Consider the following 63,821-nt stretch of genomic DNA (forward strand, 5'->3'; position numbering starts at 1 on the left):
CGAATGGAGATAGCTTGAGCTCTGATCATCACAATTTCCTGTATTGAAAGTGTATCCTGTATTGCACGTGATTGTAAGTTTCATTTTGCAATTTTTTTTTTACTCAAAATTGCTAATTCTTGCCATGTTCCTATTTTTTATTAACAATGTTAACAGCTCCTGCAATATCCATTCTGTTTCTCTGATAATCACCTTACCTCACTCTTAACTCAAGGAATTACCAACCCATCAAAAAAAAAATCGGCACATGGACATCACACAACTTTGACGCACAATCGTCACACCATCACTGATTCTCACATTTGCAATACCTTTATTATGGTTCGTTACACAATTCAGTAATGTATGTACACCATACAAGTGCAGATATTAGATAATAATCCTTTTCTTTTTTTATCATGCACCTATTCCAAATCCGGTGCTACGAATACATTAGTGTGCGAGGAAAGCTACTGGAATCAGTGAGTCAGGCGTGAGTACGGGTAGGAGAAAGTCGACCCCGCAAAGGTCATAACGTGTGATTTGTGTGTGCTTGTATGCATAGTGGAGGGCAATTAAGTTATAAGCGTTCAGTGTCTTCATGATGGTTGCATCGTAGGCATGAAGTGGGTTGAGATATGTCATGTCCAGAACGTAAGTGTGAGAGTGTGGCTCATGCTTCGCTAGGGAGTGTGGTTTGTGACATGTATATTTGGTGGGTTAGGGTATAACACCGAGTTGGGAGATTGGTTGCTTAGTGTTAGTGGGTTTGAGTTTGTATGTGCTTAGCCGACATTTCATTTGTTGGGATGGTGGAGGTTGTGAGCAGAGATTGTGTGGGAGGTAAATTTTTCTATTTGTCCTTGTGAGCTTTTGAATAGTTAAGAAATGTTTTGGACGACAGGGTCTAGGGATATATATATATATCATAAACCTCCAACAGCCAGGATCGAACCCGGGACACCTGTGCAGCAGGCGGGAATACTACAGTTAGGCTATGGACCTGTTGCACAGGGGTTTCGGGTTCGATCCTGGTTGTTGGAGGTTTGTATGTTCTATGAAGGTGCGCGTTCCAATGCATTGTTCATATATATATATATATATATATATATATATATATATATATATATATATATATATATTTTTTTTTTTTTTTTTTTTCTTTCAAACTTCGCCATTTCCCGCATTAGCGAGGTAGCGTTAAGAACAGAGGACTGGGCCTTTGAGGGAATATCCTCACCTGGCCCTCTTCTCTGTTCCTTCTTTTGAAAAATAAAAAAAAAAAAAAAGAGAGGGGAGGATTTCCAGCCCCCCGCTCCCTTCCCTTTCAGTCGCCTTCTACGACACGCAGGGAATACGTGGGAAGTATTCTTTCTCCCCTATCCCCAGGGATAATATATATATATATATATATATATATATATATATATATATATATATATATATATATATATATATATATATATGTGTGTGTGTGTGTGTGATTACCCCAAGACCAGTTTCTTTGGGAGATCTAGTGTCACCTGGGGCCCTGTCTAAAAGCTGCGTTACTTCCAGTAGGAGGGTACGGTGTATTACTTTAAAGTGAGATCTTTGACGAAACTGGACTCGCCAAAGTTATATATATATATATATATATATATATATATATATATATATATATATATATATATATATATATATATATATATATATTTTTTTTTTTTTTTTTTTTTTTGCTGTCTCCCGTATTTGCGAGGTAGCGCAAGGAAACAGAAGAAAGAAATGGCCCAACCCACCCCCATACACAATGTATATACATACACGTCCACACACGCAAATATACATACCTATACATCTCAATGTACACACACATATATATATATATATATATATATATATATATATATATATATATATATATATATATATATATACACACACACAGACACATACATATATACCCATGCACACAATTCACACTGTCTGCCTTTATTCATTCCCATCGCCACCTCGCCACACATGGAATACTATCCCCCTCCCCCCTCATGTGTGCGAGGTAGCGCTAGGAAAAGATAACAAAGGCCCCATTCGTTCACACTCAGTCTCTAGCTGTCATGCAATAATGCCCGAAACCACAGCTCCCTTTCCACATCCAGGCCCCACACAACTTTCCATGGTTTACCCCAGACGCTTCACATGCCCTGATTCAATCCACTGACAGCACGTCAACCCCGGTATACCACATCGATCCAATTCACTCTATTCCTTGCCCGCCTTTCATCCTCCTGCATGTTCAGGCCCCGATCACTCAAAATCTTTTTCACTCCATCTTTCCACCTCCAATTTGGTCTCCAACTTCTCCTCGTTCCCTCCACCTCCGACACATATATCCTCTTGGTCAATCTTTCCTCACTCATTCTCTCCATGTGCCCAAACCATTTCAAAACACCCTCTTCTGCCATTTCCCGCGTTAGCTAGGTAGCGTTAAGAACAGAGGACTGGGCCTTTGAGGGAATATCCTCATCTGGCCCCCTTCTCTGTTCCTTCTTTGGGGAAAAAAAAAAAAAAAGAAAGGAGGATTTCCAGCCCCCCGCTCCCTTCCCTTTTAGTCGCCTTCTGCGACACGCAGGGAATACGTGGGAAGTATTCTTTCTCCCCTATCCCCAGGGAATATATATATATATATATATATATATATATATATATATATATATATATATATATATATATATATATATATATATATATATATACATATATATATTAAGAATATATGGTGTGGGAGGCAAGTTGTTAGAAGCAGTGAAAAGTTTTTATCGAGGATGTAAGGCATGTGTACGTGTAGGAAGAGAGGAAAGTGATTGGTTCTCAGTGAATGTAGGTTTGCGGCAGGGGTGTGTGATGTCTCCATGGTTGTTTAATTTGTTTATGGATGGGGTTGTTAGGGAGGTGAATGCAAGAGTTTTGGAAAGAGGGGCAAGTATGAAGTCTGTTGGGGATGAGAGAGCTTGGGAAGTGAGTCAGTTGTTGTTCGCTGATGATACAGCGCTGGTGGCTGATTCATGTGAGAAACTACAGAAGCTGGTGACTGAGTTTGGTAAAGTGTGTGAAAGAAGAAAGTTAAGAGTAAATGTGAATAAGAGCAAGGTTATTAGGTACAGTAGGGTTGAGGGTCAAGTCAACTGGGAGGTGAGTTTGAATGGAGAAAAACTGGAGGAAGTGCAGTGTTTTAGATATCTGGGAGTGGATCTGGCAGCGGATGGAACCATGGAAGCGGAAGTGGATCATAGGGTGGGGGAAGGGGCGAAAATTCTGGGAGCCTTGAAGAATGTGTGGAAGTCGAGAACATTATCTCGGAGAGCAAAAATGGGTATGTTTGAAGGAATAGTGGTTCCAACAATCTTGTATGGTTGCGAGGCGTGGACTATGGATAGAGTTGTGCGCAGGAGGATGGATGTGCTGGAAATGAGATGTTTGAGGACAATGTGTGGTGTGAGGTGGTTTGATCGAGTAAGTAACGTAAGGGTAAGAGAGATGTGTGGAAATAAAAAGAGCGTGGTTGAGAGAGCAGAGGAGGGTGTTTTGAAATGGTTTGGTCACATGGAGAGAATGAGTGAGGAAAGATTGACCAAGAGGATATATGTGTCGGAGGTGGAGGGAACGAGGAGAAGAGGGAGACCAAATTGGAGGTGGAAAGATGGAGTGAAAAAGATTTTGTGTGATCGGGGCCTGAACATGCAGGAGGGTGAAAGGAGGGCAAGGAATAGAGTGAGTTGGAGCGATGTGGTATACCGGGGTTGACGTGCTGTCGGTGGATTGAATCAAGGCATGTGAAGCGTCTGGGGTAAACCATGGAAAGCTGTGTTGGTATGTATATTTGCGTGTGTGGACATATGTATATACATGTGTGTGGGGGGGGGTTGGGCCGTTTCTTTCGTCTGTTTCCTTGCGCTGCCTCGCGAGCGCGGGAGACAGCGACAAAGTATAATAATAAAAATATATATATATATATATATATATATATATATATATATATATATATATATATATATATATATATATATATATTATCCCTGGGGATAGGGGAGAAAGAATACTTCCCAAGTATTCCCTGCGTGTCGTAGAAGGCGACTAAAAGGGGAGGGAGCGGGGGGCTGGAAATCCTCCCCTCTCGTTTTTTTTTTTTTTTTTTTTTTTTTTTTTTTTTTAAAGAAGGAACAGAGAATTGGGCCAGGTGAGGGTATTCCCTCAAGGCCCAGTCCTCTGTTCTTAACGCTACCTCGCTAATGCGGGAAATGGCGAATAGTTTGAAAGAAAAAAAGAAAGAATATATATATTTATTATATTTATTTATTTTGCTTTGTCGCTGTCTCCCGCGTTTGCGAGGTAGCGCAAGGAAACAGATGAAAGAAATGGCCCAACCCACCCCCATACACAATGTATACACACACACGTCCACACACGCAAATATACATTCCTATACATCTCAATGTACACATATATATACATACACAGACACAATACATATATACCCATGCACACAATTCACACTGTCTGCCCCCATTCACTCCCATCGCCACCTCGCCACACATGGAATACCATTCCCCTCCCCCCTCATGTGTGCGAGGTAGCACTAGGAAAAGACAACAAAGGCCCCATTCGTTCACACTCAGTCTCTAACTGCCACGCAATAATGCCCGAAACCACAGCTCCTTTTCCACATCCAGGCCCCACACAACTTTCCATGGTTTACCCCAGACGCTTCACATGCTCTGATTCAATTCACTGACAGCACGTCAACCCCGGTATACCACATCGATCCAATTCACTTTTTTCCTTGCCCTCCTTTCACCCTCCTGCATGTTCAGGCCCCGATCACACAAAATCTTTTTCACTCCATCTTTCCACCTCCAATTTGGTCTCCCACTTCTCGTTCCCTCCACCTCCGACACATATATCCTCTTGGTCAATCTTTCCTCACTCATTCTCTCCATGTGCCCAAACCATTTCAAAACACCCTCTTCTGCTCTCTCAACCACGCTCTTTTATTTCCACACATCTCTCTTACCCTTACATTACTTACTCGATCAAACCACTTCACACCACACATTGTCCTCAAACATCTCATTTCCAGCACATCCACCCTCCTGCGCACAACTCTATCCATAGCCCACGCCTCGCAACCATACAACATTGTTGGAACCACTATTCCTTCAAACATACCCATTTTTGCTTTCCGAGATAATGTTCTCGACTTCCACACATTCTTCAAGGCTCCCAGGATTTTCGCCCCCTCCCCCACCCTATGATTCACTTCCGCTTCCATGGTTCCATCCGCTGCCAGATCCACTCCCAGATATCTAAAACACTTCACTTCCTCCAGTTTTTCTCCACTCAAACTTACCTCCCAATTGACTTGACCCCCAACCCCACTGTACCTAATTACCTTGCTCTTATTCACATCTACTCCCAACTTTCTTCTTTCACACACTTTACCAAACTCAGTCACCAGCCCCTGCAGTTTCTCACATGAATCAGCCACCAGCGTTTATCATCAGCGAACAACAACTGACTCACTTCCTAAGCTCTCTCATCCTCAACAGACCTCATACTTGCCCCTCTTTCCAAAACTCCCGCATTCACCTCCCTAACAACCCCATCCATAAACAAATCAAACAACCATGGAGACATCACACACCCCTGCCGCAAACCTACATTCACCGAGAATCAACCACCTTCCTCTCCTCCTACACGTACACATGCCCTACATCCTCGATAAAAACTTTTCACTGCTTCTAACAACTTGCCTCCCACACCATACGTTCTTAATACCTTCCACAGAGCATCTCTATCAACTCTATCATATGCCTTCTCCAGATCCACAAATGCTACATACAAATCCATTTGCCCTTCTAAGTATTTCTCACATACACTCTTCAAAGCAAACACCTGATCCATATATCCTCTACCACTTCTGAAACCACACTGCTCTTCCCCAATCTGATGCTCAGATATATATATATATATATATATATATATATATATATATATATATATATATATATATATATATATATATATGTGTGTGTGTGTGTGTGTGTGTAATATTGCAAGAGGTCACAGCGTATATGTGTATATATAATGCATCTGATATGTGATGACCAAATTATTTTGTCTTCCCAAATATAAGGATTTAGTACATTTTGTTTCAGTTTTTTTTTAATGTATGTACCAGACTTACAGCTAGGTCTAAAAAAGAACTAAATGATGTAAGATTTTGCAGAATGTCAGCGTAATATGAAAGCGGGAGAAAGAAGGTTGCTTTAGCCTAACGGAGAGTCAGCCACGTCTGTGTCAGTTGTTGTGATCCAGGTCGACCAGATTGCTTCTGCCACTTAAGAACTCATATTGTACATATAGTAGGAGTGGTACCTTCTCCAGGGAAAATGGTAAGTGAGATGGTTGTGTGTCTTTGAGCACTTCCTTTTGGATGGGAAATCAGCAGGAGTTTCGAGTTTTATGCATTTTCTCAAGTTAAGGTCTGTGTAACATAGGTTTTTAGCAGCGGACATGGTCCGCGCATTGGTGTTACAATGTACAGTTGATTTTCCAAAAGCAGCTAGTTATGGGCATAGTGATGAAAGAATATTGTATATTGATAATTAATTCGTGTATGAGCACTTCCCTGTTGCAATAACAATATTAAAAACACTAGTTGTGCTTATTTTGCCCAAACTCAAGATCAGCACCAGTTGGTTATTCATTAGTTTAGCTTCTCAATGATAGTACGTTAATGTATATATTGATTTTCTTTTGTAATGCTGTTGTGTGTTTAGAGAACATGAAGTTTTGGAGTATGACTTGAAATTTTATGTATGATAATATATTGAACGATAGGAGCTGAGGTGGTAGCAGTGAGGGATATGCATATCAGGGTAAGTGGGGCATTAATTAATGTAAAAGTAGACAACTCCACCCAGTGGCAGGTTCGAACAATTTGTTTGCTGCACAGGACTACGTGTTGTCTTTTTGTCAACATCCCGCACCATCAGTGCAGTGCTCAGTTTTGGGTATGATGTATATTTTGTCAAGAATATTGAACAGAAAGATAGATATTGACTGTTAGGGTGTTTTGATTAGATATTGATTGGTTTTGTTAATTTGAAAGTTATTTACATCATAACTTTAATGAAAACGTATCTTTTCCTAGATATACTACACTGGCCACGTTTGATATCATTCATTGAAGTGTAATGATGAAACTCATACTCTTCTATTGTTGTTTTATTTTTTAAAATTGCACTAACATTGCTGAAGATCGCTCATAATTTAAAACTGATACTGATGCAGAGCTTAACTGATACATTACCTATATCCATATAGTCACGCATTGAAACAAGCTTTAGATATTGTGTCACTCTGTTCAGAAATGGTTGCACAGTGTATTGAAAATTCAGTAAGAGTTTTGGAAAATTATTTCATTTTGTTGTACACGTTGAGTATCACCTATCCGAAGTGCCTGGGATCAGAAGTGTTTCAGATTTTGGAATATTTGCAAATACGTAATGAGATATCTTAGGGATGGGACTCAAGAAGTCTAATCACAAAATCCATTTATGTTTCATATACACCTTTGAGATCTTCATTTTTAGCTCTATGTTGTGTTTTTCTATTTTTCATTAACTTCTGCTCATCACTTACAGCATAGAACTTCAACAGTTTATCCCTCTTTTTCTTCATGTCATAGATAGTGGTCCTTCCAACACCATACTCTTCTGTAAGACATTTCACACTTAACCTCTGTCCAATTTTTGCAACAGTTTGACTTTCTGTGCTGTAAATAAACATAAATGCTTCCTCTTTTTCTTATCACTGTTACCCATAGGGGTATCTGCAGATTTTTTGACATTTCCAACAATATCTTTGTACCACAGAGCAGAGAATAAACAAAAAACAGTGAGTAATGCACAGTCTGGCAGTGACAATGGTTTGTAACAAATTGGCACCAACCGAGTGTCAGAGCCCAGCTTGGGCAAGTAAGGTGAGGTGTGAAATTTTCCACTTATAATATCATGTTGCCACTCAGTAAAGTTTCGGATTTTGGATTATTTCGGATTTTCGGATTAGGGATGCTCAACCTGTATTATGGTGATAATGGTGAGTTTTTGATATCAGAAATTTGGGTTAGCTAATGTAAAGTAGGAGAATGGTAAATAATCAACCGAACACATGAAAACCTTTCCTGTTACCTGAAATATATACTAGAAATATACCAACAGAACACATTAAAACCAGTCTACACCATTGATAATATTTAATTTACATTGAAAATAGATTTGAATAGTTATGTTTTTTTTTGCGTTGGTAATATAGTTTTGGAAAACTAAATAAAAATCGAGCATGATTTAAGAGCATTCCATTTCCTAATGGATTTTAACCTTTCACCTGCATTCTCTCCGAAATTGCCCTTTTATGGTGTTTAAGAAAAAAAAGGAATATAACTAGACTGATGGCATTTTCCTTATCCATTGAAGTAAATGATGATTATAGGGTTTTCCAGGCATGATTTCATTCTATATACACTCAATCATGTTACTCGCTTAACTTTTTTCGAGGCATGATTTAACACCATGCTTACAAATATTTACGTATAACATATATTTTTACATTTTTTGTTTACGTTATTTACACAAAGCATAATCTATGTTTATGAATAAACAACAAACTTTTATTTTTCTTACTAAAGATATCAACTTTGATTCTAAGGAAATGGTTTATTTTATTAAAAAACTTTGGTGACAGCAGTAATGGATGTGCACATGCGGTATTTTGCTCAGATTATGTACCATATGAGAATCCTCTCTAACAGTATGTTGGTAACTGAAATGCACAGTATTTTTCCAGCTGTGGCAGTAAGCTGTTAGTGAAGACAGCAATCATCAGCTGGGATGTTACCTACTTACGAAAATCAGTCAGACATTATGAATTAAGGTTCAGAAACATGATGTGATATGGCAGAGTTGAAGATATGCTGCAATATATATTTTTCAAAACCCAATTTTCTTTAGGTATAGAAAGAAATTGGTTGATATGCATAGTAATTGTTTGAATTTTGGAAAAAGTATTTGTGCACATGAGAGGTTGTTTTTGGCGAGTCTGTATATTTGTCATTGGTTGGAAAGGGGTACAAACTTATTGAGAACCAACTTGCTCCAAAGGAGTCTATCATTTCCTTGCTTTTGCATTAAGTGCAGCCTTGGACCTGTAAGAGCCCTAGAAAGGGTATAAGTATAGAGTTAAATTTAGTATTTAGAAATAAGCCTCTTTTACCTTCCCATACCTGGAATGAAGATACAGTCATCAGGGAGTACTTTTATTTTGGCTTATATTTTCAGGTGTCAGTGATCAGTAATGTTGAGACTGGTCATGATGACATGATCCATGATGCCCAGATGGACTATTTTGGCACAAGACTGGCAACTTGTTCCTCGGATCGATCTGTCAAAATCTTTGAAGTTAAGGGTTCTTCTCAAACTTTGATTGCAGACCTCAGGGAACATGAGGGACCCGTAAGTCTTACAGATTTGAGATTCTTTTCCACAGTGCTTCATTTTGTTATATAACTTTATATCTTGTTAATTGTAAGTATGAAAAGTTTAAAACAATTGTCAATTAGTTAAGAACTTAATGATTAAATAAAGGGTGAGGAAGACAAGTACTCCCTCAAAGAAAATACGAAGTGATATGATATCCTGCACCTAATTTTCCAAAATATTTTCCTGAAGAAACTCTCATGCATGTGGGACACTTCCACATATAGAAGAAGGTTTTTAGTTTTCAGAAGCTGGAATACACCACTTATGGAGATTCTTTTACCATGGCCACCTTCAGCATCAGAGATATAGATAGAAAGAACCTAATATATTTTCAAAGAAACATTAGAGTAGCAAATATACCCTAGGGAATTAGGTATTTTTAGTGTCTTACATTCTGCTGGGTTAATTCCTCCAAGGTGTATGCATGTTTGCACTTGATTGACCCCACTGAGAGAGGGTGAAGTTCATCTCACTAGAGATTTTAAGATACATAGAAACACCAGATTTATCCTTGAATTTGAAACCTGCTTGATTAGATGTTAAAAAGAAATGCTCTATAGCATTATTAGAATGCACATGATTTTAGAATAAGTTTAAGGACTTCTGGTTACTTGGGTTTTAAAAACAACATTCATTATATTGTCTCCCATTTTGTGTGGATGGCACCTCCTTAAATATTTAAAAAAAGATGAAAATGGATTTCTAGTTCTGCTACTTGAAAAAACACCAGGCTCATATTCACTATAATGATTAACACTTTCTTGATTATGTCTTGCCATGTGGGTAAGAAGTTTGAAAAAGCATGACAGGTTATGTCCTCAGTGTTGGGAGTGTAGTATGGTAAATTACTAGCAATTATTCTCAAAGATGGTTAAAACATTTAATACACTTACTCTCTGCAGGTTTGGCAGGTGGCATGGGCACATCCAATGTATGGGAATATTTTGGCATCATGCAGTTATGACCGGAAAGTGATAATTTGGCAAGAAGATGGTCATAAATGGAAAAAAATTCATGAGTATGCCAACCATGACTCCTCTGGTAATCCATCATATGTTTACTTGTTGATGATTAGTATTGTCAGCTTCATGTTCAAATTTATTTCCATTTTATGTCCCATTGATTGCATTTATGGATAGGGCTGAGAAGGTGACTATGTTTTAAGAATTCTGTTACCTGTATCATGTTTTGCCACTGAAAAAATTGTTATGAAAAGGAAATGTATTTTACTCTAATCTAGACCATATCTGGAGAAAATTTTCTCATCAGATTCCTTTTTTTCCCCCATATTAAAGAATTATACTGTAATTACACTTAGTTTAGCTCTTTTTGTGCAATAGATAGTTTTCCTGCTACCTTGTATGTCACATGAATGATCCTTTGGTAAATCTATGAATCCCCAGATTATTTTCCACTTGAGTGATCAGGGCCTGAACGTACATGAAAGACATGCAAGAAATAGAGTGAATTGGAACAGTGTGGGGTACTAGGGTTGATGTGCTGTCAGTGGACTGAACCAGGGCATGTGAGATGTCTGGGGTAAACCATGGAAAGGTCTGTGGGGCCTGGATGTGGATAGGGAGCTGTGGTTTTGGTGCATTACATATGACAGCTAGAGACTGAGTGTTAACGAATGTGGGGTGATGCTGGGAATGGAGTGAAGGCAAGCAAGTATGAATATGTACATTTGTATATATGTATGTCTGTTTGTGTATATATATGTATGTGTACATGTTGATATGTATGTATATGTATATGAAGTTGTGCGTTCATATGCACTTATTCGTATGTATATGTACATGTATGGGCTATGTACATATATGCATATATGAGTGGATGGGTTGTTCTTCATTTGTTTCTGGGCACCACCTCACTGTTATGGAAAATAGTGATCAAGTATAATGAATATTAGATATCATGAAAGATATATCTTTTCTGAATATCATTAATGCAGAGAATGTATGGAAGTAGTGAAGTGGACGATGGTGAAACCATTGTTAGGAATCTGCTGGTGTCTTTGGTTAGCACTTGCCACTAGTATAAGTCTCTCATTTGCAATTTTTTCTATAGTTTTCAGAGTTTCTTTACCTTTTTTTTTTTTTTTTTTTTTTTTTTTTTATACTTTGTCGCTGTCTCCCGCGTTTGCGAGGTAGCGCAAGGAAACAGACAAAGAAATGGCCAACCCCCCCCCCCCCCCATACACATGTACATACACACGTCCACACACGCAAATATACATACCTACACAGCTTTCCATGGTTTACCCCAGACGCTTCACATGCCTTGCTTCAATCCACTGACAGCACGTCAACCCCTGTATACCACATGACTCCAATTCACTTATTTCTTGCCCTTGATCCCTCCTGGCTGTTTACCCGATCACACTAACAATTTTTAATCCATTGACACCTCAATTTGTCTTCCATTTTCATTCGTTTCCTCCACTCCTGGAACATATATTTTGTACATTTCATATTGTCATTATCTGAGTTCTCACTCTATTATTCAACATCTCTTATGTTTCTCGTCCCACCTCACGTAGCAAACAATTGCAAAATTCACCAATCTTCTGCTCATCTTCATACAGCTGCTTATTGTATGGCAACACATCTCTTACCTTTTGTTAACTTACTGATAAGTCCATTCACCATCAATTGTCCTAAACTTATTTCCAAAATGTTCCATATTGCACGACATCATGATATCATTATGTATTCCAACCATTACAAATTGTTTCATAAAATGTCTACAAAACATACCATTTTGCTTTCCGTAGATAGTGTCTCTGACTTCCATCACATTTTTCTAAGTTCCAATGCCCTTATTTATCAAATGTTGCTTCATCACTGTCAAGAAATGATTTACATGTCAATTGTAATTATTATGTTACATTAACAGGACCCCTTTTTTGCATCAGCATCAGGCCTGATTTATTAGTCTAGTTCCTTCATGTAGTATCCAGTCTCAAAGAATACCCTTTATTTCATTAAGTTTTGTAGGGCTTTACCTGCCAGTCTACCCTTCAGGGTGGAAATCTAGCCATGTCCATGGGTTGGGATCACATGTAATAGAGTGTAATAATGTTGCAAGTGTGTCTGTATGGAGAGAGTGCAGGGCAACTGAGCAGTACATACTTCCTGCTCCAAGAGTCCCTTTTGTCATCATGAGGCTCCTGCAGTGCTCAGGAAACTGGCTGCATCCACAGACTGGGACCATAGGTTATAAAGTGTACAGTGTCTTTGGGTGGAGAGAGTCTGCAAGGGTGTGTGGGTGGCCCCCCTTGTATTTTCAAAGACAGTTCATGGCTAAGGTTTATTGCATGTACAAGCATATGACACTTTCAGGGTGAAATCATCATACATATGGTTCACTTAGACTATTCTACGATGGTGTGAGCACCAGTAACCCAACCTGGGTGTGCCTCAGGCTATCTTGAGGGAAGGATATTCTGTCTTTGCTCTTCTTGGCCTCTTCTTGGCTGCCACTTCTATTTAGGAATTATGCTTCTGGGCAGTGTATTGCTTCCAGCTGTGCTTGAAGATGGTTGGCTCTTACCTTTCTAATGAGGAGAAAGCCTGAATCTCTCTTGGAAGTAATAAAATGTGGGTACACATGAGATTTCTAGGTGCACTGGGCTATCAGAACACATAATGAGATGGCTGCTTCTGCAACACCTTATCAGTGCATCACCTTATTCAGGAGATCAACACTATGAACCCAAGAGGTTGCTGCTTCTGGAACACCTTATCAGTGCATCACCTCATTCAGGAGATCAACACTTTGTGAACCCAAAACATAAACTCACAGTACTTCAGGAACCTTACTAATTCTGTGCCCAGATCTCTTCAGAATGGTAACTAAAGCCAAGGAAAGACAAAGTGTTAAAATAAAAGTGTAACATCCCTTTGAAAATGTATGGGGAGGTGCAAAAGTTTTTTTTTTCAGCCATTGTAGTGATGTGTGTGTGTTTATGACACTGTGCTTGACTTTAGATGAACATGTTTGCAGTGTTTCCAGGCAGAAATGAAATGGAGTGGGAATCAGGGGAAGGGAAGAGTTTCATATGACATTCTCTGTCCCTGATGTAACAGGCATCAGAACAGGAGCCACCAAAACATGATTTAGGGAAGAAAAGTATGGTACAAGAGGAGATGTACGATTCCATCCGAGCCAAGATAATTGGCACTGTACATATAGTATAGTGTAAGGTATCCCGGCATCCAAAGTAATACCTGCCTAAAGAAAAATCAGTAAAGAAGCCATGCTGGGATGACCACTGAGCTCTCCCAAAGCACTAAAGGTGGCATTTTGAGGGGAGATATTGGGTGAGCATACCCACATTATTGGGACAGAATAAGATTGTTATAAGACCTAGTGAGGGTAGATGTAGTGTTTGTATAGTGGGATAGTAGTAGTAGTAGTGGTGAAAAAAGAATATGAATGTATTGGAAGATTGGTTGTGATATTCAGGAACTCAAGCTGGGTGATTTCATCATTTGTTGAAAATTAAGATGGAAAAAAAGAAAGGACTTTGGCTCCAGTGGGATCATCTAAGGCAGAGCCCAACCAATCTTTGAGGTATATTCTGAAATCCCTTCATAGAGAACTTAAGAACACGGATGTGAAGAGAGCAGTACTTTTGAAGAGAAAGCGAGAAAGTCAGAGATGTACATAAGTGAATTGGGGAAGGGGTTAATATACAAAAGATAAAAGCAGTCATAGACAGTTGAGAAATTTTGAGTCAGATGGCTTCAGAATTGGTGGACTCAAGATCAGTGATGTAAGGAATATGAGACAATGTTACAGGTGGCATAAAAACCATCCTTGGAGCAGAAATAATGGTGAAGATTGAAATTAGTGATCTAATGGTATAGAGAAGAAGCAGCTCAAGACAGGTGGGTTTCAGAGAGGACCAGACAGATGGCACTATTCTGCAGAAGGAGGGTTAGATTTGAGACTTCGAGAGTTGCAGAAATAAGTGGAAAAAGACTCAGGGTCTAGGAGCTGTGTCTGAAGAAATAGGGTTTTCATGGGGTTTCTTCAAACCATCCACCAGTAGCCAAAATGTTTAGGAAATCTTTGTGTATCCCTTTTCCATATTAGTGAGAAAAGGCATTCTTAACAGAATTTGTTCTTCATTACACTGAGGTACATTCGCTTATGGTTTCCAGATGGGCTGTAATGCAGTGAGCTGGGCGCCTGCTGTTGCATCTGGTTCAGCTGACGGCTCTGGTAAAACGGGACCTGCAGTACAACGTATTGTCACTGGTGGATGTGACACTTATGTCAAAATCTGGAGATTTGAAAATGCCAGTGGGGAATGGACGGAAGAGAGCAAGTTAGAGGGACACTCAGATTGGGTACGGGATGTGGCCTGGGCACCCTCCATTGGTCTTTCTCGCTCTATCATTGCATCTTGCTCCCAGGTGAGATATTTAACCAACTTCTTTTTGTTTATGGATTTATGCTTATTGTACTTCCACAGCCAGGTTCAATTTCATTGACCAAAGGAGTAGTAGCCCCAACTTTTATGTAATAACTAATAAAGCCCATTACTTATAGGTAATACAGAAGACTAAATTATCAATTAATATTTTTATTTTTTATTTCTAAGTAGTTATGAAACAATTGAATAACATAATTACTTATATTCTGCACTGGATGTCCATAATCTGCTTGCTTTTATGTCCAGGTTATTTTATTGGGCATGTATTCAAAATGTTTTTAAGATTTAAAAAAAGAAACCCCTATAATTTCTTAGCTTATTGCTAGACTTAAGCACTATACTTGCGTCCAGCTGCCCTGTGGGTGCTTTATACCCAGTTTTGGTTTACAGCAAAGCAAGCATCTGCTTACCTTGTAACTCATATTCTGTGTTTAGACAATTATGACCCTCTCTATTTTTAAGCATCTCGGTGTCTTTATCATGGCTCTTTCTTAGATGCTACACAGACACACTCATACACACATACTTCGTATAATATTATCAAATGTTTATATACATAAACGCCCACACATACACATATACATACCTATACATTTCAACATATACATACATATACGTACACAGACATATACATATATACACATATACATATTCATACTTGTTGCTTTCTTCCATTCCTGTCGCCACCTCGCCACACATGAAATAGCCACCACCACACACACACACTGCTGCAAAGCGACATTCACTGGGAACCAAAAACATTCCTCTCTGCCTACTTGTACATATGCCTTACATCCCTGGTAAAAACTTTTAACTGCTTCTAACAACTTACATCCCTCACCATATACTCTTAATACCTTCCACAAAGTATCTCTGTCAACCCTATCATATGCCTTCTCCAGATCCATAAATGCTACATACAGATCCATCTGTTTTTCTAAGTCTTTCTCACATACATTCTTCAAAGCAAACACCTGATCTACACATCCTCTACTACTTCTGAAACCAAACTGCTCTTCCCCAGGCTGATGCTCTGTACATGTCTTTACCCTCTCAGTCAATACCTTCCCATATAATTTCCATATTTATTGGAGAATTGTGGTATGTGGAGTTGAAACACTGTCAGTGGGCTGAAGCAGGTGGGGTAAATGATAGAAGTGGTCTTTGGGTTTTGGGATGATCTCTTGTCAAGGTTTAGTATACATGACAGCTAGAGAGTGGGTGTGAGCAAATGAGGCAGATGTTTTGTCCCAACCTGGCAGTAGTACCTCACTGAAGTTGGAAGCCATGAACAAGTCTGAACAAAATTAGTTAAATTATCTGGCTTCCTATCACGATGGTCACCCTCCTTGAATATCCCTAGTGTTTCTTTGGAGTTACACATTTTTTTATATCAATTTATATCCTATTTTGATCCTGTGCAACCTTAGCATCCTCTGTATTATCAAATGGAGATTTCCCTAAAGAAGTAATGCTAATAGAGCAGATGTATGTAATTGATAGCACTGCTGTAGGAATCATCACTGTGGTAGAGACATTTCTTTATGTGTCAAGTGTAGCATTTCCTGCAATATAGAAAGATGGATTAAGGATGGGTCAAGATAAACATGTCTTTTATACAATACACGTCCAGAATATTGTATGCTTTTCTCCTGAAGTACAGATGGGTGACTTAAGGAGTTTCAAAAGGTGAGGTTAAGATTCTGCCCCTTGTGGTGTGTCTTCTTTGGCTGTGTCCACTTTGCAGTCATACATGGCAATAGAACCATTTACAGTAGAGTCTTACTATTATGTTTTCTAGTACTCCCCACAGTGTTTCCCACCCCTTTTTATTTCTGTATTCATATTTCAGCAGTGATATATTTACAAAGCATATAGAAGTTATAGGTTTGCTCATACAGATTCTTTAGTTGTTTAGAAAATAATGTAGCTCCTTATTCCATGTAGTAGTTATGATATATAATAACTTTAGCATCAGACAAATTCTTGTACTTCTTAGCTCTTAATACCATAAATTTTTTACATGACATATTTCAAAAGGTGAATATACAAATGCACACAGGCTTAATGCTATTTTGTGCGACAGGATCGTCGTGTAATTATATGGATCAATGATGGCGTGACAGGTGTGTGGCAACCAAGAGAACTAAATACCTTTGATGATGTTATTTGGCATGTCAGCTGGTCTGTCACTGGCAATATACTAGCTGTATCTGGTGGTGACAATAAGGTTAGTGCATAAGTGATTTCATAGATTTTACTTGAAATTAATTTCATAATGAGGATTTTCAGTGATTGTAACTTTCAAGAACCTATGTGCTCATTCCTCTCTTTTTTTTATATGGGCATATTTATTTTTAAGGTCCAAATATGAATACAACATTAGTTTGTAGATGCAAATAAAGTTCATTATGTTTTGCAGATATCATTCTGCTTTAAGGTACGAAAAAAACCAGTATAATATACGTAGATTATTTTGCCACTGCAGTTTTTCCCTTCAGTTTTTGGTCTGTTTCAATTGTGAAATGTATGAGTTCAAAGCAGAGGATTTACTTAATGTTCAGATTAATAACAAAAGTTATTGATATGACGAATGAATTTAGGGTGTATTTTTAGTCCAATGTTTATTCCACTGGGTAATTTAGTGTTTTCCATCAGTGTTTATCATTTCGCAAACTTAATTATAGTTATGGACATCTTAGACTTTCATTTTCAGTCTTTAGCCATGATAAATAACATTCTCATTTTGTTAGAACATGAATGTCGTTTTCATGGATCCTAAGATAGGGTCAAAAGATGGAGCCATTTATATGTTGCCAGTATGAATTTCTGAGATTGTCGTGGGAAGGTTTAGTAGAAAAAGGCATTCCTGTGATTCAACATTAAAGCCTTGACTGTGGCTGCTCTAGATATGTAGTTTGCCCCAATGTGGCAGTTATCAATAGATTTTTAATGATACTCTGTTAACTTTTCATCTTACAATTCAAAAGATCAGATTCAAGTGAGAAACTGCAGGAGTTGGTGTCTGAGTTAGGAGTGTGTGAAAGGGAAAAGTTGAGAGTAAATGTGAATGAAAGCAAGGATATTAGTATAAGCAATGCAAAAAGGCAAGTTAGTTGGGATGTGAGTTTGAATGAAGAAAACTTGGAGGAAAGGGATGTTTTTAGATAATTGGAGTGGACTTAGTAGTGAATTGAAACCAAGCAGAAATTTGTCTTTCTACACAAAAGTGATTTCTTTGTTGTATTTTCTTTGAACCATTAGGTAAGCCTTTGGAAAGAGAGCCTGGAAGGACAATGGGTGTGCCTAAGTGACTCTGCAAAAGGGCAGCCAGCTTCTGAACAACGAACCCTGTAATAACAGCTTGTGGATGTAGAGTTATCAGCAGTTAGATCTTACATAAACCACACAGCAGTGACACTAAACTGTTTTCAGTAAGATATAGTTACTTGAAATATTCATCACTAAATTGTTAAGTTGTAAATATGTAATACTATTTTGTGAATGACGTTATATATTGAGTGACATTAATTGCTAAATTTTGGGGATTGCTGTACTGTCGTATCTTCATGTCTGTTGAGATACAGTATCGGTATCTTTAAACATTTACCAGGTATAGCAGATTTGACCCTAGATTTGTTAAAGATTCTATATTGGAGTCATAAGCAAACTATGAATTTCAAGTATTATTTTTTTGTAATCTTTGGTAATCAACATTTAGTTACAGGAGCAGCATTTACAAAAAAGATTAGTGTTGCATTTTTACATAAGAACCTCTTAAATGTATTTAGATTTGTGTTCACTGCTGTACTTTATGGGTATGTAAATGTTTTCTGTGACAGTGATGAATAATATCTTTATATTCAAGGAAAATAAACACTTTGGAATATTGAGAGTTTTTTAGCATTATGTATTTATGACAGGTCTTATCATATTCTTAAATATATTATGTATATTAATTTTCTATATAATTACGGTAATCCATGCAGCTTTACATAAAATCTTCAACTATGTATGTTGCATCTCTTTCTACAGTACTGAGTTTACCAAACTTTAGTGTAATAGAATAAGAACAGCATATTTTGATCAGATGAATTTCCCCATAAAACCTGAAACCAAAACCTTTCAGTTTCAAAGTTAAGAGAGACTGCTCAACAAATGTCTCATCAGATGCCTGACAGCATACCTTTTTTGGACAATCTTAAGCCAAGTGTTTTTGCTTCAAACTCATGCACGGTACATTGAGGGACCACATGTGGCCTTAGCTGTACTAAAATCCTGTTGGAAACTTTTGGATACAACAGTGTTGAAAGTACTTGTGAGATAGCGACCAAGAATTCTCACTATTCTTGGTTTTATGGGTTTTAGTTCAGAGGTTTTCAATGTTGAAACTGGGTATGGGACTGGATGCCCAAGTAAAACACCAGATATTGTGTTTAAAGTTTACTTACTCATTAAAATATCACAACTAAATATTATACATAATATTTATTCCTGGGGATAGGGGAGAAAGAATACTTCCCATGCATTTCCCACATGTCGTAGAAGGCGACTAAAGGGAACAGAAGCAGGGGCTAGAAACCCTCCCTTCCTTGTATTTTAAGTTTCTAAAGGGGGAAACAGAAGGAGGAGTTGTGTGGGAAGTGCTCATCCTCCTCGATCAAGGCTCAGATTAAGATGTCTAAATGTGTGTGGATATAACTAAGATGAGAAAAAAGGACAGATAGGTAGTATGTTTGAGGAAAGGAACGTGGATGTTTTGGCTCTGAGTGAAACAAAGATCAAGGGTAAAGGGGAAGGGTGGTTTGGGAATGTCTTGGGAGTAAAGACATGGGTTGGTGAGAGGACAAGAGCAAAGGAAGGAGTAGCACTAATGAAGTAGGAATTGTGGGAGTATGTGATAGAGTGTGAGAAAGTAAATTCTAGATTGATATGGATAAAACTGAAAGTGGATGGAGAGAGATGGGTGATTATTAGTGCCTATGCACCTGGTCATGAGAAGAAAGATCATGAGAGTCAAGTGTTTTGGGAGCAGCTGAGTGAGCGTGTTAGCAGCTTTGATGCACGTGACTGGGTTATAGTGATGGATGATTTGAATGCAAAGGTGAGTAATGTGGTAGTTGAGAGTATAATTAGTGTACATGGGGTGTTCAGTGTTGTAAATGGAAATGGTGAAGAGCTTGTAAATTTGTGTGCTGAAAAAGCACTGGCGATTGGCAATACCTGGTTTAAAAAGAGAGATATACATAAGTATACTTATGTAAGTAGGAGAGATGGCCAGAGAGCATTATTGGATTACGTGTTAATTGATAGGCGCGTGAAAGAGAGACTTTTGGATGTTAATGTGCTGAGAGGGGCAACTGGAGGGATGTCTGATCATTACCTTGTGGAGGTGAAGATGAAGATTTGTAGAGGTTTTCAGAAAAGAAGAGAGAATGTTGGGATGAAGAGAGTGGTGAGAGTAAGTGAGCTTGGAAAGGAGACATGTGAGGAGGGTGAAAAGCATGCAAGGAATAGAGTGAATTGGAACGATGTGGTATACTGGGTTTGACGTGCTGTCAGTAGATTGAACTAGGGTATGTGAAGCGTCTGGGGTAAACCATGGAAAGTTTCATGGGGCCTGGATGTGGAAAGGGAGCTGTGGTTTTGGTGCATTACACGTGACAGTTAGAAACTGTGTCCTTTGTTGTCTTTTCCTAGCACTACCTCACGCGTGTGGGGGGAGGGGGTGTGATTTCATGTGTGGCGGGGTGGCTACGGGAATGGATGAAAGCAGCAAGTATGAATATGTACAGTGTATATATGTATGTATGTATGTGTTGAAATGTATGTTCATGAATAATATGATACTGGTATGTCTTCAAATCCTCTTTGAACACAGGTGAAGTTCCTAATGAATGGAGATCCCTGTATAACACTTGCTTTTAAGAACAGAGAGAAGGAGTCCTTAAATTGCATATCTGTCCTTGACACATTATTTCAAAAGTGCTTGAGTGTATAATTTAAGAACTAATGAGACATCAATAGGAACAATATGGTAGCTTCCATCAGGGCTTAAGAAGTAAGAGGGGTTGCCTTACCAACTTGCTTTGCTTCTTGGATGATCTTAGTAATGCAGTGGATCAACATTTTTGTTTGGATGTTAGGTACTGAATCTGCAAAAAAAGGTAACTGACAGAGTGTTACATCAAAGTTAGATGGGTGTACTGGAAGCAGTGGGTGTAAAATTGAAAATTTTAGCATGGGTAGAGCCCATAGAGTTAATCCTCGAATTAGTTACTTGTGTATAGCAGTCTGCCCCAAAGGTCTGTAGTGGAACCAGTTCTCTTCAAAATTTATACTAAAACCTGCTCAAAAGCCTAAAATCAGAGTCAGCTATTTGTTTATGCTGTTAGGATATGAGTTATTAAGACTAACAGATGTGGAGGCAGTACAGAGACATGAATAAATTGGAAGAATGGAATACAAAGTGATCATTATCTTTCAGTGTAGTTGCAAGACCATCTTTCTTAAAAAGAAATGTAGAACAGAGTACTGTTTAAATTGAGCCATTCTGGAGAAATCCAAAGGTGCGGTCCTTGGGGTGCTGACTGGATCATACTTGAAACCACCTGCACATGTACTGTAAGTAGCAGCCAAAGTTTACAGTATGATAGGAATGAATAAGAGAAACTTCACATTTATTAACAAATAAATATTCCAATTTCTGTACCTGACCTTTGTTAAACCCATTATTGAACATTCGGTCCCATGCTGGTTATCATATCTCATCAGAGATACATATCTGTTTGAGCAGGTGCAGCATGGAGCAACTAAGCTACTTCCTGAAGTAGCTGACAAGACAAAAAGAATGCAGAGGATATGACTGACTTCTACAAGTTCCTGCATGGACAAGACATCCTTTTCTCAAATTTCAAGAATAGCAAAAACAACTTTAGAGATCACAGTCTCAGACTAATAGAACCAAAGCAAAGGAGATCTACCACGAAATGGAATAGGTTTGCTATCAGAACAGTTACCTTTTGAAATTGCAAGAAAACCCTGAAATTTGTCAAACTCGGTTGTAAATAATTGAAACACGCTAGAGTAACAATGTATGCCTTCCACTTGGCCATAATTAGCTGAAATGTACCAGAGTAACATAATGTATGCCATCCACATAGCCTAAATTGTATTAAAATGAACTGTTAGAACAATGTTTGATATAGAATTAGACATTTGTTGACAAAAAATTATTTTGCCTTAGAGCTCTCACAAGATTGGTCTTTTAAACATCTAAATCTTAAAATAGTGTCATTGTATAAAGACAATGGGGGATGAAGGTGAGTGGTCAAATTACAAAGGTATAAGTATGTTGAGTATATCTTTTAAGTTGTATGAAAGGGTACTGATTGAGAGGATAAGGGTATGTACAAGGCATCAGACAGGTTAGGAGCAGGGTGGTTGCAGAAGTGGAGGATGTATGGATCAGATGTTTGCTGTAAAGAATGTGTGAAATATGGTTTGGACATATGGAGAGAATGAGCGAGGTAAGGTTGACAAAGAGGATATGTGTGTCAGAAGTGGAAGGAACATGGAGAATGGGGAGACCAAAATGGAACTGGAAGGACGATTTTGAGCAACTGGAGCCTGAACATTGATTATTTTCTTGTGAATTAAAAGAGCACCATAAAAGAATGATGAAGCAATGAAGAAGCAAGTGATGTAGGCCTTGACACTCACATATGCACATATACATATATATATATATATATCAACATATACATACACATGAACAGACATATATACACGTAATGCACTGAAACGACAGCCCCACAGACCTTTCCATAGTTTACCCCGACACTTCACATGCCCTGGTTCAGTCCATTGACAGCACATCGACCCTAGTATACCACATCGTTCCATTTCACTCTATTCCTTTCATGCCTCTCACCCTCCTGTATGTTCAGGCCCGATTTCTCAAAATCTTTTTCACTCCATCCTTCCACCTCCGATTTGGTCTCCCACTTCTCCTTGTTCCCTCCACCTCTAACACATAAATTCTCTTCATCAATCTTTTCTCACTCATTCTCTCCATATAACCAAACCATTTCAACAAACCCTCTTCTGCTCTCTCAACCACACAATATATTTCAACACATCTCTTACACTTTCATTACTTATTCGATCAAACCACCTTACACCACACTGTCCTCAAACATTTCATTTCCAACACATCCACCCTCCTCCATACAACCCTATTTATAGCCCATGCCTCACAGCCATATAACATTGTTGGAACTACTAGTCCTTCAGACATACCCATTTTTGCTCCGAGATAACATTCTCACCCACACATTCTTCACTCCCAGAACCTTCACCCCCTCCCCCACCCTGTGGCTCACTTCTGCTTCCATGGTTCCATCTGCTGCTAAGTCTACTCCCAGATATCTAAAACACTTCACATCCTCCAATTTTCTCCATTTAAACTTACTGATTTATAAATACATATTCACATTCTCTAAACAGTTACAAAAAAGATTCAGAGGGAGTTCATCACTCAATGAGTTATAATAATGAGACTAAGCCTAAGTTCCCTACATATCTGTCAGTATTTCAACTGTTAGCAGATTTTTTTAATGTACTGCAATAAAATATAAAACTAACAATCATTGTATCATAACTGAATACATTGATGTTAAAGATGGACCAAAATCTGGAATAATGAACTAAATATATTTCACAAAAAATATGATGGAACTACATATACATCTTAAAGAATGAAGACATGAATGTGGAATTTATACTGATTTATAATGAAGTCACCAAAATACTATATAAATGAGGTGACCACCGCTGGAAAGACGTCAATACCAGGTTGTTTGTGGCCATTACCTCTTTTACTAATAAGCTCAAGATTTTCATATCTCTGAAAAATGAAGGGATTTATTACTTGTTTATTGTTTCATCATTATATAAAGTTATTTAATCTCGTACGATAAATGTTTTTCTTCGCTTCATTTCGGTATTTAAGATATGTATGGGCTTGGGATAACAGTTTGGTGGAAGCTCCAAGGCGAATGTTTTAACATTCAATATCAAGTATTACTCTACCAGCTCATCTGAACACAATTTAGGCAATATGGAATGGAAAGATCATGTTCTAATACGTTCAGGCTAATTTCGGGGATTTTATCGTACTGATGGGAATGGATGCCTCGAGTGGAGTAATAAGGCCAGCAACTCACTTTTAAATCATGATAGTGTCAGTAGTTTGACTTGGAGCAAGACTGGTACAGGTGTTAGAGGTTAAACAACTTAAAACATGTAATTTACTGCCTCACTGATTATGACTAATTGAGCATATTGCAAGTTACATGAATTCGTTCAGGCGGCTATAATACTAGTTATATAATCATCCGTTTCTCTGGTTCTTTCACCTGCATCTGTTTTCTGATTTTGCGCATGATATCCTTGGAAGGGTGGTTGACCCCTGAAGTTAACAAGTCCTGTAGGACTGGCTGACACCTTAACCAGTCAGCTGAGGCTGGTGTTTGTTTACGTCGCAGGAGGCGAGGCGCTCCCCTCTGCTCCCTTGTCCTTCACCCAGGCTGGCCACTGCCACATGCACCCACATTTCCACCATTTTCCGCCAATATAATCAATAAGAAGCTAGTTTATCACGATTCTTTACACCAGTAGCTTAATTACATTTGATTACATGTCGTTACAATGGAGAATAAGGTGGTATTAATGTGTGGTGGTTGTGTTGGCAGGCGTGGGTTTGAGGCTATCTCACCTGTTAGTAGTGAACATTGCACTGTGTGATGTGAGTGTCAGACTGGAAAAGGCAACATACACAAGTTACCATGGGGATTGGCCGGCCAGGAGGGGGCATAACAAGCCCCTTCAAGATGATTGCGAATATATTCGTCTCCTTCATCGGTGCTGGGATGCTAGGATTGCCTTTTGCCTTTAAAGAAGTAAGAATCTTCTGAGTCCTGGTTCTCCATTTCAGCTTGAGAAAGCTAAGTGTAGATTTTACTTCCATAGATTGTTCACTCTGGTTTATGTTTTAAGGCGATATGATAATGGTGAGGGATGAGAAATAAATATCTTAGTAATTGATTTTGGGGGCGTGGTGAAAATATCAATACCAAGGAAAATCATTTTTAAGTGAATTCATTGCAGGTCAAGTTTCAGTTTGAGGTGTACCTGAGAAATACCTAATTTAGTTGGAAGAAACACATACCGTAGTATACTGTACTCGGTAGAAATAGTATAACATGGGAGGTGTGATTTAGAACATTATTTTCGTCTTGTAAATGTTGGGACAACTATGAAGATCAAGGTGAATATGGAATAGCGGTAAGTGAAGCTGATAGAAATCAACAGAATTTAAGAAGACCTCACCTAACTTCACCAAGGAGTAAAAGATTTATTGTGACTTTTGATATTATAATGTATCATTGCATGTAGTACAAGTTTTGCTGATATGTCTGCCACAAACTGTTCCCTGATATATAAAGTATGCAAAACATGCAACTGAATTTCGCTATGTTGAAGTTATTTTAATTAAAGCTAAACTAGAGAAGTTTAAACATGACTAGATTTTATAGATGTTATAATAGTTGTGTAAGTGATGTTTCTTTGCCTGTTTTCATTTTGAGCTTTGGATATCATTGAAAAGTAGTGTATACCTGTATCATACCATAACATATTTATATAAAAAGACAGAACTTTGCAGTTTTTGTTGTTTTGAAGGAGGGAGGTGTTAAGCTTGTTTTTTTGTGAAGATTTGTCTAAGGATGGAATCATACTTTGTGTATTATCTATTACCGTGAGTACTGTGCAGGATGGAAATTGTAGATGTTTGAAGCCATCAAGCATGTGGAATGCTAAGTTTCTATTCATTCAGTATGGCTGTGGGATGTCAAGTTTGTCCTCATTCATTATGGCTGTGGAGTGATTGGGTTTAAAGATGTGTCCTGGAGGTAAGAGTGTTATTTTAATTAACTGTTGTGGAGCAATTTTTGAGGAAGTTTAGATACTGAAGGCAGTACACTTGGCACTCAGTTCTTTGCAGTAGCACTAAACTCATTCCATCCTGACAAGTTTATAATCCCCCACCATCTCCCTCACACTACAACAAAGACTCACAGATTGACAGAATATATTTATATATGCACCAAAGTGACTACAGACACTAAACAACTGACTCCTGAACCCGGTTTTAAACACTATTCCACCTGAAGTACACCCATATGAAACTTCACTCTTAAAACATACCCATTGCATATCTGTATACTTCACATCTTGTACCCCAAAGACACTGAACACTTACTCCTGAAATGGAGTGTGCCAACTCCACAAAGACACATAGGCAACATTACACTTTTTGTCTTGTGGTCCAACCCATTGGTTACAACTGGCTTTGTGAGTGCTGTGGGAGCCTCTTAGATGTGATTCCTTGGGCATGAAAGTGAAGGTAAAGATTACATATCTTTACATTTGCTGATAAATATTTTTATATATAAACTTATTTCAACTTGAGAAATTCCTAATCAGTAGAACAAGATCACCAAACTAATTTATTGGGAATAACTGAAAACTCTGAGGCTATACTCCCTGGAGTGCAGGTGGGAGAGGTATATTATTAAATATAACTGGAAAATACTAGAAGGTATGGTTTCCAACCTACTTTTGGAAATAAATTCATGCCTGCACAACAGGCATGGAAGACTTTGTAAAATGCTACCTACAATCCAAAGGTACCATTTGCAAGAAGAGAGAACATCATAAACATCACCATCTGGAGTCCAGGACTCTTCAACACCTTACCATATGCCATTAGAAATGGCATGGGATGCATGGTAGAGAAGTTCAAAAGTCCAATGGACAAGTCCTTACAAAGTGTATCAGACCAGCCAGGCTGTGAGGGCTCATATGGGCCTGAGAGTTGCAATTTCCAACAACTTGGTTGACCAGTGACCCAGTCCATCAGTCTGGGCCTAACCTGGGATGTAGGGATGAAAACCCTCTGAAGACCCCCATGAGGTATACACTCCATGAGGTAAACTGATATAATTAAGTCAGACATGTGGAATTAGAGGCAAAAATATATATATATATTTCTCTTCTCTGCTCCCAGTGCTTTTCACAGGATGAATCTACTTCAAATTTTTATTTTAAGGTATTACATATGAAATTAGATTTATTGTCCCATGAGTCCATCTGATTTCACATGCTTTGTTGGTGGAACCATAAATCCTTCATACAGAAAGATGAAAAGTCTGGACTGTTTATGTAAATCATGAAACATATATGTATAAGCTCATCAGTTTGATGTACGCTCTTTTATGTACAAAGGTTTATATACAGCTTTAAGAAACACACTTATTTGATTACTATTCTTTTGGATAGCCAGATTTTACATTTCTTTTACAGTATTATTAAGATGTTTCTTTTGATTATCATATAAAAATTTATGAAGGTTCTGAATAAGTATATACAAAGTGGATTACATTAGCCAGGCTCAGTGTTTTCATGGGCCTGTAGGCCAAGGTTTCAAACAACTTGGTCATCTAATGATCCAGCATGGCAGCTAAGACCCAGCTTAAGCAGTAAGGGTAGAAGTATACTGAAGACAACTTTTAGTATAATCCATACTGTTAATCCTGTAGTTGCAAAAGTTTTTGTTTAGAAATGACTTACTTATGCTTTGACCAGTATGATTTTTACATCAGGGAACATGAATAATAAAGGAAATATAAGATTATGATCAATAAGTCCTCTGGTATCTTTCACAAGATTAGAAGATGCAGTCTGCTTTTGCCATCACTGTACAATGCATTACCTTCCCATTTGCTGGTTGTGGAGGTCTTCCAACCTCATAACTTGCTATGTAAGATATCTTTGCTGATGTGGCATTATCAGCAAAAATATTGATTTGTGAATTTGTGAAATCATCGCATCCATATTTGATGGGCTTATGAACAAGATGAACCACACTTGTTGGACACCTTGCTTGTGTCAGGTTTTGCCATCACTGTACAATGCATTACCTTCCCATTTGCTGGTTGTGGAGGTCTTCCAACCTCATAACTTGCTTTGTAAGATATCTTTGCTGATGTGGCATTATCAGCAAAAATATTGATTTGTGAATTTGTGAAATCATCTCATCCATATTTGATGGGCTTACGAACAAGATGAACCACACCTGTTGGACACCTGTATTAACAGGTGGCTTTCCCCTTGCTTGTGTCAGCATAGACCACAACTGTTCCTGTAGCAATAGAGCACATTTTTTAGTAACCTCTTGCTTGAAAGTTGCAAGTTGTTTGGAAAGCCTTATAGTTTATATAAAACTTATATGATTGCATACAAAATATTTGTTGAATTCTACCACTTTGAGTTTGATGGAAAATTATATGTATCATCCTTATATTTCAGTTTCTTTAACACATTTCATCATTTGACCAAGTATGATGTGTGTATCCCAATTTACACAGTGCTAGTGATTGTATAATTATGCTGTACTAAGGCATTTATCATTTTGTTTTAGATTTGGATTAGATATGCCTAGAACCTTGAGTATTCACCTAAGTTATTTTCTTACATTTATGGATGCTATACTATGGGATACCCATGTTTTCAATTGTTGTGGAACAGCATGTCCTGAGAAGAGTATTTTGAAGAAAGACTGGCTTTAGAAAGAAGACATTTGTTTTGGGATCTGCGAACATTTAGGCTCACTCTCACAAAGGCTGTAAGAAAATATTGCTGCCATCACATCATATAAATTTATTGATGAAAAGCTTCATCGTAGGGCCTGACATGAAAGATTGGGATTTCAGTACCTGTGTTGTATGTTTTTTCAAACTGAAGGAAGGGGTATTTGTGGATCCCCAGATGAAGCAACTTTCAAACAATCGAATGTTTGTAGATGCTTTGAAAACTCTTGAAAAGGATGCTCCATTATCAGGTAAGCCTGTTGTTAACATATTTTTTGGAAATAGAAAGTTTGATAACTATGAGATAAGGTGTGAAACTTTAAAATTTTAGGTTGTAATGAGAGTCTTAGAATATGCTTCTAAGATTCAAATCTCAACTTCTCAGAATACCATGGAACTGCAAATAAAGAGCCATGTGAAAGACTCCTCCAATATATTTCAGATCAAAGTGATTTTTCTTTGAACTTTTATTATTACTGATTGCATGTGATCAACAAAAAAGGTTTATGCAGTGATAAAGAGCATGTCATATTTATGAGAATCACTTATTGTTTATCAGAGTAACCAGCATTTTTTTTTTATTTTCAAGCCCAGTGTGATGAAACTTGTAATATGCCTGTTATACAGCTATATCTATACGTGGTGTGTATGTTGACTTTATTTTAACCATAATTCAAGTTATTCCTTGGGTTAATAGAGGAAGGTGTCATCCATGCTTGCATAAACTTGGTTTGGGCCACTCATTGAAGCACTTGATCCGTGATCAGTAACCTGTAAACAGCAGTATTCACTCTGCCCATGTTCATTTCCCATGGCTAAGAGAAATTATGTATATTTTGATTTATGAAATAATAGCTTTTCATTCAAAAGCAAGAAAAAAATACAAAAAATCTATATCAGTGCCTTATTGTTAGTTAAGTTCACTGATGAATGAGGGGCAGAGTAGGTTGTGGATAATATGTATAATGGCTTTTGATTAGAAAGGAAGATTTGTTGATATCTGTTTCTTATGGATGATATTTTTTCTCATACTTTTATTTCATAGCAGGCACAGCATTGGTGGTAGAAAAAGTAATTTTTGAATAATACACTTCTCACACTAAACTACAGTGTGAGGAGGAAAATCAGCTTTCACATATGGGGAGGATATTGAAGGATTTGCTTAAGGGATTGGGGAAACCAGATAAGACTTCAGGGGATGGCCACGTATGGTAACATTTGATATAGAGGTGTGTAGCCTCGAGGTACTGAAACAGACAAATAGACTTGCCAGAAAGGCGTTCAATTTTTTCTTTTTAAAAGTGACAAACTGTGGGAGGTGAGAGAACCAAAGAGAATTGACAAAAGGCAAAAAACAAGAGGCCAAAATCAATTAGTACTAAAGTTCTGTACACAAACGCTGACGGCCTGGTGGCAGACAGAAGGAAACTGGACCTTGGGGACTATGTCGCATAGAAACCCAGATACTGGTGATGACACTCACAAATGAACATGTGTCTAACCTTATCTCTCTAGAGGGGTATGCAATAGCAAGGTCGGAGAGAGAAATAAAAGGAAGGGGAGATTCTATTTTATTCCAAGAAATATCAGCCGATGATGCCTTATGACAGTACATGATGGGTAAAATTACTGTGGGTAGGAATTGTATGATAGTGCTGTTAGTTTTCAGTCCTCCAAAGAACTGTAGCAGTCCAGAACAATTATACACAGAGCATACTGAAGAAACAATAAGGATGTTGAAGGAAGCAATAAGACTCTCTTTCCAAAGAGTTGGTGAATTACAGATTAAGGGGATTTCAGTTTCAATGAAATAAACTGGGAGAACACAGATTCCCATAGAGATACATATTTCTTGAATGTGTACTGGAGAATCTTCTTTATTATCATGTCTCTGAGTACAATAAAACTAGGGGGATGAATACATGAATTATGATGCTCTATTGTGATTAGTGATCCTGGAGAGTTTGTTTTTGATTATGTGGTGGTGGAGGATGCAAGAGGGACATCAGAGGGGGCATAAGAATCAAAGAGGAAGTACAGTCGTAGAAAATACATGGAACTGATAAAGTTCTTCGAAAGTATTGACTGGGAGATGGAGTTTTCTAAAAGGGTTTGAATAAGTTTTATGGAAGGTACACAGATATCTCCTGTGGCCAGTAGAGGAGGAGGATAAAAAAGAGAGAGATACTTTAACTGGAAATGTCATAATGCATACAAGCTCAAGGATTTACCATGGAGGAGATTCAAAAGATGCTGAAGTCAACCTGCATATGAAAGATACCCTGTACTTCAATGTAAGGAGGGAGGGGCGCAGAGATATTGGAAAAAAGTATTGTGGAAAAATCAAAGGACAATCCAAAACTTTTCTACAAGTTTAAAAGCAGTTATTCAGGTTAAGGGAAATTGATGAGGAAATATGTGAAGATTTGAGTGATAAATTTAGAAGTTTTTTATTGTTGAGGACAATAATTCCCATTCAATACCAAGGTGTGTGTATGGGTTGGGGAATGTAACTTATAGTAATTGAGAGAAATGACATAATCCATATAAGGCCCTTGATCCTGATGAGTGCTTTCCATACATGCTGAAAGAAATTGCAGAGACACTTGTAATGATAAATCTGCTAAATATTTAAATGAGAAGATTTGAATTATAGAATCTTTACTTGGTCATCATCAGTGGTGGTGGGAGCAGTTGATGAGTAGAATTTATAAGTTGTTGGTATTGTATTTGATCCTTTACACAGTTTCATTGTTCTCATATATGCTTAGGGGAAATAAGGTGAGTAATATGTGACAATAATTTCTTTATTTTAGGCTAGGTATAACATATAGTAGTCTGCAAGTGTTATCTTAGAAACTAATGATATGACTTAGATGTGGATACACACAATCATGTAATTTTTTCTTGACATCTTTGTTAAAGATTTTATATTTTCTCATTCAGTCTGGCATTATGGAAGGAGCATTGATCATGGCTGTCGTGGGTTACCTCAGTGTTGCTGCTATGCTCATGCTTATTGACTGCAAGTATGCTATTCTTTCATCTGGCGGAAGGGCTGGTGGTCGATCTATAATCATGGACACAAAGGTATTCACGTCTATGTTCTCCTTTTTGCTCACTTTTTTTATGGCAGAGCTCTTATTGATATCTTAGCTGTGGTTTTGGTGCATTATTACATGACAGCTAGAGACTGAGTGTGAACGAATTTGGCCTTTGTTGTCTTTTCCTAGCGCTACCTCATGCACATGAGGGGGTAGGGGGTTGTTATTTCATGTGTGGCGGGGTGGTGATGGGAATGAATAAAGGAAGACTATGTATTATGTACATGTGTATGTATGTACATGTCTGTGTGTGTGTATATATATGTATACGTTGAGATATCTAAAACATTTCACTTCCTCCAGTTTTTCTCCATTCAAACTTACCTCCCAATTGACTTGTCCCTCAACCCTACTGTACCTAATAACCTTGCTCTTATTCACATTTACTCTCAGCTTTCTTCTTTCACACACTTTACCAAACGCTGTCTCCCACGTTTGCGAGGTAGCGCAAGGAAACAGATGAAAGAAATGGCCCAACCCACCCCCATACACATGTATATACATACGTCCACACACGCAAATATACATACCCACACATCTTTCCATGGTTTACCCCAGACGCTTCACATGCCCTGATTCAATCCACTGACAGCACGTCAACCCCGGTATACCACATCGATCCAATTTACTCTATTCCTTGCCCTCCTTTCACCCTCCTGCATGTTCAGGCCCCGATCACACAAAATCTTCTTCACTCCATCTTTCCACCTCCAATTTGGTCTCCCACTTCTCCTCGTTCCCTCCACCTCCGACACATATATCCTCTTGGTCAATCTTTCCTCACTCATTCTCTCCATGTGCCCAAACCATTTCAAAACACCCTCTTCTGCTCTCTCAACCACGCTCTTTTTATTTTCACACATCTCTCTTACCCTTACGTTACTTACTCGATCAAACCACCTCACACCACACATTGTCCTCAAACATCTCATTTCCAGCACATCCATCCTCCTGCGCACAACTCTATCAATAGCCCACGCCTCGCAACCATACAACATTGTTGGAACCACTATTCCTTCAAACATACCCATTTTTGCTTTCCGAGATAATGTTCTCGACTTCCACACATTCTTCAAGGCTCCCAGGATTTTCGCCCCCTCCCCCACCCTATGATCCACTTCCGCTTCCGTGGTTCCATCCGCTGCCAGATCCACTCCCAGATATCTAAAACACTTTACTTCCTCCAGTTTTTCTCCATTCAAACTTACCTCCCAATTGACTTGACCCTCAACCCTACTGTACCTAATTACCTTGCTCTTATTCACATTTGCTCTTAACTTTCTTCTTTCACACACTTTACCAAACTCAGTCACCAGCTTCTGCAGTTTCTCACATGAATCAGCCACCAGCGCTGTATCATCAGCGAACAACAACTGACTCACTTCCCAAGCTCTCTCATCCCCAACAGACTTCATACTTGCCCCTCTTTCCAAAACTCTTGCATTCACCTCCCTAACAACCCCATCCATAAACAAATTAAACAACCATGGAGACATCACACACCCCTGCCGCAAACCTACATTCACTGAGAACCAGTCACTTCCCTCTCTTCCTACACGTACACATGCCTTACATCCTCGATAAAAACTTTTCACTGCTTCTAACAACTTGCCTCCCACACCATATATTCTTAATACCTTCCACAGAGCATCTCTATCAACTCTATCATATGCCTTCTCCAGATCCATAAATGCTACATACAAATCCATTTGCTTTTCTAAGTATTTCTCACATACATTCTTCAAAGCAAACACCTGATCCACACATCCTCTACCACTTCTGAAACCACACTGCTCTTCCCCAATCTGATGCTCTGTACATGCCTTCACCCTCTCAATATATATATATATATATATATATATATATATATATATATATATATATATATATATATATATATATGTTTGCCCTTTGAATTTTTACACAGTATTTCCAGATGTAGCAAATTTTATTTGATATACTAGACTAGGTCTTGAACAGGAAATTAAAAGTTTTATTGTATGTGTAAATTTCACCTTGCAGATAGTTTGTAGTTTATTTTATTGAAATCCTTCTTGTTCTAATTATACCTTTATTTTATACATAGGTGCCGCTTATTCCACCAGAGTCTTCAGACGATGAAGATGATGAAGATGAACGCCACCCTCCAACTCCTTCAACAGATTTAACTTATGGGGATGTAGGACTTTATGCCCTTGGTCCTGGTGGCAAGAGATTAGTAGACATTGTGATTGTTGTGTCTCAGCTTGGTAAGAATTAGTGATTGGTCTTACAGTGTAATAATTTGGAATTATTTCAATCAGAAAATTAAAGATAACTCAATTGAAGTGTTGTTTTACCTCTATGAAATAGAAGAAAATTTTTTCTTTTACCTTCAGCTTCTATGTCCATGTCTGCAAATGTGTCCACACCTTTGTTGAATTTTATAACTTAGTTCAATTCTCAGCCATTATTTGACATGTGGTCATTTAACTTCACAAGCAGTATCCTACCAGAAAAAAGTTGCCTTGACTATTTTCTCGTGGTCACTGAAAACCCCATGCTTTTCAGTTTTACCCTCAACTACCACATTACCCACTCTTGCATTCAGATCACCCATCACTCACTTGTACTTTCACCTGATCTCTCACATCATCCTGCTGACACACTCACTCCTCTCCCAAAATACCCATTGCTCTTCCTTATTGCTCTCATAGGTAGGTATCAATAATTCAGATGACTAATCTCCACACCTGAACTACCCCACAGGTCACAGCATAATATTCCTGTAGATGTTTCAAAGATGATATCCCCCAGTGTATAATAAAGTGCTCAATTCAATTTTTTACATCTACATGTATAGTGAAGTGAGAATTAATGGAAAGATGATTATTTTTTCAAGGGGGATTTAAATCATCAGTGAAAGCAATGTAAACTTCTGAGTATGTTTTCAAAATTGAAAAGGTTCATGTATGATTGCACAGGTGTTATCAGACTTTTCCTGTTTGTTGGTACAACACAGGTGAAAGGTTACTATTGGTGAGGTTTTTTAACCATCATTAGATGAAAGGGAATACATTTTCATAAAGGAACTTCACTGCTCCAAAAAGAGTCCTTCATTTTTCTGTTTCTCATTGCTGTGCAGCTTTAGAATTGCAGTAGCCCTAAAACGTCCAGGATATATATATATATATAATGGTAATATGATTGCACAGATACATTGACCTTGTTGTGTGAGGATATTTTTTTTTAAGATATTAATTTAGTATTAGATCTTAACCCTGTAGCATTTCAGTATGTGAAATTCGAGTAAGCCGTCAGATATCAGAAATATATGTGAAATTCAAGTAAGCAGTCAGATATCAGAAATATATAAAAGTGTGTGCTGTTGAGACATCATTGGAATTAGGAGACAAAAGATTATTTTTATTTAACTTTTGCAGGGTTTTGCTGTGGGTACTTGATATACTTATGCAAGAACTTGAACATATATATCCCAGGATTCAGCCAACGATTTTGGATGCTATTTCTTTTACCTCCACTCTACTGCCTTACGATGCTCAGGCACCTTAACAAACTGGCCATCTTCAGGTAAGGTATTCTTTTTAGGGTTAATCTGATGCACGTACAAGACTGGAGTTGGGTTTATTATGGTCTTTAAGTCTCTTTCTTAGTGGTTAGGATGTAGTGTGTCCATTGTTTTTCCTTACTGCCTGTTTCATGACTTGTATTCACATATAGTTAATTGACTTGATTGGATTTTTATGTCCTTGATCTACAAAAGTGTTCATGGGACACCACTGTAATTTGTATGTAAATGGTATTGGAAGGGAATTTTAGTGGTGGGGCCCAATCCCCTTTACATTTTCTTTCATAGAACTTTTGAAACTTGTGTGCTGTCAGAATTTACAGTTTCCTCACTCAAGTTCCAATTGTTCTCCGTGTCTCCCCACCCCCAATGCTTGGACGCAAGGCACATGTCTGGCATCTGCATCCCACAGTTTTTTGAGGAGACTGGTTACTCAAGAATTGATCATTATGATACTTCCTTTTTTCTTTGAGCAGCTAAGCTTTGGAATTCTCTTTCTTCATATGTCTTTCTTTGTATTACCTTTCTACCTTTAAGAGTCAAGTGTGCAAGCACCTGCAGAGTGCTGATTTATGTTTACTCTCATTTCCTCTCACTTCATTTATTTTACATAAGAAAGCCTTTGATTAGGGCATGTTTGCCCTTGCCATGTTGTTCACTTTAAAAAAATGACTGCTTGTTTACTCCTGAAATAGGTAATTTAAGACAATTTGAATGTCACTTAAAGTAGTGTTGAAAGTGTTTTTGAGATGGTTTGTCTGTTATTTTCGCAGTGTCGGTTCAGACTCTCTAACATATCTTTTACAGTGGGGGTAAGAATAAGGACGTATTTATCCAGTTCAAAGGGTCAAATATGCTGAAATGTCTGCCATAGAAACCCCTCTCATTTCATGTTTTTAAGATTGTGGTACTCTCTAATTCTTCCTATGTTCCGCGAATGTATCGCCCTGATCTTTAGAGACCAGAGTTTTTGAAAAGCATACATTTTTCAATCGTGGAAGCCATATTACTTATGCTTACTTGCCATTTATGATATTGTATGATACCTTTGTAGCATTATCACATGTAACTAATTTTATTGTTTTAAGTGTACTTTCAAGTTTTTACTCATGGACAGATACACCTGGTCCCTGCTTAACAATGGCGATGTTTTCCTGGAAATCACAACTTTACAAAATCACAGAATAGTGAATCACATTTTATCCAAGGATTCAGTGGGATGAAGGGGGATTATGTACCTTAGGGAGATTTCTCAATCTAATTTTCATACAAAAATAAAAGTACAATGCCTAAAAACATTTGATACAATACAGGTACATCTTTACTCTTAAGTATTTGAATAAAAAAGACAGCTTGAAATAGTATTTAGTTTAAGTAGAAATGTATTTCATTTAATACAGGCATGTTTTTAGAGACAGGAGGTCAAGAGAAAGGTGCAAGAGGTGAAAAAGAGGGCAAATGAGAGTTGGGGTGAGAGAGTATTATTAAATTTTAGGGAGAATAAAAAGATGTTCTGGAAGGAGGTAAATAAAGTGCATAAGACAAGGGAGCAAATGGGAACTTCAGTGAAGGGCACAAATGGGGAGGTGATAACAAGTAGTGGTGATGTAAGAAGGAGATGGAGTGAGTATTTTGAAGGTTTGTTGAATGTGTTTGATGATAGAGTGGCAGATATAGGGTGTTTTGGTCGAGGTGGTGTGCAAAGTGAGAGGGTTAGGGAAAATGATTTGGTAAACAGAGAAGAGGTAGTAAAAGCTTTGCGGAAGATGAAAGCCGGCAAGGCAGCAGGTTTGGATGGTATTGCAGTGGAATTTATTAAAAAAGGGGGTGACTGTATTATTGACTGGTTGGTAAGGTTATTTAATGTATGTATGACTCATGGTGAGGTGCCTGAGGATTGGCGGAATGCATGCATAATGCCATTGTACAAAGGCAAAGGGGATGAGAGTGAGTGCTCAAATTACAGAGGTATAAGTTTGTTGAGTATTCCTGGTAAATTATATGGGAGGGTATTGATTGAGAGGGTGAAGGCATGTACAGAGCATCAGATTGGGGAAGAGCAGTGTGGTTTCAGAAGTGGTAGAGGATGTGTGGATCAGGTGTTTGCTTTGAAGAATGTATGTGAGAAATACTTAGAAAAGCAAATGGATTTGTATGTAGCATTTATGGATCTGGAGAAGGCATATGATAGAGTTGATAGAGATGCTCTGTGGAAGGTATTAAGAATATATGGTGTGGGAGGCAAGTTGTTAGAAGCAGTGAAAAGTTTTTATCGAGGATGTAAGGCATGTGTATGTGTAGGAAGAGAGGAGAGTGATTGGTTCTAAGTGAATGTAGGTTTGCGGCAGGGGTGTGTGATGTCTCCATGGTTGTTTAATTTGTTTATGGATGGGGTTGTTAGGGAGGTAAATGCAAGAGTTTTGGAAAGAGGGGCAAGTATGAAGTCTGTTGGGGATGAGAGAGCTTGGGAAGTGAGTCAGTTGTTGTTCGCTGATGATACAGCGCTGGTGGCTGATTCATGTGAGAAACTGCAGAAGCTGGTGACTGAGTTTGGTAGAGTGTGTGAAAGAAGAAAGTTAAGGGTAAATGTGAATAAGAGCAAGGTAATTAGGTACAGTAGGGTTGAGGGTCAAGTCAATTGGGAGGTAAGTTTGAATGGAGAAAAACTGGAGGAAGTAAAGTGTTTTAGATATCTGGGAGTGGATCTGGCAGCGGATGGAACCATGGAAGCGGATGTAGATCATAGGGTGGGGGAGGGGGCGAAAATCCTGGGAGACTTGAAGAATGTGTGGAAGTCGAGAACATTATCTCGGAAAGCAAAAATGGGTATGTTTGAAGGAATAATGGTTCCAACTATGTTGTATGGTTGCGAGGCGTGGGCTATGGATAGAGTTGTGCGCAGGAGGATGGATGTGCTAGAAATGAGATGTTTGAGGACAATGTGTGGTGTGAGGTGGTTTGATCAAGTAAGTAATGTAAGGGTAAGAGGGATGTGTGGAAATAAAAAGAGCGTGGTTGAGAGAGCAGAAGAGGGTGTTTTGAAATGGTTTGGGCACATGGAGAGAATGAGTGAGGAAAGATTGACCAAGAGGATATATGTGTCAGAGGTGGAGGGACCGAGGAGAACAATGTGTGGTGTGAGGTGGTTTGATCAAGTAAGTAATGTAAGGGTAAGAGAGATGTGTGGAAATAAAAAGAGCGTGGTTGAGAGAGCAGAAGAGGGTGTTTTGAAATGGTTTGGGCACATGGAGAGAATGAGTGAGGAAAGATTGACCAAGAGGATATATGTGTCGGAGGTGGAGGGAACGAGGAGAAGTGGGAGACCAAATTGGAGGTGGAAAGATGGAGTGAAAAAGATTTTGTGTGATTGGGGCCTGAACATGCAGGAGGGTGAAAGGAGGGCAAGGAATAGAGTGAATTGGATCGATGTGGTATACCGGGGTTGACGTGCTGTCAGTGGATTGAATCAGGGCATGTGAAGCGTCTGGGGTGAACCATGGAAAGCTGTGTAGGTATGTATATTTGCGTGTGTGGACGTATGTATATACATGTGTATGGGGGTGGGTTGGGCCATTTCTTTCGTCTGTTTCCTTGCGCTACCTCGCAAACGCGTGAGACAGCGACAAAGCAAAAAAAAAAAAAAAAAAAATGTTTTTATGTTGATTCTGATCTTCAATCCAGACACTTGGTATTCTCTGCATGTTCTTAATGACTTAACTTCTGGTATGAGTGATCTTCATTGCACCTAAAGGTGTTGCATTGGAGGTACACAGCTACATTTAATCTGCGTGCTTAGGGATTGTTAAGTGATGCGGAGGGCATATCAGGAGCTCTGGCATATTTATTTATTTATAATTACCACAGGATAGATTTCTGTGGGAGTGTCCTGGTCTTACTAAGGACCTCTTTCTAAAGGCCCTTGTGGCCAAGGCTGTGCCACTTCCAGTAGCAGAGAAATGTGTACTCCTTTGGAATGAGCTTTGTGATGAGACTGTACTACTAGTGATACAGCCTCACCAAATGTAACTTGTCACTCATGGTATAACCTTATGCAGTTGGATCCCAGTAACACTCCTCTGGCAGTGTCAACACTTCATTGATCACTATCAGTATATCCATCTATCTATCTGTCTCACTGTCCTGATGCCCATTCCCTTCAGGAACTCCCTTGAGGGGGTGGTCACAGCAAGTCTTCATAACTAGTGAACTACTGCCCCACTTATTAACCTTTAGGGCCTCAGGCCACTGATAGAGGGCAATTTTGGTGCAGTGTTTTCCGAGGCTCCTGCCAGATATTTTCACCAACTGCTATTTCCTAATATGTGTACTTAATGTTCCATCCTACTACTAATGCTCCCAGCCAACGTTTCTACTACATACTTCTACTTGATCTATCTATCACTCTACATTACTGATGCCTCTTCCGTCCCAGAACTTCCCCAAAGGCATGGTCATGGCAATATAGTCCCCATAACTAGTGAACTTCAATGCCATTTCTTACACGTTAGTGCCTCACCCTTAACAGGCTGCTGTCAGAGATCAACTCTAGTGCAGTGTTTGCAGAGGTTGCAGCATAATGTTCTTCCTGATTACTGCTACCTAGTCAACTACTTCATCCTTATGTTCCTGCCAAATTTTCCTAACTAATGTTTGTACCTAATGCTCCTGCCAAAGTGTTCCCACCTACTGCTTCTATCTATTGTTCCCTCCATGTTGCCAAAGGGCAGGGCTAATGCATGGTGCTCACTACATGAAAATCTAGATTTAGAAAGAATGATCTGTATGATTTAAGTGTTGTCAAGTGTTATGTGTGATAAGGAGAGATTGCATGATTGTTGACAGAATGTCAGTAGTCCATGCATGTGTGAGGCAGAAAGAAAAGGCAGCTACCTGGGTCAGAGGAGTGCAGCTTGACAACCATTGAAGTGCTAGCACACTGCACAGCCATCACTAACCCTAGCCCTCCCGATACCGAGTCAGCTAATATTGGTAATATACCTCCGTGGTCATTGGATGCCAACCATCCGCTACCTATTGCAGTACTTTGTAAAGGCAGGGTTAATACTTAGTGCTCACTGCAGAAAAATCTGGAGTTAGGAAGAATGTGTTGTGTGAGTTAAGTGTATGACAGAGAGAGATTGTAGTCTTGTGAACAGAATGCCAGCATTCCATGTGTGGGTGAGGCAGAAAGAAACGACAGCAATGTGGGTCAAAGTAGTGCAGCTTGACAACCACTGAAGTGCCTGCTCACTATACAGCCATCACTTACCCTCTCGATACTCAGGTGGTTAGTACCAATGACATACCTCCCTGATTGGTGGCTGCATACCAGATAGTACCTACTACCAGTCACAATACAGTTCAGATATCTAACTTTATGTCCTAGCAGATTTTCATCCAGCTGTTCTTTCCACAAGTACAAGGGTCACTTAAACATTTTTCAGTCATAATTGCATTTGATCTGGGGAGTTTATAATGGGTTTTTGTTATTTGTTTTATATATGTAGATTTGTTTTATGAATTCATTGTTTTCATTAACATTGGATAATGGGTAGAGGATGGCAGGGACCAGGTTTATCTCATAATCATACCATTGAAAATCATCATATACATAACACAAACTCATCTCAGTGACATGGAGTTTGCATTGATAGAGACTTACTTAAGTTTCTCTGTGGTTTGTGTCATTATTCATCAGCTAGAACTTGTGTTTTAACTTCTTATTTGTACCATTTTCCTTTTTTAGAACAGTATATGAAGACTATCATTTCATTTTGATTATTTCAAATACCTATACTACTACTTTCATTCACACACATTGAAGATTTATATATAAGGTCTGTAATATTCAAGGTTTGAATGGAGGAATACATATTCATTGAATTCTTTCTTTTTTTCAGTGTATTTGCACAAGTGTCAAATGTGCTTGCCTTGGCAGTGGTGTTTTGGTTCGACTTCTCACATTCAGAAGAGGTGCCCTTTACTCCCAAAGAGTTTTCTATAAAGGGATTTCCATTCTTCTTTGCTGTTGCCATATATTGTTATGAGGTGAGCTTTAGGTATTACTGTTGAAGTTTATGAATCTTATAATCTGACTTACCGTTACCTAAGGGCAACCTACATAAGATGTAACAACATATATATAAATTGTGTTTATTAAGTCAGCTACACTTGCATACAGTCCATTGATTTGTTTGATCCCCTGATTTTTCATAAATTCCATACCCTCTCCATTTACTTTTGATAAGTTTTACTCATGATATTACTTGGAGAACATGCAAATGCATTTGTTAGAGTGGATGGAGAGTTGAGTGAAAGTGTGAGGCAGGATGTGTGATGTCACCATGGAAGCAGAAATGAGTCACAAGGTGGGAGCAAGGGCAAAGGTTTTGGGAGCAATTAAGAATGTGTGGAAGAAGAGAACGTTATCTTGGAGAGCAAAAATGGGTTTGCAGGAATAGTAGTACCAACAATATTATATGGTTGTAAGGCATGGACTATGGATAGGGTTGTACGGAGGAGGGTGGATGTGTTGGAAATGAAATGTTTGAGGACAATATGTGGTGTGAGATGGTTTGATCAAATAAGTAATGAAAGGGTAAGAGAGATGTGTAGAAATATAAAGTGTGTGATTGAGAGAGCAGAAGAGGATGTGTTGAAATGGTTTGGACATATGGAGAGAATGAGTGAGGAAAGATTGACAAAATGATATATGTGTCAGAGGTGGAGAGAACAAGGACAGGCAGAAGACCAAATTGGAGGTGAAAGGTTGAAGTGAAAAAGATTTTGAGTGATCGTGGCCTGAACATACAGGAGGGTGAGAGGTGTGCAAGGAATAGAGTGAATTGGAACAATGTGGCATACTGGAGTTGATGTGCTGTCAGTGGACTGTACCAAGGCATGTGAAATATCTAGGGTAAACCATGGAAGGGTCAGTTGGGCCTGGATGTGGATAGGGACCTGTGGTTTCGGTACATTACACATGACAGCTACAGACTGAGCTGTGAACGAAAGTGGCCTTTTTTTTTTGTCTTTTCCCGGTGCTTCCTTGCTGAAGCAGGGGTAGTGATGCACTTAACTTTGTCCTCTTTGCCTTTATACAGTGGCACTATACATGCATTCCACCAATCCTCAAGCACCTCATCATGGTCAATACATACATTGAAAATCCTTACCAACCAATCAGCAACACAGTTACCCCCTTTCATAATAGATTCAACTGCAATACCATCCACACCAGCCACCTTGCTACATTTCGTCTTGTGCAAGGCATAATGAGTTGGCATTGACTGAGGCATTCAGCTGCCTGTTCTGTCTCAGCTACCATGAAAAAAATTCAGTTATTGTTTATCTCCCTTTAATGTATAGAAACACCACTTTTAAGAGTATATCATAAGTTCTTACTATAGTACTTAGATTCTTATAAAGTAATCATTAACACAGTAAAATGCAAGTTCAGACAAATTTCTTGTAACATTTAACAGTCAAGAACAGAACTTGTGAAAATTGAAGGGTGATCTGATGGGATGTCATGCAAAGCTATTTATCTGAAGCCTTAGTTTAACAGTCAAGAACAGAACTTGTGAAAATTGAAGGGTGATCTGATGGGATGTCATGCAAAGCTATTTATCTGAAGCCTTAGTTTAAAGAGAAAGTAAACAGTCTATCATATTTATTCTATTTTATTTACAAATTTCAGAAGTACCTCTATTGTTGTATGGTTACTGTTGTGTTTCAAGATCAATTTGAATCTCCAATTACTCCTGGAAAGAGCTGGAACAACATAAAATACATATAGCCCTCCACTAAAATATATCCTACAGTTATAAGCATTCAGCATTTCCCACAGGGCAGTGCTGAGCCTTACATGTATTACATGAAGATGGCCTTACTGTTGCTGTTAATTTCTTTCTATCTTTCTTTATCCCTTATGCCTGCTCCTTCCTAGAACTCCCTCAAGGGGGTGGCCGTAGCCAAAGAGTCATCATAGTTAGTGAATTCCAGTGCCTCATGTAAGCCTTTTAGTGCCTCATCCTCGACAGGCCACATGCAGAGGGCAACTCTAGCATAGTGTTTGCGAAGGCTTCTAAATGTTCTTATTGACCACTTCTACCTAATGCTCCTGCCTAATTTTTCTACCACTGCTTCTACCTATTGTTTCTACTTAATGCTCATACTTAAAGATCTGTGTGAATGATACTTTTTTTCATTTTCTGCTTTAGACCATACTTTTCCCACATTGGGATACTAGTGGTTTTGGCTAGTTCCTCAACTCTTTCCTTGAAGATTCTTTTGAATTCCTATAGTTTTGCACAAAATTAAATAGAACTATATATATATTTTTTATTTATCAAAATGTAAATTTTTTGAAGTAATCATTACCCTTTCTTTAGGGTGCAGGGATGATCCTTTCGCTTGAGGAGTCGATGGCTGAGCACAAACGCGATAAGTTTAGGTCCATCTTTGTTTGCACTATGACAGGATTGACAATGCTCTACATTTGCTTTGGGGTATCTGGTTATGCATCCTTTGGGCCACGTAAGTTATTAGAAAGTTTATAGTTTAAGTTTTGATTTTCAAAATAAAGCCCCAATATTTCTGGAGAATTTATCTCATGTTTACAGGACACTGCCCCAAATAGAAAAGGCTTGTGATATTTCAAGACTTAGATTTTTGGATGATTCTTTTTTTTAATTTTTTGTTTGTAGCAGTATATTGAACAGTGATGTACTGAATGTTTTTGTTGCTGCATCTAAGTAAGCATTTGGTATTTCATTTACAGATACCATGGACATAATCACGCTAAATCTTCCTCATGGGAGTGGAACTGTGGACTTTGCAGCCATGGTCAAAATTTGTTTAGGAATCTCCCTTTTCTTTACATACCCTATGATGATGTTTCCAGTCACACACCTTCTGGACAAAACATTTAGTTTAACTACTGCTCCGTACAGAGGTGTAAGTAGATATCTTTTTTTTAAAGATTATGAATGTTTGAAAATATATAGTGTAAAAATTTGTAGATTTCTTTCTTGAGAGAGAGAGAGAGCTTAGATAGGGCTATTATTAGATCATGTAGAATTTGTGTATTGCAGTTTGGTAATAGTTCTTACCAAGAGAGCCATATATTTATTCATACTGACACTAATTTTGAGTATGTTCATTCAGAAGGCAAGCACATTTTGTGGTAATAAGATTATGACTGTGAGAGCTGCAGAGGGTTTGCTGAAATGGTTTGGACATATGGAAGGAATGAGTGAGGTGATGTTGACAAAGATGATATATGTATCAGAAGTGATTTGGACAAGGAGGAGAGACCTAATTGGAAATGGAAGGATGGTGTAGAAATGATTATGAGTCCTTGGGGCATGAACATGCAGGAGGATGTAAGGTGTGCACAGGTTAGAATGAATTGATCAGTGTGGTATGCTGTCATTAGACTGAACCATGGCATATTATGAAGTGGTCAAGCTAAACCATGGAAAGGTCAGTTGGGCCTGGTATTGGATAGGAGGCTGTGGTTTTGGTGCATTACATGCCACAGCTAGAAATTGGATGCTAGCAAATGAGGCATTTTTTTTTTTATGCTTCTAATGCTACTTTGCAGTGCATTAAATGATGAATGCATATGAAAAAGAGTTATGGTGATAGTTACAAGGAGAGTTTTAAGTGGGGTGAGTAAAAGCTAGTTTAAGGACAGTTGGTAGGTGAATGGAAAGATACGTTAAAGAAGCCATTATAACTTTATTAAGTTGTGCTGACATTATGGCCTTTGGGGGAGTTTCTGCTTAAGCTGTGGGACTCTACTGATCATAAATACCATTTTTTTTATTGAACTTTTGGTAACTAGGAACAGTTTGATTAAAATGTATAGATTTAGATATAGATAGATGGGAATTGGACTACTTTTGTAGATTTGGCATGTCATTCAGTTGCAAATGCATAAGAAGATTACTCTTTTTTTCTTCCATATTCTTTGAAAAATCATTGTGTAAAGGTCATGTACAAAGATAATTGTGTGTTTCTTTGCTGGTGGTTGATATATTTAACTCCTCATTGCTACCTGAATAAAAGATATCCCAACCTTCATATTTACAGAACATCATGCGATTGATACTTGTGGGAATGACAGGAGTAGTAGTGAATGCAGTTCCCAATTTTGCCATCTTGATGAGTTTGATTGGTGCTACATGCTGCACTCTCTTGGCATTTATCCTACCAGCTACCTTTCATCTTTCAATATTCAGACAGTAAGTTTATATTGAATTTGTATGGTGTATAATTTAAAGTTTCATGCTTGTCAGTAAAGGAAGATACACGATGAAATGTTATCATGAGGAAAGTGATTTAAGAATGTGACAAAATTGGAGGTGGAAGGATAGAGTGAAAATGATTTTGAGTGATCAGGGCCTGAACATACAGGAGGGTGAGAAGCATGCAAGGAATAGAGTGAATTGGAACAGTGTGGCATACTGGGGTTGACATGCTGTCAGTAGACTGAACCAGGGCATGTAACACATCTGGGGTAAACCATGGAAATGTCTGTGGGGCCTGGCTATGGATAGGGAGCTGTGGTTTTAATGCATTACACATGACAGCTAGAGACTGAGTGTGAACGAATGTGGCCTTTTTTTGCTGTTTTCCTAGCACTATCTCGCTGAAGCAGGGAGTAACAATGCTGTTTCCTGTAGCACCAGGAATGGATGAATGCAAGCAAGTATGAATATGTACATGTTTATATATGTATATGTCTTTGTATGTGTATGTATATATATTGATATGTTGATATGTATATGTATGTATATGTGCGTGTATGGGCATTTATGTTTTTTTTTTTTTTTTTTTTTTTTTTTTTTTTTTTTTTTTTATACTTTGTCGCTGTCTCCCGCGTTTGCGAGGTAGCGCAAGGAAACAGACGAAAGAAATGGCCCCCCCCCCCCATACACATGTACATACGTCCACACACGCAAATATACATACCTACACAGCTTTCCATGGTTTACCCCAGACGCTTCACATGCCTTGATTCAATCCACTGACAGCACGTCAACCCCTGTATACCACATCGCTCCAATTCACTCTATTCCTTGCCCTCCTTTCACCCTCCTGCATGTTCAGGCCCCGATCACACAAAATCTTTTTCACTCCATCTTTCCACCTCCAATTTGGTCTCCCTCTTCTCCTCGTTCCCTCCACCTCCGACACATATATCCTCTTGGTCAATCTTTCCTCACTCATTCTCTCCATGTGCCCAAACCATTTCAAAACACCCTCTTCTGCTCTCTCAACCACGCTCTTTTTATTTCCACACATCTCTCTTACCCTTACGTTACTCACTCGCTCAAACCACCTCACACCACACATTGTCCTCAAACATCTCATTTCCAGCACATCCATCCTCCTGCGCACATCTCTATCCATAGCCCACGCCTCGCAACCATACAACATTGTTGGAACCACTATTCCTTCAAACATACCCATTTTTGCTTTCCGAGATAATGTTCTCGACTTCCACACATTTTTCAAGGCTCCCAAAATTTTCGCCCCCTCCCCCACCCTATGATCCACTTCCGCTTCCATGGTTCCATCCGCTGACAGATCCACTCCCAGATATCTAAAACACTTCACTTCCTCCAGTTTTTCTCCATTCAAACTCACCTCCCAATTGACTTGACCCTCACCCCTACTGTACCTAATAACCTTGCTCTTATTCACATTTACTCTTAACTTTCTTCTTCCACACACTTTACCAAACTCAGTCACCAGCTTCTGCAGTTTCTCACATGAATCAGCCACCAGCGCTGTATCATCAGCGAACAACAACTGACTCACTTCCCAAGCTCTCTCATCCCCAACAGACTTCATACTTGCCCCTCTTTCCAGGACTCTTGCATTTACCTCCCTAACAACCCCATCCATAAACAAATTAAACAACCATGGAGACATCACACACCCCTGCCGCAAACCTACATTCACTGAGAACCAATCACTTTCCTCTCTTCCTACACGTACACATGCCTTACATCCTCGATAAAAACTTTTCACTGCTTCTAACAACTTGCCTCCCACACCATATATTCTTAATACCTTCCACAGAGCATCTCTATCAACTCTATCATATGCCTTCTCCAGATCCATAAATGCTACATACAAATCCATTTGCTTTTCTAAGTATTTCTCACATACATTCTTCAAAGCAAACACCTGATCCACACATCCTCTACCACTTCTGAAACCGCACTGCTCTTCCCCAATCTGATGCTCTGTACATGCCTTCACCCTCTCAATCAATACCCTCCCATATAATTTACCAGGAATACTCAACAAACTTATACCTCTGTAATTTGAGCACTCACTCTTATCCCCTTTGCCTTTGTACAATGGCACTATGCACGCATTCCGCCAATCCTCAGGCACCTCACCATGAGTCATACATACATTAAATAACCTTACCAACCAGTCAACAATACAGTCACCCCCCTTTTTAATAAATTCCACTGCAATACCATCCAAACCTGCTGCCTTGCCGGCTTTCATCTTCCGCAAAGCTTTTACTACCTCTTCTCTGTTTACCAAATCATTTTCCCTAACCCTCTCACTTTGCACACCACCTCGACCAAAACACCCTATATCTGCCACTCTGTCATCAGACACATTCAACAAACCTTCAAAATACTCACTCCATCTCCTTCTAACATCACCGCTACTTGTTATCACCTCCCCATTTACGCCCTTCACTGAAGTTCCCATTTGCTCCCTTGTCTTACGCACCCTATTTACCTCCTTCCAGAACATCTTTTTATTCTCCCTAAAATTTACTGATAGTCTCTCACCCCAACTCTCATTTGCCCTTTTTTTCACCTCTTGCACCTTTCTCTTGACCTCCTGTCTCTTTCTTTTATACTTCTCCCACTCAATTGCATTTTTTCCCTGCAAAAATCGTCCAAATGCCTCTCTCTTCTCTTTCACTAATACTCTTACTTCTTCATCCCACCACTCACTACCCTTTCTAAACAGCCCACCTCCCACTCTTCTCATGCCACAAGCATCTTTTGCGCAATCCATCACTGATTCCCTAAATACATCCCATTCCTCCCCCACTCCCCTTACATATATATATACATATATATGTGTGTATATGAGTGGATGGGCCATTCTTTGTTTCCTGGTGCTACCTCGCTGACACAGGAAACAGCGATTAAGTATAATGATGAATAGATAATCAACATGTACAAATATACATTATTATTATTATACTTTGTCACTGTCTCCCATCTTAGCGAGGTAGCACAAGGAAACAGACGAAAGAATGGCCCAACCCACCTACATACTCATGTATGTACATACACACCCACACACGCACATATACATACCTATACATATCAACGTATACATGTATATACACACACAGACATATACATATGTACACATGTACATAATTCATACTGTCTGCCCTAATTCATTCCCGTCGCCACCCCGCCACACATGAAATGACAACTCCCTCCCCTGCATGTGCACGAGGTAGTGCTAGAAAAAGACAACAAAGGCCACATTCATTCACACTCAGTCTCTAGCTGTCATGTATAATGCACCAAAACCACAGCTCCCTTTCCACATCCAGGCCCCACAAAACTTTCCATGGTTTACCCCAGACGCTTCACATGCCCTGGTTCAATCCATTGACAGCACGTTGACCCCGGTATACCACATCGTTCCAATTCACTCTATTCCTTGCACGCCTTTCACCCTCCTGCATTCACATACATAAACATTTGCATATATACATATGTACATAATCATACTTGCTTGTCTTCATCCATTCTTGACACTACCCAACCCCACAGGAAACAACATTGCTTCACTGGTGCTACCTCACTAAAGTATATGAAAAAAATGTGTTTGTGTCGATGGGATTGTAATTGCAGACTCCCTTTTGTTCAAATGTCAAGTGGAAAGTGGGTCTGATATTTATGTAGTCTTCATCTTAACTTCTTTGAAAATAATTCTATTCTTGTTGCAAAGTAGAGGTCTGTTATTGAATCCTTGTAATCATATTGGGTAAAAATACGTTTATAGAATTATTCCTCCTTCATAAATTTAAGATTGTTTTGTTGTAAAGTGATAATTATCCAACATGAACCATTTCAGTTTTTTAGGTCTCTATAAGCATTGATTTTACAATTCCTTAATTAAATTTGCTTGATACATAAATGATGATAAGTTTTGCTTTTGCAGGCGATTACCTAAGCGGCAGAAGTATTTCGACATCATGTTGATTGTACTAGGTGTCATTGGATCCATTGTTGGTTTGTGGGATGCATTCAACCGAATGAATGAAGGGCATGAAGCACTGCTTGAAGTCAATGAGTTCTCATCTGTAAAAAATGGCAGCCTTCACACTGGTCATGCATCCACATCTGCTCCTGTTAACAGTTTGGAGGCCTTGTCTACTATAGTGCTCTCTAATATTTCTGTATCAGAGAAGAACTTGGATAGGTTAAGCAAAGCACAAAACATTGATCATGAAGACATACAAATAAACGCTTTGCAAGGTGGTATTGATGCCAGATATCCTTCAGTGGCGGTTCCTACAGGCATGGTAGAAGTTCAGCATCCAATAAAGAGTGGTACTAGTACAACTAAAGACACACCTTTGACATCATCAGCCTCAGGTTCTCGCAGTGAGATTGATTTCAGTACAGCTAATGGATTATTAGGGACTAGATCTAAAGGGACAGAGAGTACATCGGTAACTAAATCCCTAAAAGATGAAAGTGTAGATAATTTAAGAAAGACTGTGTCTTCACAGAAAGCTGAAGATGAGTCTTCACATAAAAAACAAGTAGCTCTAGGAACTCAACAAAGCACCATTCCGAAGGGAAGCAAAACCTGAAAAGTGCTCATTAGTAGGATGTTAATAATGTACATAGATTGTAAAATAACGTTAATGCTATAAACATGAATATATGAAATATTTTACAGGCTATTTTGGCCTTAATGCTTGAATAAACTTTTAAATGTAGATATGACATATTTTAAAAAATTAACCAAGTCTGTGGAATTTCAGTGCAATCTTGTGATACCAAGAAACAAAGACTTTTCATAAATACTCTAGTCTTCCCGTAAGCTTCGTTCATGAAAAACATTTTAGTTAGGGTTTAATGTATAAAAATTGTGCTCATTTTACTTTCTGATATTTAAAAAAAGTGGCTGTATTTACATTTTGATTTTTATGTGGGTGTTATGTATGGATGTTACTGGCAGGGAAAGATTGTTAGTAATTGGTTGCAGGGGCCAAAAGAAATGGCAGATTAAAGTTGGATTGAGTATCAGCAAATCTCTGGCAAAATAAGAAAATGTTGTGGAAGGAGGTAAATAGTGTGGGCAGGAGAAGAAAACACATGGGAGCTTCATTGAAGGGTACAGACAGAAAGCTAGTAACAGGCAAACACAAGGTGAAGAGGAGATTAAGTGTATGTTGAAGGACTAATGTTTTCATTGATTGGATGGCAGATGTGCTGTGTTATGGATGTGAAGATGTGGAGTAAGAGAGAGTTAGCAAGTCATTTGTTAAAAAGGAAAAAAGTGGTGTATGGTTTGCATAGGATGAAGTGTGGCAAAGCAGCTGGAGTGGATGGACTGCAGTTGAATTCTTAAGAAAAGGGGTGATGTCGTTGATTTGTTAGGATTTTCATTATATGTATAACTCATGGTGAGATGCCTTAGAATTAATGGAATGCTGGTACTTTGCCATTATATAAAGGCGAGGAGGACTAGAGTGATTGTATGAATTACAGAAGTACGAGTACATTGAGTGTAGCTGATTTGGGAGAGTTGTGATTTAGAGGGTGGCACCATGTACAGAGCATTGGACTGAGAGGAAAAAATATGGTTTTGAGATTGGTTGAGGATGTGTGGATCAGGTGCTTGCTTTAAAGAAATTGTGTAGGTCATACTTAGAGAAATAAGATTTTGTGTGTAGCTTTTATGGCTCTAGAGAAAGCATATGTTAGGGTTAATGGGAATGCTTTATATGAATGTATGATGTGGGTGGAAAGCTGCTAGAAGTATTGAGATTTTTTGAAGAGCATAACGTATATGGAAGAGAGTAGGATGAGTTGTTGTAAGTGGAGGTGGGCCTGTGGCAGAGGTGTGTATGTCACCAAGGCTGTTTAATCCCATTTTAGATAGGAGAGTAAGGGAGGTGAATGTGAGGGTTTTGGAGAGAGGAGGCAGGTCTGCACTGTCCAGGGTGTTCGGACGATGGCCAGGAAGTAGGTCAGTTACCATTTTCTGACGATATGGCACTGGTGATGTATTAGATTGAAAAACAGTAAAAGCTAGTTTCTGAGTTAGAGAATGTATGGAAGGAGAAAATTGAGAGTAGATGTGAATAAAAGCAAGAGTAGTAGGTTTAACAGTGGAAAGAGTTAGGTTAGTTGTAGTTGGAGTTTGGAGTGTTTTACATATCGGGACTGGTGATGACAGTGAATGGAACCATGGGGGCTGAAGTAAACCTTAAGGTGGGTAAGGGATCTAAGGTCCTGGGCACAATGAGGAGTGTGGAAAGAGAGGTTCCTGTCTGTGAGGGCAAAAATGGGTATATCTGATGGTACACTGTTAATGTCCTGACATGAAGCATGGGGCCCTCAGTGAAAAAATGCAGAAGAGGTGTGGATTTGTTTAAAAAGAAATGCTGGAAGACAATATGTGATGTGAGAAGGTTTGATTGAATAAGAAATGATAGGTAAGAGGAAGGTGTGGAAGTAAAGAGTATGAGAGTGAGCAGAAGAGTGTGTGCTGAATTAGTTTGGACATATGGAAACAATGAGTGAGAAGAGGCTAAGATGGTATGCATATCTGAAGTGAAGGGAGCATGGAGAAGGTTGAAGGATTAAATGAAATATGCTTTTAGTGCTTGGCCTGAACATAAGGAGGGTGTGAGGCAAGCATGGGATAAGGTGAACTGAACCAATGTGGTACGCAGTGCATGACATGCTGTCTTTGGGCTGAACTAGGGCATATGAAGCATTTAGGGAAACCAGAGGAAGGTCGGTTTGAATCTAGATATGATGCATTATATATGACAGCTAGAGAATGGATGAGTAAATGAGGCTTTTATATAAAGGGGGTTGCTATTTCTGTGGCCAACCCCCTGAGGGAGTTTCAAAGGAGAACAGGCATCAGAGATATAAATACATAGGTACTACCTTGGTATGTTGGAAACTGCTATCAAATTTTTTTTTAGACACTGGTTTATTGCTTCCCACATAGTGAAGAAGTGCTAGGAACAGGCAAAGACTGGCCTCAGTTGTTAATATCCATTTTCTAGCTGTCTATGCACTGCCAAGCCCCATAGGCCTTTTTGTGGTTTCCTTTGACTGCTTCCTGTGTCATGGTTAAATTCACTGGCAGCACAAAACCCCTTTTTTTACCAGATTGCTCCAATTTGCTTTATCTCATGTATGACTCACTTTCCCGTATTTTCAGAATCTTAAGATTTCAAAACATCTTGCTCTCCATCCCTCTACCTCCTCCTCAGTTTCCCCTCCTTGTTCCCTCCACTTCCAATATGTATATCCTCTTAGACATTCGTTTATCCTCTCCAAATGTCTAAACCATTTTCAGCATACCTTACTCAGCTGTGTCATTTGTATTCCTCTTCCTTCCGCACGACTTTATTACCATATCATTTCATACTCTATCAACCTCCCTCACACCACATATTGTTCTCAAGCATTTCATCTCCAACACATCTGCCCTCCTCCAAAATATTTGATATATGGCACACCCTCCATCCTACTACACCATTAAACATATCCATTGTTGCATGCTCAGTCAGTAACCTCTCTTTCTACTCTCTCCTAAATGCATCCAGGATGTTACCTCTCACCCACTTTATTACTAACTTCAGCTTCCATGGTTCTTCTGCCATATCCACACCCAGGTATCTCACTTCCTCCAGCTTCTTTCCATTCAAACTCACACCCCAACCAAGCACACACACACACACACACACAAAATGGTAGTTTCTCACTATAGTTTGCTAACAGCAGACATGTTGAGATGAGAGGATCTTAGTTTCATTGTGTAGCTGTTGACTATTTGTGGATATCAGGCAGCAAGTTATTGTTTTAAGTGGTCTGTTTTGTGTGATTTACAGCTTCGATACACTTGCATTTGAAAGTGGATGACCAGGCAGATGAGGCATAGTTTAGGGTGGAGTGGATGATTTGTCTGTAGAGGATATCGTGTTTACTTTTCTTGTCAAAATCTGGTTCTAGTTATTGTTTTAAGGGCATGAACTTTGTTGATATTTGTCATGATGGGAGTGAATGTCATTGTCTCATATTTGATGCTCTGAGTATGTGTTGATATGTTGAATGAATGCAGATGGCCATTCAAGGTGATTGGAAATTGCAGGTTGGATTTGTGCTAGAGACTTCTTTGGAGATGGAGACATTCTATTCTGGATGAGCCACTGTGCCAGTTGTTTAATATAATGTTGCATGTTTATTGTTGATTTTGTGGTGTCAAAATGCTGTGATGTGATTTCAGGGTCATGTGCATATAAGAAAACCTTATTGTGGTCTACAGAAGTTAATGTGAGGTCATGTTGAAAGAAACTTAAGAGAGTTGGCTTTGCAGTTAGCTATGAATTTTTCCGAACCTTTTTTTGTCGTTGTGGAGGGTGACTTCAGGTATCTCTTTTATGAGGGTGTTTAAGGGGACAGTATTAAATGCAGTTGATTTCTATTGCCACTAATACTGAGGAGGAAGGGGTTTGTACTTAGTCAAGGCCATATAGGGTGTTTTATGAGGTCTGTTTAATGTGGCAGTGAAGTGATCAATTTTTCTTGATGCTGTTATAGGTCAGTTTTTCAGAGATTTTATACTGAAGGTAGAAGTAATGTAAGGCAGTAAGAGGATGGGGAGCCGAGTGGCTTAGAGGGCTTAAGGACTGGGATTATGTTGGCATGTTTCCAGATGTGAGTGTTTGGATTGCAGCTGAGCCAAAGTTATTAAACGAATAGAATAAAGAACTTTTTGTAGGAGAGTTCTTTAACATTGTAATTTTACTAGGAGTGAAGGGTTTGTGAGCAGTTGCGTATGAGTTTTTTATGACTTTTGTGTTAGGGGTAAAGTTGATTTGTGGCTGATTTTTGAAAATGTGTGTGTTCTCTGGGAGTGGGCTTGTTATTTGATTGGATGAAAATGCTTCAAAGGTGGGGGTTGGGTTGGTGCAGGTATGGATCTTCCTTTGTGTTTGCCAGTAGTGGTTGCTGTGGGATTTGTGGTTCATTGAGTTGAGGAGTGAGTGCATGTTTACAGTCTGTCTTTCAATGATGAGGTTTGTATAATGATGGTGTTTTGAGTTTGGATTTGTTCTGTTGATGGCACGATAAAAAAATTAAACCCATGCTGTAATGTTAACCCCTTAACTCCTTCAGGTGTAAATTTATCCAAGGTGAATGATTCTTAAAGGCATAAATATACTTCTTGAATTTTGTTCCATTTTCAAGGTAGCCTGCCAAGTGTTGGTCTTTGCTGGGTTAGCAGTGCACAACAATTTCTACCCACTGTCAATCAGCCTTTAGCTATGCCAAAGACAGTACATTCCTGTGAGTGCTATAGGTAGGAAATTGAGCAGCTTTAGCTAAATATAGAGGACCAAGCAAATGATCATGAATTACTTTACGATGATTATCTGTCTGGATTTTGTGGGGATTGATTTTAAGGACACTAACTCATTCAGCATTTAAAGTATACCAAGATAATGTAGGAGAAGGCATTTCTAGCACAGTTTGAGACACTGTTGCCAGTGCTTTCATTGATCTTAACAACACTGCATTGTACTGGTACAGTCAGCAATTTTAAAAACTATCATAATTTTGCTGTTATGAAAAAATTTCCATGAATTACGTTGATTATAATAAAGAAATTTTTATATAAAATAAAACATAATAGAACTAGCATCCAATTTCTTGCTGTAGGTAAACCATGAATTATATATAGTGACAACTTCCATGATAGTCAAGTCTTACTCCAGCACTTTTTAACATGTTCTGCTGACAAAATTACAGGCCCCCAGGCCTCCCCATCCCCAGCAGCATTACCTAATGGAGGCAGGGTGGATAGGGGTCGTGATGATTCACTGTGCCTACCTTTTGTTAGCAGAGATTGATGGGAGAGTGTGGACCTGCCAGTTCAGTGCTATGGGACAACAGGTACACGCACCCCTCCAATTGCCTCACCTAGGCCACACACTCCAAGTCTCTCTCTCTCCTCTCTCTCTCTCTCTCTCTCTCTTCTCTCTCTCTCTCTCTCTCTCTCTCTCTCTCTCTCTCTCTCTCTCTCTCTCTCTCTCTCTCTCTCTCTCTCTCTCTCTCTCTCTCTCTCAGCACTGTTTCCTGCAGATGTGTGTGCATCTCCTGGCTAAATTTGTATTTCATAGTGTTGTGTGTGTGTCGGATTACTGTTTGAGTTGTAGGCAGGAGTTTGTCATTTGTGTATCTCTGTCTCTTAACCTTTTGTGTGCATATTGTCTTTACTCCTGTAGGTGTGTACACACAAACACATGGCCCAGCCTTAGCCAGGTGCCCATTTGTCAACTAACCTTAAGGGGAGGATGAACACTGGGGTTGGGTGTGGGCCGACTGCCAGACCCTGGATTTTACCTTTTAGGCCTGATCCTGGGCTGGCCTGTGCTGACTTACGGTTGGTGACACTAACTGCTGCTGCACAGATGCCTCTGTGTGTGTGTGTGTGTGTGTGATTACCCATATGTACTGTATGGAGAGGGAGTTTGACGCTCATGGGGTCCCATGTGGTGAGTTTCTCAGTGGTGAAAGTATGTCTATCAGATTACCAGCGTTTCATATACATATATATGAGATACATCCCTGGGAGAAGGGGTGAAAGAATACTGCCCATAGATCTGTATGTTGTAGAAGGCAGCCAAGAGGAGAAAGAGCAGGGGCTCTGGAAATCCTCCCCATCTGTTTACTCTCCAAAGTAGGAAATGAGGATTAAGCCAGATGAGGATCTTTTATCCTCAGAGGCTTATTCATTTCTTCTTGATGCTACCTCGCTCCCATGAGGAGCAGCGAATTGGTACGAAAGAAAGAAAGAATTACTGTTATTATCATAGAACCCAGGACCCTTTTTATGGGGCTCTTTCAGCTTCATGGCTGAATTTCAGCCAGTATCAGGAATATGATGGACTCCTTTGGAGTGAGAAGTACTTTGATGAGAGTATCCTCTTTTTTTGTCAACTGGCTATGATACAAATTTGCTGAAGGTGACTTTTTAATCGATGTGTAACCCCATACAGGTGAAATCTGGTTACATATTTATATTCATACACCCAAACTTGATACTTGATGTGGACACAGTGCCCTTGATTGGTGCCTTCATATGCCAGATACCCAGTCATCAACAGACTCCAAAAGTGAGGATGAAGAGTTGGGTTGGTGCATGTTGGCTTCCCAGTAATTTATAGGTCATGGTGCTAACCACTATAAATAAGAGTTGAGGAAATTAAATATTTTTCATGCTGCATATAGTTTAGTTAAGTGTTTTGAATTTTTAATTATCCTGCATGTGTCCGTGCTCCATTATCACCAAGCTTCCCTCTGCCCTTTTTTCATGTTCAGCAAGCAGTGAATCACTGCAACTGAAAGTAGGCTTGATAGTCTACCCCCTTGTTGAATGCCAGATGGTTATTATGTCATTAAGTTTAGATGATGAACAGAGTAACGTATTTTCTGAGTGATTTATCTTTTCAGCGTTCTTATCACTGCTATGTCCTTGTTGGGCTATGGAACACAGACGGGTATTTGTCATGGTAGCACATATCTGTGGAGAAATAATTAAACACTTGCCCCTGCAACAGGTTATACCTGGATATATGTTTGTTAAACATTACCATTAAGTTTTTCTTGGTTGCCAGTAATTTGCTCATGGTACATATAAGTTTCTGGTATACCACCTGGTACTTCATTTCCTCACTTTGTATTTTAGCTACAAGACAACCAAGTTTTAAGCAGTTTTGTGTTCAGATTTTGGAAATATTTAGAGTTCTACTCACTCGTATAGTCAGAGCTTAACAGCTATGAATTTTAAAGTTCCTATTGGAAGGTTGGAAGCTGTAAACTTATAAGTAAAATGTTGGTTGTAGTACTGTTTATGTCATGAATTTTTCTACTTTAGCTTTAAGCATGCAAAAGAGATATTGGTTGTAATTTTTATTCATGGAAGTTCTACCCCTTTACTGTTGTCCCATGAAAACTCTTTTTCGTTTTTTTTTATTCATGCTTTCCTCACTGCTAAGATTGAGTGATGTATTCTCATTTGCTGTTTCTAATGAGAATAAAAACACTATAATTTCATGTGTAAGTTTTACTTTGGTATTATTGCAAAAGAAGTACTTGTAAGTTTGAATACTTTTCTTTGCAAATTCTGGTAGCAATAATATATAGAGAGAAATACAAAGCTTTTAGTAATTCAGTGAGCTGTGATGACAAATGTAGTAACTCTTGGCTGGATAAGTAAGATTTTTTATTTAATCAGATCCCTTATCATTTAACAGAGCAAAATTTTTTTAATATGCCTAAAAATTACCAAACAAATTCTGAATGCATTGATCATTAAAGAAAAGCATTAGTATCCAAGAATAAAAACTTTTTTGTACTGTTAATTGTTTAAAGAATCTCATTTTTAGTTTCTTGAATCAAGTGATTAAAACCTATGTATATTTTCCGTGAAGGAAACATATATTAGACTTAACTGAGGTTAACCCTATACCTTACCATTAAAAGAGAGATGCTTGTACCCTTCCAGCCTATAAAAGAGTTCATACTTTGGCTTCTCCATTTGATTTTATGACCAGTACTTAGTAAAGAACTTTCTCATAAGTCAGTTTATCATTATGCTTGGAAATAAACTCTCCCCAGACTCTGAATACACTGTTCCTTTCGTAAAGTTGTAAATATTTATAGTCATTATAATTGCAAGTACAGCATATTTAATCTATTCCAAGAGCACTTTCATTCTATGAAACCCATTTTATTGCACCAGAAATCATTCCATGTTCATTTTATGTTTGAATGGTAAAAAAATCTTGGCTGAATTAGTTCTTTGAATGTTTCAGAAACTGCTAACTTTGTATTACATTCCCAGGCTAAACAATATTAGTTATTGAACAGTGTGGCAAGAAATTATATGATTTACAGGTTTTAAAGCATTGTAACTAATAGTGACAAAATTCCTATGTTAACAACATACTCTCCACTCTATGGTAGATAACTTTTTTAATTTACAGTAATTCCAAAATTTAGTATTGTTTGTGAAAATTTACACATAGTCCTCACTGATAGGGAACTTGTGTTAGCATGAGATGTTTCTTACAGTTGATCTTCCTATATTCTGATTATATCAAAATTGGTTTTGTTTGTACAACTTTTATCCTGATTTGCATTCCAGAGGGCTCTTGTTAATCTTTCACACTGAAATATATTACATGTACTGTGCTGTATTCATCAGGGTCAAATTACTGTTTGCTTTCAGAACTGCTTGTCTCTTTTTTATTTTTGTATCCTTTAATGCTAACAAATTTTTGACAGTTTTGTGAGGCATAAGTTAAAATGATAGTTACATGAAAGTTAATACACTTTGTCAAGTTGTAGTCAGGCAAGAGGATTGTACAAAGTGAAAATTTTTAGAAGCCAATATTCCCATTTGAAACTCAAGAGTATATGTCATCTTTAAGCACATATATTATGCTTGCTTCCTTTTGAATCTGGTCATCTTACATGAACTCTATAATACAGTATGAAGTATACATTGGACAGTACAAAGCAAGGGTAATGTCCTGCATTCTTGATTCGGAGACTGGACTTTAACTGGGGGTCAGGCAGCTTTTATTTGAATGATCATTTTTTGTGGAATTTTTAAGCACTAGAATAATAGTATGTATGAATATGTATCAGATGTGGATATGGTGGCTAGAGAATGGATGTGAGTGGATGTGGCCTTTATTCATCTGTTTATGAAACTAACCCATTAACACGGGAATGGTGATCAAGTATGAAAAGAATGATAATGATAATTCTTGATTCCCTACGGAGAGCTAGCAGCTTTGGATTGAAACCACTTGATTCTGTATTGATTAAATCAGTGCTCAGCTGTCAGTGTGATGAATTAGTTATATTATCCCTAACACCTACAAACAAATCTATTCCCTTTAGTTATAACTTTAGCTAGTTCAACATTATGGGATTACTAATTAATCTTAAAACTAATAAGGTACAATGGCAACCAGACATTGGATGTAAGTGGATGTGGCCTTTATTTGTCTGTTCATGGGACAAACTCACTGACATGGGAAATGGCAATCAAGTATGAAAAAAGATCTTTTCTTTCATACTATTCGCCATTTCCCGCGTTAGCGAGGTAGAGTTAAGAACAGAGGACTGGGCCTTTGAGGGAAATCCTCATCTGGCCCCCTTCTCTGTTCCTTCTTTGAGAAAAACAAAACAAAAAAAAAAAAGATGAGAATGATAATAATTCTTGATTCCTCACAGAGATAACTAGCAGCTTTGGATTAATTCCACTTGATACTGTATTGATTAAGTCCACATTCAGCTGTAAGCACGATGAATTATTGTCATATATCCCTAATACCTACAAACAAACGTATGCCCTCCAGTTATTACTTTAACTACTAGTTTAACATATTGTGATTACTAATTCATCTTGAAATTGATAAGGTACAAAACTTGAACCAAAGAAAACCATATATCACAATAAGCATACCTTTACATGTATTTATTACAATGCACATATTCTGGAAACCAAAGCTCCTTTATACAATAATCAAGGTGTATTTCTTATAGATATTACCTTATATACATACCGAGATCTTGGACACTGTACATCTCTCGGTAGTCAAGAAAAGGTTTATCAATGGGTAAGTTTTTTTCCATGACTACAATAGTAAAATCAAGGATGCAGTGAAAATCAGCAGAAAGAGTGTTTATGAGTAAATGAGTGGATGGGCTGTTCTTTGCGTTTCCTGGTGCTATCTCAATGATGTGGGAAACAGTAGTCAAGTTTAATAAAAAATAATAGCTACATATCCGTGTCGGACTGTATCGCTAGACATGTTAAATGTGTGGATGAGTCAGTTCCCACGTCTGTATGTGTTAGACAGGTATAGTGTCAGATGAATCAGTACATTGTATAAGAATCACTTAAAAGTCTTTTTATTTAAAGCAATTTACTTATCCTGTCGCCTTGAAAAACTAACATGCAGTCTATTAGTTTGCATGATATATAGTAGTTAAAATGACTTTCATGCCATTATTCCTCCTTGCAAAACAGCCAAAAGTTTGAGTGACAAGCAGTTTGTTGTAAAATTATGTTCTTCATCTCTGTTCATAATTTTTTACTTTGGTGGTGGACATAAAAGTGTAACTGTATAGGACACAAATAATAAAGTTGAAAACTTTTTTATTTGTCATAACTCTTCTCATCCTTTTATCAGTGTGATTCAGTTTTATGTGGAGAGGAATCCATCCAAGCAAACAGTTGAGCTACAAAGATACACAGAGGACACAAACCCAAGGCCCAAACAAGGTGTTCTGGCCTTAACAATACTTCAGCAAAAAGAAAACTTTAAGGTAGGACATGCAAATGACCAAAGGCAAGGAACATTTGTTTAAGAAATGAAACCCCTAGCTTTGATATTACTAAAGTTTTAAAGCAATATCTGGTTAGTGTTTTAGATCCCTGTTCAAAAGCAAGATGGCATTATGAAAATTGCCTGCTCTTAAGCTTGTTGTCTGCCATGTTGACTTTGTTTTGACAATGCAGGGAACATTGAAGCACGTGGAGAGAAGTAATGCTACGTCTACAGAAAGATTAGGATCACAAATATTGTAGATTTTGCCAATGAAAAAGGTAGTTTGATGTTTACAATAAGCTTCAAGGCTTTAAGATATTACTAAATATTGGCTTATTTCAATCTTTTATGATTAATGGTAAATCTTTTCATTGTAAAGAGTAAGAAAATATTGGATGCATGTACCTATTTAAATTGTGAATGACTGCATTAAAGGAAAATTCTCAGATTCTTTCTCTCCAAAGTTGTATATTATGGGAACCACCATCAAATAGTCATTCAATTTTGATTCAAGGTTTGTAAACTGATTTCTTATTGTAAGTATAATTAATTTTAGACTTCAGTAGGATAACCTTTATCATTGTTTTTCTTCACATGGAAGTGCCAGCTGGGTATGCTGATCAAAGAAGCTGATATAGTGAAAGTAAAAAACTAACATAAATCATAATGGATAGAAACCTAACAGCATCAACAAGGCCTCACTTTTATTTAAAAGCACTATACTTGTAATTTACACAGTACATTATGGATATCTTTATTCCATATTTTATTCTCCAGGGTGGAAAACTTTAACCTTTACCAATGAATCACTTATCTTAAAATTTTGCTACCATCTTTCGCCTTCTTCACTTTTTCTGTTAGATATTTGTCCATTTTTAGTGATTGTCAGACCTTAGAAGCTTATTATAGCTTTGGCCTGATGTATGATATGATCAGCATGCTGATTAGTTCCTTATATACATAGAATACATTTTTGAGTCAGCAGACAATTTCTTCTTCACTAATCAATGTGGGACTTTGGCATGAGGTTAGACATGATATTGACTCTCAAGTCAACTCTAGCATACAGATTCATGCTGTTCATATAATGCTAGATGATATTTCATTACTTTATATTTGCTTATATGGAAACTCATCAAACATATGTCTGTCCTTACATGCCTCCCTCATACACACCATTCCCCACTTTCTTCCACCTTTTCTCTTCCTCCAATAGACTTCCTTCATACATTCTTGTGTCACAAGTGATCATCTCATACCAACTCCTTTAATCGTACTATCAAGCACTCTTAAAACTCCCAGTCTTGAATTCTTTCCACATGCCCAAACCACCTCAAAGTATTACGTTTCACTCTCTAACACTCCGCCATTCACTTCCTTTGCATTTCCTGTTAAACCACCTCTCACATACCCCTTTCTTTTCCTTCTTTATTCCATCTAGTCACACCACATTCTCTCCTCAAATGCCTCATTTCCACAGCCTGGATTCTTGACCTCTGTTACTCATTCCATGTCCATGTTTCAGCTGCAGAGGTCAGGGTTGGGAGGACTATGTTGCCCCTTAATCCTCTCTTCACTTCCATACTTATACCTTTAATCTTCATTTTTCTGTTAAGGGACCCAATGAATCTTCTATCCTGTACTGCTCTCTTCCTTATCTCTCCTTCCATATCACCAAACTTCAAGTTACCCAAGGCAGCTCCTAAATACTTAAATTGCCTCACCTCTTCCATTCTTTCTCTCCCCTTATCTAGAACACAGTTTAGTACACTTCCTTTTCTCACTCTATAGATCTTTGCAAAATCTCTACCTTCACTCGGTTTTCTATAATTTTTTCCATTTGTTCTAAGGAAATTTTCCTGTCTTTTTTTTTTTAGGTATGTGCATATATTTCCTACTGTGGTTCGTAAATTGTTAGGGTATGAATATATAATTCATTTTCATCATGTCCTCCTAAATATGATATATGATTTAATTATGATTCTCTCTCTCTCTCTCTCTCTCTCTCTCTCTCTCTCTCTCCACAATGGTAAGTTTTCTTGATTCACTTACTTTTACTTTGATTTCATTTATGTGCATATGCTAAATGAGGGTGTGTGTGTGATCTTCGCGCTGAGTTTGAATGATAGATAATGTACCCAAATATAATGTACCCAGTACAAATGTGGTTCAGGAAAACAAGGACAATCAAGATGTTTTGTACTTTTTTTTATCGTAGCCATGATTCACATTATAGTTGACCGTTTAATCATTTCATCAAACAGGGTTAACTGGGAAATATGGCCAAGAAAAGATCATTTTAATTCGCTTCACATAGTTGCAGCATTTGTCTCATTAGCCCACTAAGATTATATCCAGCTTAACACTGGATAGTCAAAAAAAATGTGAAGTATATACAGAATGGCTTGACATTAAACCCATTTCTATAATACAATCCAAAGATATATATATATATATATATATATATATATATATATATATATATATATATATATATATATATATATATATTTATATATATATATATATATATATATATATATATATATATATATATATATTGGAATTGTTTTTGTTCCATGTGTGGCGGGGTGGCGATGGGAGTGAATAGGGGCAGACACTGTGAATTGTGTGCATGTGTATATATGTATGTGTCTGTGTGTGTATATATGTGTGTACATTGGGATGTGTGGGTGTGTACGTTTGCGTGTGTGGACGTGTATGTATATACATGTATAGGGGGGTGGGTT

At 38.2% G+C, this 63,821-nt stretch overlaps 2 protein-coding genes across 2 annotated transcripts; both read left to right on the plus strand.

Annotated features, from left to right (window-relative positions):
• The first annotated feature begins 6,272 nt into the window (after nucleotides 1–6,272).
• LOC139746247 (protein SEC13 homolog) lies at nucleotides 6,273–18,892 on the plus strand. Its single transcript, XM_071657253.1, has 8 exons — nucleotides 6,273–6,410; nucleotides 9,357–9,530; nucleotides 10,460–10,684; nucleotides 13,649–13,710; nucleotides 14,160–14,224; nucleotides 14,706–14,983; nucleotides 17,090–17,233; nucleotides 18,268–18,892. The coding sequence occupies exons 1-8, from the start codon at nucleotides 6,408–6,410 to the stop codon at nucleotides 18,358–18,360; spliced, it is 1,044 nt and encodes a 347-aa protein (XP_071513354.1). The 5' UTR covers nucleotides 6,273–6,407; the 3' UTR covers nucleotides 18,361–18,892.
• Nucleotides 18,893–24,738: 5,846 nt separating this feature from the next.
• LOC139746202 (uncharacterized) lies at nucleotides 24,739–51,249 on the plus strand. Its single transcript, XM_071657133.1, has 9 exons — nucleotides 24,739–24,965; nucleotides 31,662–31,805; nucleotides 33,906–34,068; nucleotides 35,242–35,389; nucleotides 41,288–41,435; nucleotides 43,781–43,925; nucleotides 44,170–44,345; nucleotides 45,486–45,637; nucleotides 49,623–51,249. Exons 1-9 carry the CDS (start codon nucleotides 24,852–24,854, stop codon nucleotides 50,278–50,280), a joined length of 1,848 nt encoding a protein of 615 aa, XP_071513234.1. The 5' UTR covers nucleotides 24,739–24,851; the 3' UTR covers nucleotides 50,281–51,249.
• The last annotated feature ends 12,572 nt before the right edge of the window (nucleotides 51,250–63,821 follow it).

Source organism: Panulirus ornatus, chromosome 64, assembly GCF_036320965.1.
Source record: "Panulirus ornatus isolate Po-2019 chromosome 64, ASM3632096v1, whole genome shotgun sequence".
Classification (NCBI taxonomy): domain Eukaryota; kingdom Metazoa; phylum Arthropoda; class Malacostraca; order Decapoda; family Palinuridae; genus Panulirus; species Panulirus ornatus.

Coding starts and splice junctions, on each gene's coding strand:
- LOC139746247 (XM_071657253.1), top strand. Junction 9,531..10,459: donor TCAGGGAACATGAGGGACCC/GTAAGTCTTACA, acceptor TACTCTCTGCAG/GTTTGGCAGGTGGCATGGGC. Junction 14,225..14,705: donor AAAGCGAGAAAGTCAGAGAT/GTACATAAGTGA, acceptor CATTACACTGAG/GTACATTCGCTTATGGTTTC.
- LOC139746202 (XM_071657133.1), top strand. CDS start 24,852: ATGGGGATTGGCCGGCCAGGAGGGGGCATAACAAGCCCCTTCAAGATG. Junction 34,069..35,241: donor GATTGTTGTGTCTCAGCTTG/GTAAGAATTAGT, acceptor TAACTTTTGCAG/GGTTTTGCTGTGGGTACTTG. Junction 35,390..41,287: donor AACAAACTGGCCATCTTCAG/GTAAGGTATTCT, acceptor TCTTTTTTTCAG/TGTATTTGCACAAGTGTCAA.